This window comes from Alexandromys fortis, unplaced genomic scaffold (assembly GCF_014885135.2).
Source record: "Alexandromys fortis isolate MF-2015 unplaced genomic scaffold, M_Fortis_MF-2015_v1.1 scaffold_44, whole genome shotgun sequence".
Classification (NCBI taxonomy): domain Eukaryota; kingdom Metazoa; phylum Chordata; class Mammalia; order Rodentia; family Cricetidae; genus Alexandromys; species Alexandromys fortis.
Genome location: NW_026067921.1, coordinates 10,227,553 through 10,299,045, shown reverse-complemented (window position 1 = coordinate 10,299,045; position 71,493 = coordinate 10,227,553). Strand labels below are relative to the sequence as shown.

At 48.8% G+C, this 71,493-nt stretch overlaps 1 protein-coding gene and 2 long non-coding RNA genes across 3 annotated transcripts; all 3 read left to right on the top strand.

Annotated features, from left to right (window-relative positions):
* Window positions 1-5,107: 5,107 nt before the first annotated feature.
* LOC126501126 (uncharacterized) lies at window positions 5,108-11,036 on the top strand. The gene is made up of 4 exons (XR_007591544.1): window positions 5,108-5,274; window positions 5,820-6,721; window positions 8,117-8,324; window positions 8,976-11,036. It is a non-coding gene; the product is annotated as an uncharacterized lncRNA (long non-coding RNA).
* Window positions 11,037-38,926: 27,890 nt separating this feature from the next.
* On the top strand, window positions 38,927-51,865 carry Lep (leptin). Its single transcript, XM_050141585.1, has 3 exons — window positions 38,927-38,941; window positions 47,560-47,728; window positions 48,847-51,865. Exons 2-3 carry the CDS (start codon window positions 47,585-47,587, stop codon window positions 49,204-49,206), a joined length of 504 nt encoding a protein of 167 aa, XP_049997542.1. The 5' UTR covers window positions 38,927-38,941; window positions 47,560-47,584; the 3' UTR covers window positions 49,207-51,865.
* Window positions 51,866-57,177: 5,312 nt separating this feature from the next.
* On the top strand, window positions 57,178-63,488 carry LOC126501230 (uncharacterized). The gene is made up of 3 exons (XR_007591588.1): window positions 57,178-57,240; window positions 57,536-57,626; window positions 63,073-63,488. It is a non-coding gene; the product is annotated as an uncharacterized lncRNA (long non-coding RNA).
* The last annotated feature ends 8,005 nt before the right edge of the window (window positions 63,489-71,493 follow it).

Below are 71,493 nucleotides of genomic sequence, written 5' to 3'. Positions count from 1 at the left end.
GCTATTTTCTATCACCAGCCTGGCCCTTTCCACTCTCCTGTTCAAAACCCTTCAGAGGTGGCCCATGGCCCACTGGAAAAGCTGCGAACCCATCTGCTGGCCGGAACACCAAGCTCTCATGGAAGTCTCTCTCTCTCTCTCTCTCTCTCTCTCTCTCTCTCTCTCTCTCTCTCTGTTTCTGTCTCTCTGTCTCTGTCTCTGTCTCTCTCTCTCTCTCTGTTTCTGTCTCTCTGTCTCTCTGTCTCTCTCTGTCTCTCTGTCTCTCTCTCTCTCTCTCTCTGTCTCTCTCTCTCTCCCCCTCCCTCTCTCTCCTTCTCGGTGTCTCATGTCTTTATGCCTTCCATTCTCTCTCCATATCCCTCTCTCCAACCACCTCTCACTTTCCCACACTGAGCAAACATGACCTCCCTGGAGAAGCTGCCCAGGCCCCGCCCCTCATCCTAGCCATCTTAGATAGTCTCAGCTTCCTGGACTCCCCCAGCACTGGGCATTTTCTCCACCATTTACCTACAGACACCTGCCTTGCCCCACCTTGACTTGTATAGGCATAGAAAGCAGCACGGGAGGTGGGGGGTAGCCCAGCTCCAGGAGGGGTTGGTCAGACATCCACAGGATGTTTTGTGAGAGGTGATCCCAGCACCCAGAGAGAAACGACCACAATGGCCTTCTCATCTGGAAGCCGCTGGCAGGCAAGGTCTCAGAGGGCTCGTTTCTCCATCTGGTGTATTCAGTACAGGGCACAGCAAGATGCAGGCACTTAGGTAATGTCTACCGAGTGAGCAGCTGGGTGGTGAATGAATTTCACTGCTACTGGGGTTCTGGGGAGGGGATTAAGGCATCCAAGGGATGTGTGTACAAGCAGGTGGGTTGGTGCATCAACAAGAAAGGGTTTGGACCAGGAAAAGGAGGGGGGGTGGTGATAGGAGTTTGTGTGAACAGAAGGGATAGGGCATGGGGCTGCCTTAGAGGCAGGACAGTGCTCTGGTGGGATTGCTTCTGTCTGAGCAAGACCAAGCACAAGAGTCGGGAAGCTACGGTTGGGTGCTGGAGCCACAGTTCCCTATGTGCTGCCCCACGAGGCTATAAATACTAGATGGGCTCACTTATCCTTATCTCTTCTGATCTTCCAGAAAGAGATCTAGGGAGAGAACTTTCCAGAACTTAGACCAGTGGCCTGGCCAGTGTGGGAGAAGCTGGAGCAGAACAGGACACCGAGCACCTCTTTCCACATGCCGGTTCATGGTTTTATGTTTGTCAGGTCTCAGGAAGGTGACCGCTTATTCCTGGAGGGTCCAGAGCCACTGCCAGGGTAGGTGGGCTGATGGGTGAGGGTTGGGGGCTGATGTCAGGAACTGGGAATCTGAGCGGCCTTTGAAGGCAGGACTCGGGGACTTCTCTGATATGTGGCTGAACAGACTGAAGTCACAGTTGTCATCGAAGAGCAGCTAGCACCGTCCTGCTCCCCTAATCTAGCACAAAGTAGAGCTGTGTCTCCGGTTCTTGGACAGAGGTGCTAGCCCTGGGAGCACACTTTTCTTCTTTGCATAAGAGCTCTGCCTCAGCTAATGGTGTCCTGGCCCCACCATCTGAGCCCCTGTCCTCCTACACATCCTGTGCTCCAAATATGTGGAGCAATTAATATCACATAGGTCCTTCATCCAAGGCCAACCCCCCCCCCCCATGGAAGATATTTTATACTCAAACCACATTACAGGCCTTTGAGGATGAGGTGAGGCCCACTCACATTAGGCAACTGTCTTACTTGGCCTACTAATATAAATGTTAATCTCATCCTTAAAAATGCCCTTGGAGACACATTCGATACAGTAACTAAATAGTTGGACACTCCTCGTCTCAGTCAAGTTAACACATAAAATCAGTCATCACGGCTCCTTCAGGAAAGAGCGAATAGACCTAGGGAGGGGCGGGGGCTAGACCTGAACTATGCAGGATAAGATAGATCATCCGGTAAATGGGCTCATACCCAAGGACCCGAGGCCGGGACGCAGTTGACACCGTCACAGAAAGCAAGGAAACCAGTGTGTCTGGAGAAAAGTGGACCAGGGGATGGGGTGAGGTGAGAGAGGCTGGGGTGTGTGTGTGTGTGTGTGTGTGGATGGGATCGGGCTCATGGGTTGTTTCTGAGATAGGAAGACACTGAGGAGGATTTACACAGAGATTCCATGGCTCTTTGGTTGGCTAGGTTTCCTGTTGTTTTGTTCGGCTTTTTTTTACGAAGGGTCTTATATATCCCAAACCAACCTTGAACTTGCTGTGTAGTTGAAGATCACCCAGAGGTTTGATCTTCTATGCTAGGATCATAGGGGTACCCCATCACGCTCAGTTTTGGTGGTGCAGAGGACCAAACCCCAGGGCCTTATGCATGCTAAGCAAGTCCTCTACCAACTGACCTACCTCTCTAAAAGGGACGCTGTGGCCACTCTGTGCAGACGGACTGTGGACAGCAAGTGTGGAAACGGATCCTGTGAGGCAGTGACAGGTCATGTCTTGACAAGACCTTCTTGAGAAGCAGCTAGCCCAGGGGTTCTTAAACTTTCCTAACACTGTGGTCCTTTAATACAGTTCCTCCTGTTGTGCTGACCCCACCCATACAATTATTTTACTGCTACTTCATAAATGTAATGTTGCTACCATTATGAATCAAACTGTGAATATCCGATATGCAGGATATCTGATGTGCAATGATATGAAACCCTCCAAAGAGGGGTTATGGCCCACAGATTGAGAACTGCTGGGCTAGAGACTCCTGAAGACCCAGCGGTGTGCTGACAATGAGTTAGGCAATCTGGAGGACCCAGAGGGGTTTTTCCCTTGGGCTGGATTTCCATCTCCTCAAGTAGGAACAAGGGCATCCCCACAGGGAGAGCCTGCAGCTCTGTACAGGCTTGTAGCGAGCCCTGGCTGAATGACCGTGTGTGATAAGAACCTAGAGAAGCCTTGGAAAGGGACGGGGAAGACACAGTCAATGCCAAAGAGAGTGTCCTCAGGGCCTAGGTCAGTGCGAGGAAGGCAGGGGGTACCACACTTTTTTCCCATGACAGCCCTTAACAGCCTGCCTGGTGACTTGAATTCCATGCCCGCGTGACTCAGCGGAAAGCCACCAGAGGCATGAGCCTCCCATTCCCTTCCTTGCTGCCTCCCTCCTGTGTATTCTGGCACAAGCTGCAGCCACGAAGGCAGGAGGGAGCTGGGAAAGAGGATCCAGGGATTTCCCAGGGACCATGCTATGGGGGTGAGGGAGGGCACGCAGAGGGGGTAGACCAGGTGAAGTCAGGAGCAGCTGAAACCAGGGGTCTTCCTCAACCTATGCAAGATAGCAAGCCCACAGTGAGATGCCTGTTGTCCTGGAGCCCCCTCCAGCTTCCCGAAGAGGAGGCCTACCTGCTGAGCAGGTAGGAGAGGACTCCCCTCCTCCTCTTCCTGAGAGTGATCATAGCCCCACCTGACTCCCAACAGGAAGGCAGCACAGGTATCTCTCTTAGAAAGGTACCCTCAGAGCCCCCCCCTCCAGCCTTATGTGCCCCAGGCCCTTCTATGCAGTTTGCCCTGGAGCCAGGTTGTCTCATCCTGCATTCTGTTCCCTACACCGGATAGGGACTGAGCAGGACCAGCCAGTATCTTCAGCGGCCTCTGCTAATGGGCTGTGTTGGCGTTGGCAGGTAGACGGCTCTTCCTTAACCGCCTTCAGAAAATGCAAGATAAGGGCCAACTGGAGCTGAGGTGGCTGAGATGCAGAAACATCCAGTCGACAACCCCTCAATCAAGAGCTGGAATCTCTCTGCTGTCTGTGACTGGGACCTCAGGGGCCCCCAGGTAGAGTGGACACCCAGGCTATTGGGGATTGGGGCTCCTAGGAAACCTTCCTCCCTTCGTCTGTGGAGCAAGGGAGAATTTAGGGGGTCACTATATAGGGGGTCACTATAATTGTTTAAGACCACGAATGTTGGGGGGAGGCCCGAATGGGGCCTGGCCTGGATCATCTACCTTTCTTCACCATACTGTGACATTCACTGAAGCTGACCAGGATCCAGGCCTTAAGCCCAGAGGCGTCCAGCGACAGCATCTTCCGAGGGCTCTTGGTAAGTCGACAGGGGGAACTGGGCGGGCTGATGCTGTGTAATCCAGGACATAAATGATCCCTGGGATGACTGAATCACAGTCACAACAGGGGACCATAAAATCCTCACAGAGAGAAGAGGAGACAGATTCCAGGTGCCCTGTACACCAGGACACGTGACCACTCCGCTCTCTCCCAGCCTACCAAGTAAGAAGGAGATTGACACAGAGTGGGTAGAAGTGGATGCCGCTGGGATTTCTGTCACCTGCTCTTTCCCCTCCCTCCTCCGCTCTCCTCTCCAGGTCCTGACTCTGCTTCCTTGAACCCATCTGCAGATGCAAGCCCTGTTTGGGAGGGGCTGCACCTCCCTGCAACCCTACCTTCTAAAGCTGTCTCCTTTGGATCTTTTTGCGGTCTGGGCTTGCTGTTCTCTCAACAGTAGTCAGGAAGCCCTTACCCCAAAAAGTATCTACGGGCGGCATGGTCTACTGGGGGACCCCCAATGTCTCCAGGAGAGTCACACCAAACCCAAGGACACCAGGTGAATTCACAGCCTCCTTGTCATACCTTTGTGTCCCTGGGTGACCACAGGTCTAGTCCCAAGGCAGTGCTTCTCAGTCTTCCTAATGCTGTGACCTTTTAATTTAGTTCCTTGTGTTGTGGTGACCCCCAACCATAAAATTATTTTCATTACTGCTTCATAACTGTAATTCTGCTACTATTATGAATTATAGTGTAAGTATCTGAGATGTAAGATATCTGATATGCAACCCCTAAGGGGCTGTGACCCACAGGCTGAGAAACACTGCTTCCTGTACCCTAGTCACCTCGTACCTTTAATTGTTGCCAGGTAGACACCGTTTAGTGGGAGCAACTTCAGTCTAGGCTAGAGAAGGCTGCTTGGGTGGATGTTGCTGGCCACCATGGGCACTCCTGGCAGAACTGTCACTCAATATGTCAGCCTCGTCTTTCCCTCACCCCTACCTCGCCACTCCCCACCCCCTCCCCGAACATTAAGTAGACATTCAAGACAGGCCTGGCTGTTGGACTTCTGGGCAGAGAGACCTGTCACTGGGAACGAACGCCACAGTTGATCAGCTGTGTGACGAGATGATGAGCAGAAGCCCAGGATGAGGTGCCTGGCGTCTGTCTGTCCGTCTGTCCTTAGCCCGAGTAGCTGCAACCTCCTTCCTCCTGTAAGTCACTACAAAATCCTTCAGATAAAATCCTTGACTGCCCAAGGTAACAGAGGATACCATTACTTACCACTGATTCAGAGCCCTCTAGAGGGAGGAGGGGGTTTGCATACGCTGGAGAAAAGGGGCTGACTTGAGGGAAATCTATCATTCTTAGAGGAGGACTCTTGGGTGTATTGAGGGGGGTCCATAGGCAAGGGCTGAGTTCAGATCCAGCGGGACTGTCTAAAGGTGAGTGCCGTGTTGGGATAAAGAGCAGAGGACCATCGTAACATAGAAAGATTTAAAATCACCGGTCCTCAGTCTCCAGAGGGGTAAGAAGAGGGGATGACAATTGCAGGTGGCTCCGGCCAGTTCGATGGAGTTGGGGATGCCGCTGCGTCTGTGGTGAGGACACAGGAGGTCAACGGTGACCACCCGGGTATCCCCATCCTCCCCATCCCACCGAGGTTGAGAGACCCCCAAGTATTTCTGTGCTTCCTGGCCTGGAGGAGGCTAGGCTCCCTGCCTTTCCTTATCTGGATCTTTCTACTCTCTATGCCTAGGCGCGGGGTAGAGGTTCATCTTGTATACAACAAAGCCACAGATCTTGAGAAAGGTCCCAGAAGGTTCTGTTCCTGTGCAGAAGTCACAGGAGGCAAGACTAAGGCGACGTGTGAGCTGAAGCGTGGACCTCGCTGAGTTCAAGGGTGCCAAGGGATCCTGAGAGGGGCTGGGAGTGCGCTGTGGCACTTCAGGAAAGAGAGCTGAGTTGACACTGGGAGACAGTGCGGAGACAGACATCAGCGAAGAAGACACGACATCGACGGGCCACCTTTCAGGACTGACTCGCTTTGTGATCACAGGCCCTGGTGCTCCCTGACTTCCCAATTCGGACCCCAGACAAAGCAGGTTTGCTAGGCCACCAGCCCCAGCGCGGGGGTGGGAACGACGTACGTGGCTCAAGGGCGGCATCGTGCGGTCATCGCGGGGTAGTTCACTCTACAGCCTCCATTATGAGTCTAGAGGACAGCAGTCCGTGTTCTCGTGCTCCCCCTCCACGCAACCCCCCTCCCCAGGGAGATTAGGAAAACAAAGCAAAAGTCCCATCCCAAGGGGCCCAGGATCTGGAACGGGTTGGGAGCGTGAGGCGCCCTTCAGTGAGGTTCTTTACAGCTTTCTTCTCACCTGGGATAGATCACCTCTCAAAATGGGTTCTGAGTCGACAACTATTTGCCACTTGCTCTTCAACTGAGTATCTCAAGTCACAGTTCTGCTCCTTCCGGGAGCTGTTCCCATTAAAAGGCATCTTTCAGAAAAGATTTCAGCTTCCAGTACGCGAGAGGAACCTGGCCTTCTGAGTCCCTCAGATCCGGAGTCAGAGCCCAGTCTTCCAGGACTAGCTGTGTGCTTCTTGGGAAAGCCGCTAACCCTCTCGGCGCTTCAGTTTCCTCATCCACAAAACAAGGTAACGACATTTCCCCTATAGGGCCGTGGGTCCCGACTCTGGGCCTAATGCACGGGAGGGATCTGCTTGACGACCTGTGTGTGGAGGTTTGCAGCTCAGGACACCGTGACCACCCTCTGGGGAGCAGGGGTAGAAGAGACCTGAAGAAGGCAGGGGGCGCTGTTCCGCTGCAGCTTCTGGAGTCAAAGGGAGCTGGGAGCGACAGCTGTCTAGCTGGAGGGGAGGGGGACTCTCCCCACCTGTGGATCAGCACGCCTGCCGCACAGAAGGGGCCAAGCGAAATCAAGAAGGAAAGGGAAAATGGAGAGGTTCAATGTGCTCCTTGGGCACCTGGGCAGGGTGCCCCCTCTCCCAGGAAGCTGAAGGCTGGGGTCTGATCCTTATGGGCATATGAGCCCTGCAGGCTATGCAGATAAAGAGGCCTTGCTCCAATCACCTTCCTCCTCTAGACCTCACCGTCTGGATAATCAGAGGTGTGTGTAGGGCATCTAAGCTACCACCTGCTCCCTCCCAAGATCACCGCCCCCCCCCCACACACACACAACAGGCAAGCAGAACTAGGGACCCCATGCTAACACGCGAATTGGAGCTGTTAAGGCACCGATGGGCTTGTGGGTATCGAAGGCACCTGAGATCTGGAATCCGGGAGAAAGAGGCTGGAGAAATTAGTAGCAGTGAAGAGACCTAAGGGGGCCTCCTGGAAGTGCAGTTGGAGCAGAGACATCAAAGGTGGCTGGAGTTATCACTTCCCACGAGGGTAGCAACACGTGACCCTGCACACCAACGCGGCTCCATTCAGCTGCCCCACTGTGAACCTGCCCTTCCCCTCTTCCGTCTGCAAAGCTCAGCAGGACCTGGGGAAGAGACAGTGGAAACCCATGGGACAGCGTCTGCTCTGGACTCCTGCCTCCCTCCCTGTCCTGTCCTCTCTCTTCCTTCTCCCTCCTCCTCCTCTCTTCTCATTCCTTCCCTCTTTCCTTCCCAGAGTCTAAGCCTTGGACAGCTAGGAATCATCTCAGATCGGATTCTGTCCTGATTCCAAGAGTTCCTGGGGTCGGTGCACAGCCATCTTGAAGACTGTGTGTGCTCTTTAGAGGTGTGGTCGGGGCATTCAGGATGGCAACAGAGCTGATAGGCTAGCGGTCCAGGACATGGCTCCCTTGCAGAAAGATCAAGAAGTCCCTCTTTTAGCTCCTTTATGTCAACACTGTGGGATCATTGACAGACTCCAGGGCTCAGTCTTTGGGAACAGAGATTCTCAAAGTAGGGACCTTCAGCTCAGCATCATACTGGACACTGGCAGGTGCTTCAGTCTGGTGCCTAGTTTTTTGCTTGCTTGTTTGTTTGTTTGTTTGTTTGTTTTGTAATTTCTTCAGAGAGCGTGTTCTTCAACAGTTTCCAGCACCTGGTGCCTTCATTCAGAACTGAAGGTGGAACCCAGAAACATCACAAGAAGCCTCCACTCACGCGGTCCAGGCTTCAGCTTCCGCAGAATCGTGAGAAAGGAGCCCATGGAAACGGGAGCTGTTGAATGCCTATGGAGCTCAATTATAGCAAAGCACTGAGAGAGAACGAGGAAGAAGAAAGCTAAAGAAAGAACTAGGTAGGACTTCCCTCTGGGCAGAAGAGCAACTGGGGGGCTTGGAACTCAGGCACTGGGGCCTCCTGTAGCTGTTGACATGGTTGGAGCAGCCAGCTTCCTCATGTTTCTCATGTATTCTCATGTTTACCCTGCATTTGAATGAAGGAAATGGGGTCAATTTCTATGAGTCATGAGATCAGAAGGATATAGGATAATTGGCTGGGGTGGGTGGAAACCCCCTTGGGCATCCATTTCTACAGCAGAGAAAAACACATATGAGCACTCATTGGAAACCCAAGGAAGGCAGCCCTAAGAAGGTTCTCTCTTGTTGAAATATTTCAACCTTATGGCAAAATACAAAGAGAAATAGAGCAATGGCTTTGTACCTACCCCCAAGAAATGACAGATGCTATTACATTTTGCTGCATTTAAATCATATTCTAAAAAGAAAAGCACCGCTGAAGTCCTTGCGCCCCCTTCTCTCTCCAAATCCAGCCGCCGTCCTGCAATCAGCGGGTATTTTTCTGACACACACGCTCTCCCATTATTACTCATAAATTACACCTAGCAACACTTTGAGTGCTTTTTATTTCCCGTGAGTGATGTCACCGTGACCCTATCTCTTGAGAACTTGATGTGTTTTTTTTTTTAAATCCAGTATTGTGTTTCCAGGCACACTCATTTTAACTTCTGAATAACTGGACAGTACAAGAAAACCACAGTTCGTGCCCTAACCTCCCGATGACATTTCCGTTTGCCGCGGTCTGGACACAGCTTGTTCCTTCTGAAACTCGTGTCGAAATTTGATTGCCATTGTGCCGGTCATTCGGCAGGGGCCACCGTGCTCGTGAATGGCTTAATCCATTCATGGATTAATACATTAGTCCAAGAATGACTTCCTTATAAAAGTGAGTTCTCACTTGGAGGAGTAATTCCAGCTCTCAGCGCAGGAAAGAGGACCCTAAGTTTGAAGCCAGGCTTAACAACTGTCTTAGTCACTGTTCTATTGCTGTGAAGAGACTCCATGGCCAAAGCAGCTCCTATAAGAGCAAACATTTAACTGAGGGTTGCTTGCAGTTTCGGAGGTTTAGTTCGCTATCATCATAGCTGGGAGCACGCACGAAGAAGGCACGGTGCTGGAGAAGTGGAGGGCTAAGTCCTGATCCACAGGCAGAAAAACAGATTGCGAATGAGCCTGGAATAGACTTCAAAACCCCAGACTTTGCCACCCCTTCCTCCATACACTTCCTCCTTCCTCCAAGGTCACACCTCTTAATCCTTCTAATCCTATCAAAGAGTTCCAGTCCCTGGTGACTAAGGATTCAAATATATGAGTCTAGGGGGGGCCACTCTTATTCAAACCGCCATAGCAATTTAACATGAGCTACCTCAAAATAAGCAAAATCAAGGGCTAGAGATGTAGGTCAATGATCCTGGCTTTAATCCCCAGTAACACGAAACCAAAGACGGAAACAAAAATAAACATATAGGTAAGAATGAAAGGGGGGCCAGAGGTAGTGAGATGTCTTGGCAGGTTAGAATGCTGGTTGCCAAGCCTGGCAGCCTGATTGCGTCCTTGGACCTTACATCTTGGAAGAGAACCAGTTTCCTCAGTTGTCCTCTGACCATCACATGCATGCAGTGGCATGCATGGCTGCACTCCATGTGTGCACGCACACAGACGTGTTAAATAAACACTAAACCAAAACCAAGACAAGCAGGGCAGTGAGCTCTCTCCTTAGCTTGCTCTTTCTTACCCGGAGGTGTGCTCTGTCAGGCTTTAATGCAGGAGGAAGCCCCTGCTCTGGACCGTCCAGAGGATAATCTACAAGGGCCATGTTTTAAATATACAGAAAGTTAGGAAGGGTTTGTCTAGTTTCCATTCTCACAGAAGTGGTGCTAGTTGCAATCTGGGCATAAACATTACTTTTCCTGCCTTTCACAAAGACCTTTCTTTGTCTCCATCCTTCATCCATGGTCATATGACTATGTTCTTCCTAGAGAAAGGTAAACACATGTCATCACTCTGTCGGTTTTCTAAGCAACACAGTCCTTAGTATTAGCCTGACAGCCTCCTTCCTTTTCCCTCATCACACCCAGTGGGACCTCAGGCTCCTGGACTCTGTTGATGCCTCATCCTGTTCCTTTTCACTGCCTCAAATGCAACCGTCACTCAAAAGGCTGTGGAACTAATAAAAACCGTGCTGTTTCTCAGGGGAAAAAATAAAAGAAAGGTAGGAAGAAAAAGATAGCAAGTACCATAGAGATGGAGACGGCAGCTGAACATCGTCACGTCAGCTGTTCTCATCATCTAGCGAATGTGGCTGGAGTAGCCTGGCTGATGAGCAGACAAAGACAGCATTACCAGCTCGGGGCTTCCAACATCCAGCAAAAACTGACTGGGGAAGTTGAGGCCGTCAGCTGTAGCTCCTGACTGAGCTTCCTTTCTATGGATGGGTCTCTCGACCCTTGCAAACCCTTCACCTCCCAGCTGTTCCCAAGGACATGGTGCTTTCTACGTTCCTGGCTGCTGGTTATTTCCGGCTCTCTTTGTCACAGGACCAGGGGGCCAGGCTGGCTCCAATTAAGGAGTTTGAGGAGACCAGGGAAGGCCTCTTTGCCTCCAGAGTCTACTCTCAGGAAACTCAACAAAATGTGACAATTTACCAATATCATGTGTACTTCAGACCCTTACCAGGGGACAAGCAGGTGTCAGAAGCATGTTTGCATATACCCCAGCCTCCCAGAATTGTAAGCTAAATAAAGCTGTATTTTTTATAAATTAGGTTTTTTTGTTGTTGTTGTTGTTCTTTTAAGTAACAGAAAATGAACTCATTTTTTTTTCTAATTTGTCACTATCGCAAAAAATTCTTCGGGGAACATCTTCACCCATGCGTCCCTGGTGCTGCTGGGTTGCAGGGAAGCGGCTGCCTCAATCACAGAGATGCTGGTTAATTTGCTCAGTAGCCTGTGCACACCACTAACAGAATGTCACACTGTGATGGCTAAGTGCGATTACCAGCTTGATTGGCATTTAGAATCATCAAGAAGACACAACTCTGACTGTGTGTGCAAGAATCACAGGGTCACTGAGACTTTTTAACAAGGTCCCCTGAATGTTGCTGACACCAGCCAAAGTGTGTCTAAGCAGGATTCCCTGCAAGGAGACCCCGAACGACCAAAGAAATCTGGCTGAGTGGGGAAGAACCATCCTGAATGTGGGTTATACCACCCCCTAGGTGTGGTTCCTGGGCTGAGTACAGAAATGGGGAGACCATATGAGCACCAGAATTCAATGCTGTTTTCTCGCTGTGGACAGAATATGATCTGTACCCGCTGCCATGTTTTCATATTGCTGTGACTGACTGACAGTGTGACTTTTAGGCATCGGTTTGTGGGAGGAATTGGAAGAGCTTTGAGCAACAAGCTAGAAAAAGCTCTAGAATGCACAGCAGAGCTTAAAGAGCCATTCTGGGGGGAGAGAGGAAGACCAGGAACATTGCTGGAAATGTAGTGTCCTAGTTGGGGTCTCTACTGTTGTGATGGAACACCATGACCAAAGAAATTGGGGAGGAACGGTTCATTTGGCTTACACTTCCTCATCACTGTTCATCATTGAGGGAAGCCAGGACAGGAACTCAAACGGGGCAGGAACCTGGAGGCAGGAGCTGAAGCAGAGGCCATGGAGGGGTGCTGCCTACTGACTTGATCCCCGGAGTTTGCTAGACCTGCTTTCTAGCAGAACCCAGGACCACCAGCCCAGATATGACACCACACACAATCACTAATTAAGAAAATGCTTTACAGGCTTGCCTACAGCCTGGTCTTTAGGCAGGCATTTTCTCAATTGGGGTTCCCTCCTCTCAGATAACTCCAGCTTCTGTCAAGTTGACATAAATAAAACTAGCCAGCACACATAGGTAATAAAATTCTGACCGATGAGGTTTTAGAGGATGGTAAGGACTATCAGGAATGGAACTAGAGGCCATTTGATGTTACATTCTGGCAAAATAATGAGGCTATATTCTTATTGCCCTGAGAACTTGAGCAAGGCTGAATTCAAAGGCAATGGACTAATGTGTTTGGCAGAGAAAAAGTCGAGACAACATAGCATTCAGGCTGTGTCATGGTGACCGCCCACTTCTCCTCCACAGATTTATAGGAGGAGAGCAGAAAGATGGCTAAGAGACATGTGAAAGCGCACAGGCTGGAGAGGAAGAGAAGGACAGCTAAAGCTGCAGCTAAGGGCGCAGAGAAAGCACATGCAATTACCAAAGAAATTAATGCAACTCAAAAGAGGCTTTTCACTTTGTACTGGAATGATGGTACTCGAAGCTGCTTCCTCTCAGGTCCCAGTTCAAGAAAAGTGACAAATACAGACACATCCTAAAACATTCTTTATTTGGGGAGTTCTTCCCTGAACCAAACAAACTATAAGGATAATAGAATTCCTAACTTTTGTTCTTGACTCTACTTTCCCTTAAAGTCTTAACTTCTTCAGCTGTAAATTCTTTGACCTTTTTTAAAGTTTCTGAAGAATCTGAGCTTAGTGACCTCAAAGGAACAACGGATTGTGTGTATGTGCATGTGTATGTGTGTGTGCATGTGTGTGTATGCACGTGTGTATATATGCATGTGTGTGCATGTGCGTGTATGTGTGTGTATATGCATGCATGTACATTTATGTATGTATGCGTGTGTGCATGTATGTGTATGTGTGTTTATATGCATGTGTGTATGCACGTGTGTGTGTGTGTGTGTGTGTGTGTGTGTGGCTTTGTAGTAAAGACAGTAGAGAAAAGGCCTAGTAAGGGGCAGACTTCCACAATATTTTTTTTTTTCGAGACAGGGTTTCTCCGTAGCTTTTGGTTCCTGTCCTGGAACTAGCTATTGTAGACCAGGTTGGCCTCAAACTCACAGAGATCCACCTGCCTCTGCCTCCCAAGTGCTGGGATTAAAGGCGTGTGCCACCACCGCCCTGCTCACAATATCTTTTAAACAATCGCCTTCTCCAGGACGGCACTGCAGGTCCTTCCCTTCCTTCCATTTGTTGTGCGTGGGAGGAAGGAGATCCTAAGATGTCACCCTGTAATCCATATTCCCACGAATGCCCCAAGTGTTTCTCTAAGCTACATTAACCCAGACAAGAAGGAAAGGGGTACACTCTCTGGGGGTGGGGCCACTCCATGTGCTTATCTAGGGTAAAGGGCTGGCTTTTGGCCCCAAGCCCAAGAGTCCTCTGCCCATGCCAAAGACTGCTCCTGCGCTGGGCCTGTGAGGATGGACAACTGCCAAAGGTTTGGACAGGGCACCGACAGCGTTCAGCCTAGCTCTTGGCTACTGATAATGCCTCCACCTCAGGGCAAACAGAGCCAGTCTGGAGCTCCTTTTCCCCACGTCCCTTGAAACATTGACTATCAGGGCTTCTTAACAGGACTTGAGAAGGGGGAGGGTGGTTAAAGAGAACACAGCCAAATTGCCTGTCTCAGACGGAAGATGGCTCAAGAGGCAGAGAGTTCAAGCGAATGAAGAAGGGAAATATGGAAGACCCTCATCCAAGAGGGTCTTGTGAATGAGCTTTCCCCCACTAACATCTGAAGAGTTGTGTTTGGAGGGCTCGTTTGACCTTCATCAAAAAAGTGACGTCACCACAGACCCCTTTCGTTCCTGAACCGTCTCCTGCCCGGGTAACGTGACTTACTTCAGCCTGGAGGGCAGAAGTCCTACCCATGTGCCCAGGGCATCACTTCAAGGACCTCACCTCAGAGTTCTGCCCACCAGCCAATGAGGACTCACGGAGGTGAGGTCACTACATCCTCATTCCCAGCCTGACAAGGGAGAATGGGACCGAGGGGGTGGGGTAGTGAATACCAAAGCCACCACCAAGGTTGGTGAAGTGGCGAAGGGCAAATGAGTCAGCAGCGAGTTTAAGCAATGAACAATTGCACCACGGGGTGTTTCTCAAATTCTTGTCTACTTTTAGAAAGTACGCAATGCCATTCAGTGGGCATCTTGATTCTGAAATAGCGACGAACATGTTAAAAATGCTGTGGCTGAAGACGTGCCCGCGGTGACCTCGTTCCTAAAACAATAGCCCACAGTTGTGTTGCGAGTCCTTTAGCGAATCTTGCAACCTGGCTGCTCCTTCGGGTCCTTGCTGGTGACATGAAAGGAATGTGTGCAAACTATGGAGGTTCCTTCCAGCCTCAGATTCTGAGACCTGATGCGAGGCTCACATTCCTGACACTTGGGCTGTGTGTGTCTCTACGAGGGGCCAAGACCACCAACCGATCCGCTGTGTAAATTGTGGACAATTCATTTGTGGACAAAATGTTCTAGAACCCCAATCAATTCTTTGGCTCAAGATGGATTAAACAATGAGTTAACTGGCATTGGTTTTCATTTCACAACCGGCGGCCCTGGCATCATCTTGACCAGCGGTTCTCCCACGGCGGTGTCCTGACACGCTGCGTGCCTGGAGCGGTTTTGAGGTGTGTCATAGGCAAGTGGCTACCTAATAACAAACTGCCGAGTCTTTCAAATGATTGACGATCGTTCTTGTTTAAATCCGTTAGAACAGATTCTATGTAATCCTATAATAATGCCCCGGCCAGTTGCTTGCAATCTGGCATGCCTCTGTGTGTGGAAGAAATTTTGTAGCTAGCAGACAAGGGCTGCTTGGAGCCCCAGTCCCACTGGATGCCATGGGGGAGGGTGTCATGAGCCATACACATGAATATTCCATCATTCCATCACCTGCAACAGTGGTAGGGTGGCTATCAGAAGTCCTCGCCATACGGCGAGACATTAAACCATTGAAGATCTAGGCTCTAGAATAACCCGGTCTAAGAATAGTCTGCTTCCAGCAGCCTCTGATTTAGCAAGGGAGCTGGTGAAGACTGGGCAGTTCAGAAGAACACAGAACAAAAGGGCCTGTTCGTTATGTCTTATCACCTGTTCATTAATGAGGAAGGGAATGGGGTGTGACACAGTATATATTGAGTATCTGGGTATCCAGCCTTGCATCAACTAATCATGGCTAGTTTAATACTGTTCCTCAGAAATGTTGGGTTCTCAGTCTGTGAGACTGTACTTCCTCCTATGGTGCAGAAAAGCGCTGTAATGTTCAGGTCACTGAGTTACCGTAGAAGTGATCTATTTCAATCCAAGGCCAGAGCAGTGCCTTGCTAGCTTTAGACTGCTCCGACCATCCTCTCCCTCTGGCACAGAGACCGCTATACTGGAGGCAGCCTGGCATGTCATAAGCCTGAGTTCTAGGGTAACGTGGAGCAGAGCCCCAAGTCTGGCTGGGCAGCGTGTCAATCACATAGTGCCTGGAAGATGAAGTCACACTTGGTGGCTATGGCCATTAAGATTTAGGGGTCACTTGTAACTACAGCAAGACTAATTTTGTGCTGAGTGGTACAATGTTTTATATAACATAGTGACACGGTAGAAAAAAGGGAGCTTTCGAATTTAGAAAGGCTGGGGTAGAATCTTAACTCTTACTGACTGTGAGCAAATTTATTAACACCTTAGACTGTGGGCAAACCAGGTTTCTTGGCCCGTCAGATGGCAGTTCTGACTGCTTGCTCAAAACATAAATCTGAATAGTATATATAAAACATCTGACGCAGGATTGGCACATAGATGTCCAGTTCTGATGATTTCAAGTTCGTGTAATCCTCAAAATAGCCCTAGGAATAGGGGGGGGCGGGGAGAGGAGACTAGGGGTGTAATAAAGGGTAATTCATTATTAACATTTCAAAAGGCACCAGATATTATGGAGAGCACTGACCAGGGACCCCAGGACACCAGTAAGCATGAAAAGTCACCCATGTCCCCTGTCCCAAGCTCACAGAAACTCTAAAAGGTAGGACGGGCTCTGAGATTGTAATTTACTGATTTAGCTTTTCTGCAGCCAGAGGAAAGGCTGGCTCTACCCGAGGGATGATCATAACACCTTCCACATATAAAACACAAACATGGCGGTGGCAGCGCGGGACTTACTGCAGCTTGTTATCCTGCCAAGAGCAGCCGCCGCCGCAGCCTCTCCCTGAGGTCCAATGGGCTAAACTCTTCTCCTAAATCAGCTTATTAGTATTATCAGGACTGCTTCGGTGGGCTCAGCCAGGATCCAGGAATGTTCTGGAGAGTAGACTATAAAGGAAGAGAGAGCAACAGAATGTCCATGAGACAGGAAGACATTCAGGGGTCCCCTCCTCCCACCCCTAGCACATCTTTCCTTCCAACCAAGCCCCAGCCTGGGGCAAGCAGGGAAAGCGGGGGACCGTTTCCATTTGGTGCAGCCCTTCCCTCGCTGTGCTTGCTGCTCTGAAAATCAAGTTTCAAGGTGTCACCAGTGAACTGGGTTAGTCTCCAACCTAGTATTCTTTTTATTTTATTTTTTTTTTTTATTTTTGAGGCTACTTTCTGCTCACCATTTTTCTCCTAAATGCCACATCTTGGCCATAGACTTGAAATTATCAACATTTCATGCCCTGACCCTTTGGTCTCCTCAATTCTGCCTCTGGGAGGGAAGCTCCCTGGACATTACCACATGTGTCAAACAAGGCTTCATGACTTGTATAGTATAATGAAAGAGGATAGATAGACAAACAGGCAGGCAGACAGACAGATGATAGATAGATGATAGACAGATGATTGACAGACAGACAGACAGACGGATATAGATAGAAGAGAGATAGATAGACAGACAGATGATAGATATATAGATGATATACAGATAGACAGACAGACAGATGATAGATGATAGATGATAGATAGATAGTAGAAACACAATCAATCTAGACAGAGCACCACAAGCTTGGGCAGCATTTGCATCGGCCATCATTCGGACCCTGAATTGCCATGGATTAAAGTTTACGTAGACTAAACTCCTAAGAGAATTTCCATGACACTGAATAACTCTGACCTCCAGAAAATGGGTGTTTCTTCTACGTTTAGATAACCAAAGTATTCATGAGATGTACCTGGATTTGTGACCAATGCTCAGGGGTTATACATAAAAATGCAAATGAAATTGCGAGATTGAGTCAGGGCATAGTCAACCTCAGTTTGATCCATACCCAAGATTGTACCCTGGCCCTGCTCTGTAAACCAGGCTGGCCTCAAACTCAGAGACCCACCTGTCTCTGCCAAGGTGTGCGTCATTGTGCCCCTCGAAGATTCTTTTTTTTTTTTTAAATCACTTTTCTCATGGAAAGAAACTCTGATAAGAGAGGAGAATGTGGCCTCACTCACTGAGCCTTTTAAATTTAAAAGCTTTATAGCTGAAGTGAAAATTGCCTGTAAATGTTGGGCTGTGTGCAGCTGCAGGAGTCTGCGGCAGTAGTCGGGAAAAGGCCTTTATTTAATTCTCAGTGGAGCTGTCTCCTGTTGATGTGGCTCCCAGGGAGAGACAAATAGCCCAGGCCTTGCAGAGGGGAACTGATGCCTGGGTTAGGAGGACTGTGCCTGTTGCTGGGCGGCTGCTGGGGCTGGGACAAAGGTTGGCACTCGAGTCTCTCCAACATTTGAATACTGATGCCCCATCCCTGCTGTGTCTTCATGAGGACCTCTGAGGGGGTAATTAGGATGACATAAAGCCACGAGGATGCGGACTTTGATCAACAATTGCCTTTATAGAAAGAAGCAATGTGGGCATAAGAATGCCAGGTATGAGGGCACATAGAGAAAAGTCCTAATGAGGGTACAGGCAGAAGGCTGTGTCAGCAGCAGAAACCCAGCCCGTGGGCACCTCCATCCTGGGCCTCCCTGTGAGTGAGCAGTGCTTGAATTTCTCCTGTGGAACCTCAGCCCCTGGTGGTGTTGTGGACGCAAGCTGACAGTGCAGGCCACAATCCAGACTGCCCATTTTCTGTTCCTTTTCCGCTTATGGGTTGGTTTCACAGATAACCGGCACCTCCCCCAACTCTTCAGACCCTCCCAAGCCTGCCTGTTATTTTTCCGCACACCCAGTCATCTGGTTAGAAAGCCAGAAATTTGGGCCAGGCGGAATGAGTCAGGATTTGGCACATTCCCATAGGGGGTGATAGTCATAGCAAACATGAGTGGAACTCAGTTCTGGCAGCTTCTACCTGCCTCCGGCAAACACAAAGGGAAATCCTTGTCCATTCTGTGCCTCACTGTCCTCATCTGTAAAATGGTACATAAACATTACCCCCTCCCTATAAAATTATAGGCAAATGACATAAGAACAGGCAATGAAATAAATGATCAGCATCTGGGACCAAGTTAGCCTAGGAACAGCCTAGCTCAGAGGCAGGCTGCTTGCTTTGGCACAAGGTGGTAGGGACAGGGGAGGGGTGCCTGAGCGGATAGGGCTTCCCTTCTAGGTGGAAAAGGCACCAAGTTCTTCCCCTGGCTGAACCCTTGTCACCCCCTCTCCTAAAACATGGTGGTGGGAGCTGGAAGGAGGCTTTTCAGAGAGAAAACTGAGCATCTTAATAAATAAATTAATGGAGTCAGCTTTCCCAGGGATCAATGGTACCGAGCTTTATATGTAAAGCATTCTCTATGCCGCCCCTCAGTGCTGCTGTGGCCACAGACTGAGGCATCATTTAGACACCATTGGTAAAAGCAGCATTAGGCAGCTTCATTAACAAATTTGGTCTGACTTCGTTATACAGAAGCGCTCCATTCATGCCAACGGCTTCTCTGAGCCCTCCCCATATATCCAGGTATAAACATGTTGGCCTCATCTGAGAATGAGAACCATCAGAACCTGGCGCACCCCAGCAAGTGTGCCTTCCTGACTCTGGACCTTCCGGCCAGAGGGACGGGTAGAGGACTCCATTTTCCAACTCCTTTCCTTTCAACGAGCGAGAACATTGGTGTGCCAGGGAGGAATGGGGACCAGTGCTGGGCTTGTCTGCTGAGGAGAGGGCTCATATGGCGGTGTGGTCCACAGGGCTCTGCTAACAGGTGGTCTGAGCCCCGGGATGACAGACACATGATGCAGGGAATGTGTGTCCTCAGATAAGCTCTGGGATAATTGTGACATTTGCTATTTTGTTCCCCAGGGCCTCCACCTGCTTTAATGAAGGTGGATCCAGGTCTCTATTTTCACATACCCCAGGATCTTGCTAAGCACACAGGGAGACTCAGGCAGAAGTCCCTTTGTGTCTCTCTGTCGCCTTCTACTTAAAAGTACTACAGAAGTCATGTTCTCACATGGCCTGGTTTGTAACTACTAAAGAGCAGGCTTTTCAAAGTCAGATGACACAGAGTCAATTCACAATTTAACCTTATCAAGGCCCTGGTTGCCAAGGAAATTTTCTGTAGAGACTAGTGATAATAAATCCCTCTGTCTTCGTCACTGTTCTAGAGCTGTGTAGAGACACCATGACCAAGGCAACTCCTATAAAAGAAAGCATTTAACTGGGGGCTTGCTACAGCTTCTGAGATTAGTCCGTTGTCATCATGGCAGGGAGTGTTGCAACACACAGGCAGACACAGTGTTAGAGAAGTAGTCAAGAGTTCTACAACCTGATCTGTAAGCAGAGAGACAGACTGACAGACACTAGGCCTGCTGTGGGCCCACCCCAGTGACACACTTCCTCTATCGAGGCCAGGCCTCCTAATCCTTTTCCTGGTGAGTAAGCATTCAAATACATGAGCCTATGGGGGCCATTCTTGTTGAAATCGTCACACTCACAAAGATTGAGAATGAGAAAGGGATTCAAGAAAAGAATATCCTCCCAGAGGCCCAAGAAAAGCAGTCATGAGCTACAGACCGTCTGGAAACCTCACGCCTTACTGTAATTTGCTTGTTTTTCTCTACAGGCTACAAGGATGGGAGGCCAAACACCCGAAAGAAAGCAAAGTTTACTCCAGAGATGTTGGAAGGGTTTGAAAGATGGTCCTTAGACATCAGATATCAAGGCTGGAAAGAAGCGATAGACAGAGCCTTCTGGAAAATATGACCAGAAATGACATAAGACTTCAGAGTCAATGAACTCTACCTGGCTGAAGAAAACGCACCTTAAGTGACAGTAGTTGAAGATACTGACATATGTTCACACGTTTGTAGTTCCTTGAGTCTGCACACACTGTATTGAGTTGATTCTTTGTATTGAGATTCTTTGTTCTAGGCTGCTTTAATAAAAAGCCCCATTTACAATTACTTAAATAACTCCAGTGCTTTCATTATCACCGCCTTTGGAGAGACAAGCAGTTCTAACCTGATTGGTTCCTCAGTGCCTGTCTGTTCTAGACACAGGCAGGGAGCCGGAAAGGAAACAGGCAGTCTGTAGAGCGCTGGTGGTGGGAACAAGGCACGTCCTAGGTGCTTTAAAAACTAGCAAACACAGATCCCAATGTCCTGAAGACGAGCCAGTACCAGCGGGAGGGAATCAGACAACATTCCACGGGTACCGCTAGCTTTCGGCAGAACCAGCGGCAGTGATGGGTGCTTCAGCCTCTAGTTGCTGAGACAGGAGGGTTGAAAGCGACTTCTCCCCGAGTTCTCTCGCGTTCTCTGAAACAGCGAATGGTGGAGACAGTCAGTGTAAGCGCAGACTCTCTGAAGTTTCCAAGAGCCCAAGGGGGATCCTTGGAGTTCTGAGATATCCTGAAACAACTCATTTGGCTCAAAGAGAGAGAAATAGCAATGTTGGAGTCCCAACAACGATGGCAAATTATTGTATCAGAAATTCCTGTGTATCCCTCTTTTCCAACTACCTTCTATTAGTTGGGGGCTATGTGACCCGAAGGAGATGTGACAATTACTTCTCATCTGAAACTAGCACCCAAAATAATTCCCTTTCTCTCCCCTGCCTCTGGAGCCAACATCATACACTGGAATGTTGGGCAGAATCTAAAGGCAGCGCCTCTGAGCCCTAGCTGAGCACCCATGTGCTCTCAGCACACCTGTCCACACACCTGTCCTCACACCTGTCCACACACCTGTCCACACACCTGTCCACACACTGGTCCACACACCTGTCCACACACCTGTTCACACACACCGGTCCACACACCTGTCCACACACCTGTTCACACACACCGGTCCACACACCTGTTCACACACACCGGTCCACACACCTGTCCCTCTGCATTGCACTGTCATCTGAGACCATTGAAGTAGTATTCGGATTCAATGATTCCTTTCTTCCCTGGGTCCTGGGAAGAATCCAGAGACCCTTTACTGTAGTGGCTAATTTCATTTGGCCATGGTGTCCAGATAGTTGGTCAAACATTATCCTGAGTGCTTCTGGAGAGAGGATTAATGAGATGAACACTCCAATCAGTGGGCTCTAAGCAGGCAGCTTGTCCTTCACAATGTGGGTGTGCCTCATCCAGTCTGAATGGAACAAATGAACAGCAAAGCAACCCTGACCCTCTGTAAGCAAGAAACCATCCTGTAGAAGACCCTTGTCAGAATCCAGCAGTATTATCTGTCCTCTTGTGTTTCTGGCCCCCTGCAGATTTTGAACTTGTTAGCCACTACAATCACAGAGTCAATTTTATTCATAGATATCTTTATATACAAGTGACTGTGTACATGCACACCTTTTGATTTCTGTGGTACACTAACTACGGTATTTACCCATGGAAACGTGGAGAAAAGCCCTGGACCTAAGTATAAAGAGGGGATGGGGAACCAAGCCAAGGGCATTGCAATGCAATCAGATGCCAAGTCCATGTCCTGCTCCCCTCTCTCCATTTTCTGCAAAATCATTACTCACTAATACACACACAGACACACACACACACACACACACACACAGAAAGAGAGAGAATCACTACACAATAAAATTATATCTCTCTCTCTCTCTGCGTGTGTGTGTGTGTGTGTGTGTGTGTGTGTGTGTGTGTGTGTGTGTAAAACAGAAGTCAGCTTGTGGGAGTCAGTTCTCTCCTCTTACCCAGTGAGTTCTAGACTTGAACTCTGGCCAACAGGCTTACCAGTAAGCACCTGTCCATCTTAGCATCTGTCCATCTTTGCCAGGTCCCCTCTAGCTCCTTCTACCAACCAGAGATTGGGATGTTAGCTTCACTAAGGACAAAATTCATCTGAACCAGTATGAGCCAGATCACAGTCAGCTCAGTTTTGGCCCCTACCTACCTGCATGCACCTGACTGGAGAGAGGCCAGAGGGGCACGGTGGCAGGAGACCTAGGGGTTCAGAAACCAACCCCTAGATTTCTCCCCAAGTCCACTCTCAAGAGCCCTCGAGGAAACAGAGATATCAACACCTCTCTCTCTCTCTCTCTCTGGCTGAGCTGAGACCACAAGAAAACACTGAAGGCAAGTGTGTGCCTGGTGGCTAGAAACATGTGTGGGGCTGTTACCCAACCTCCACTCCTTTTGCAAGCCCACTTTCTGCCAAGAGCTGTACCAGGGGGTGGAAAGCTAGGAAGGATGCAGTCTGTTCCCAGGGACTTGTCAGTCTAGGGAGTGAGATACAGGGGGGAATAGAATCGCATGTGACAAGTTCTATAATAGAGATGTATCCAGGGTACACGGAGCCCCAATAGAGACTCCTTCCTTACCCTGAGGAAAGAGAGAAGGCTCCCCCAGGAGGTGACACCATGAAGGATTCATAGCTTAGCTAGATAAGAAAGAACAGAGGTTCTGAGCAAAGAGGCCTGCTGTGTAAATATGTGAGCCAAGGAAGTTACTTCCACTCCAATTTGTCACACTCTGAGCAAGGAGAGAAAGTGATAGATAAGGCACACTCCCCAGGCTATAGAGTGTGGGAAGGATGTGGGCGGAGTATGCCCTGTCAATCTATCACCCCAGCTTCAGGGTCCCTCCTCTTGCCCTGACACAGCCTAGAACCGCAGAACTGCTGGCCTGGCCTGGCCTGGCCTCGTCCCCAGCATGCCAGACACAATCTGATGGAAACTTCTCCCTTCTGCACAGCGCGAGAACCTCAGACACAGGTAGACGCCTGGACAGCTAAGTGTCACAGTTTCTTCTCTAGTGCTGTGAAGAGACACCATGACCAACTCATAAAGTAAATCATGTAATTAGGGGCTTGTTTACAGTGTTAGAGGGTGAGCCTTCATGGTGGAGAGCGTGGCATCAGGCAGACACGGTGCTGGAGTAGTGACTGAGCATGAAAGACAGAGAGAGAAGAGAGAGAGAGAGAGAGAGAGAGAGAGAGAGAGAGAGAGAGAGAAAGAGAGAGAGAGAGAGAGAGAGAGAGAGAGAGAGAGAGAGAGAGAAGAGAGAGAGAGAGAGCAAATGGCAGACACATGCCACAGGCTCACAAACACACACCAAAAATTCAAAGCCCTGCTTGGAATTTGCTAACACGAAGCTGATGCTGCCACAGGCCCTACATCCAGGACCAGTCATCCCACCCTGCACAGATCTCAGCACCGCCCTTTTGCCCCTTGCTGGTTGGCTCTGCCATGATAGAGATGCGAACGCTCAGAACGTGGAAAGATCAGACAACGATCAACCCGTGCTTCGCTACCCCACCCCACCCCCACTCTCCAATGCCTTTCTTTTTATTTCATTTTTCTTTTCTCTTTTGAGAACCCTTAACAGTAAAGGTTAATCTTTGAAGTCCCCAAAGATGTGAACTTTTCTCAGAATTGGCTGCAGCTTCTAGTGGGTTAGAGTCTAATTGGAGTGGAGCAGAAGCCGGGAGCTGTGCTGGGGAGGGGCGGGAAGAAGAGGCCACAGCAGAAAGCCACCACTCAGGCCATCATCCTCTACCAGACAGGGAGCAAAGAGGTGACACTGGAGGACATGTGAGGGGTAGGGAGCAGGGTGACATGACTGAGGACAGAGGCAGGAGAGCAGGGACACTCGGCACCGTGGTCCAAGAAACCGTCTGTGTCTGGGTGGTCCCTCCACCCATCCTAGCAAATCCCGAAACTGTCCAAGCTCCCCAAGGCACCTCAAAGCCTCCCTCGCCACCTCCCAAGGTCTCTACATCAGATTCAGCTAAATTCTGCTCCTTGGATTTTATGCTACAGCCAGGCCAGCCAACATCTGCCCCTGGGGCCAAACATTCCTATCCTTCCCTGGCAGGAACTCCATGAAGGCCAAAGCTGAATTCGTTCTGCAAGGGCAAATGCACATGAAAAACAAGAACCTTCAACAATGGAAGGAGCCAATGTGATGGTGCATGCTGGTAACCCCCACATACAGGATGCTGTGGCAGGAGGATGAAGACCTGGAGAGCTAACTCGGGCTACAAAGTGAGACACATAACCAAACCAAAGGCACTTTCTTTTTGTTCTTGCTATCTCTTTGTAATATGTACACCACTGTTTAAAAGTGCAATAAGGAGCTAGGGAGATGGTCCGGTGGGTAAACTGCTTTCTGCACAAATTTGAGGACCCGAGTTCGGGTCCCCAGCGCCAACAGGAAAGACCAGCTTGGCCATGCACACCTGGCACCCCAGTGCTGGATGGGAGGCAGAGATGTCCCCAGAGTCCACTAGTCAGCCAGTCCAGCCGAAAGGGGGAAGTGAGTCTATCTCAATAAGAAAGGAGGGAATGACGGTGGATGTCACCCAAAGTCAACTTCTGCCCCTACACACATGTGCACATGAGTGAACACACACACACACACACACAGAGAGAGAGAGAGAGAGAGAGAGAGAGAGAGAGAGAGAGAGAGAGCGCACACTTGGTAAGTCCCTTTCTAGCCGCCCCCCCCCAGGTGTCTTTCTCAGAGAGTTGGAAGTTATTCCCTCTAAATGTAATCAACAAGCAAAATAGCACCCCAACTCCTAGTTTTAGGGGGCTGAAGAACTCAGTTACGGAACAAAGAGATGTGTAGCTTATTATCAGGAGTTAGAGGTGTGGCTCAATGGTGGAGAAGATTCTTACCATATGTGACATTCTGAGTTTGAATCCCTTAGCATGGCAAGAAAAGTAGGAAATACAATAGGAAAGACAGACAGCTACTCATTCCTCCAGGACCAGAGAGCTCTGGGGTACACTGTGTGACAGCTGCTGGCTGGTGATACCCCTGGACTCCTATTGATGGTCTAAGAACATGAAGAGAGTGGGCTGGAGCTGCTGGGCTCCCCTACGCGTGGGACGCCCAGCTGTCTGTGTCTCTGGATTGGCAGCACTGTGCCTCATCCTACCGAATCCTTCTTAGTCAATAATAAACTGTTTTCTTTCTTTCTCTTCCTATGTGGGAGGTCTTGAGAGTTGCAAAGACTGTTTTTAATCCCAATCTCCCCAAAGGGTCCCATGCTACCCTACTGAGGGGATGAACGGGGCCCTCCCAGGCCCTTCAAAAAAAAAAAAAAAAGGAGAGGCACAGGAGGATGGAGCTAGCTGAGGTGAAGGTCAGCTGGGATAACGAGCTGGATGTGGCTGGGAAGAAGCAGTTTAAGCCATCGCTGTCCCAGCCCTGGCCCAGAGTCAGCCTTCCCTGCAGTTCCTGCCCTGCCTTCTGCCCGGTCTCCATTATGCCTTGATTGCTAAAACTCACTTGTTATTCCCTTCGGTACTTCTTGACCATCTGCATACAGATCCAGAGTGCCATCAACCCACCGCAAAGTTTTCAGATTCAGTTTCCTGTATTCTAACTTGTCTTTGTCCTCCTGGTGAAGCCATTCATGTGGAGCTATTGTGATTTTTTTAAATCATTTTTTTTATGGACAAAGATTAAAGTGTGCTTGAGTTTTTTTCTACAAAGAGATATTATTGTCGAGTAAATGTTTCAACAAATTTGCTGAAAGCATTGGATTGACTTAAGAGCAGGATGGGTTCTTTGGAGCATTTGGCTTCCGGGCAAGGTGGGCTATAAAGTGTTGATGGCTTGCTGCTTCATCCTTGCTCCCTACAACTCAGTGGGATCCCACAGAGGATGGGCCACAACACCCTAAACTCTGTCCTGATCAGTTGGGGTGGGTTAGCTATTTGGTTTGAGTCTCTAGACTTTAATTCTCAGCACTGCTTGCATTTGGATTCCCTAGGATACTTTAAAAGGATACAGACTAAGGAGCAAGCCTCCCCCCAGGGTCTCTGCCTTAAATGATGCCCCCCAATCCCAGGCAGCATCTGTTCTTAAAGCTCCCGGCAATCTTAAGGGAATTCCGAATGGGTCCCTCTGTCTCTGGGTCAGGGCTGCCTGTGAGTTCAGAGGTCTGGAGGTAAAGACTGTACAGTCAAGACCCATCCACTGTGCCACCTAGAGAAGTTTTAAAACTGTTGACACTTAGCACCAAGCCCAGACATTCTGATCTCATTGGGCTCGGCTGAGACCTGGGTCCCCGAAAGTTCGACAGCACAACCAGGGTAGGACTGGCTGGGACAGGAGCAAAACCCTGACTGCTCAGACTGGGGCTCTGCTGGACACCTTTGAGCGAATTCACTGGCACCTGTGGGAGCCCCTACTTTCTCACTTTGAAGCCGAGACTAGGAGCGACCACCCTGAGGAGCTGCCTGCAGCTGGCTTCCTCCACTAGTACAGCGTGGATTAACATCTTAATCACTCTTCCTTGTCAAAAAGGGCAAATTTACCATCAGTAATTAACTCTACTATCAATAAAAATTCATTTCTTATTAATGCAGAAGTGCCGCTTCTGGAACCGTGGAAGAAGATGCCAGGCTTGCCTGTCCGCGTGCTTCTTTGGCAGATGTCACTCCAGTGGAGTCTCTCCTTATCTCATAAACCCCTGTCTCGCGAGGCCAGCTCCTTTGAATCAAATTAGAGTTAATTAAATCCTCTCTAAAACTCACTAGGGGAACTCATAACATATATTGAAAGTCCTGTCAGGCGTGATGGCACACACCTATAATCCCAGCACTTTAGGAGGTGGAGTCGGGAGGATCCACAGTTCAAGGTCATCCTCTACAACAACACGAATTTGAGGTCAGTCTGACAACAGAAGGCCCGGAAACTGACTACGGGAGACCCTGAAACAAAGCAAAAGTCCTGAGTGCTAGAGACTGTTAGAAAAGAACAAGTCTGTTCTGTTACATATAATTACATTTGTATCAGAGTGCAAACAGGAAGACCTTTAACTGAAGAATTGAGCCTGGGACTTGATCCCAGATACCACGTGTTCCAGCCCTTCAGCCACGCTCCTTCCCTTTCCCAGCTTCCATATGCCCAATCTTCTTTTCGACTCTTATTTTGAAAGGTGGGATTGAAAACGTTGCTATTGCCTCTCTGAGTAGTGTACAAATTCCCAGCTCCTACCTGCCGCGGTCTAAGCAGCAGAAGGATGAGGGTTCATGGCACTGCAGGGTGTGCCTGAATCATTCAAGGAACCTCCTTTCCCAAGTGTGGCCCCATCACTCTTTCTGCACCTGCTCTTGGTGCTGCACCCTGTCGTCTGCCAGGGATGGAGCTAGCTAACTAGTAACATAGACGCAGATTCTGCCTGGCTGCCCTAAGAGGCACTGGTCGAGATATTCAGATAACTTCTCCGTATAACCAGACACAACACAAACCGCAGAAGATGCCCCGCTGGTGACCTGGCTAGAGGGGTCAGTATGACAGCTATGCAGGGAAGAAAAGCAGAATGTGGGTAACAGGGCAGGAAATATTCTCCAAGGCCAAGCAACCCAGAATGAGAGGCAGGTTCCTGGAGACCTTGGGTTACTTTCCAAGACATTCCTAGAGGTGACATCTTTGGTCGAGAGGAGTGCATCTCTTAAGCATTGGGTACACATTGCTCACAGTACTCCAGAAAGGATACTCAGTGTACACCAGGCCAAGCAGTAGGGTGCTGCAGTTTTGATCTGGAAACAAAAGCTAGGGTTAAAGTGTCATTTGTCCTATCGGTTCAACAAACATTTATGCTGCCCCACTTCTCCCCTTGGGCTGGGGTGGGCGTGCACAAATGAGAACCCGCAGCACAGCCTTCTGGAGTTCCGTCAACGGGAAGAGACAGCCCACAGTTTAGTGGGTGGGGCAACCCAGGGCTCCCAAGTAATAAGTGTTTGAGCTGCAGAGAGTCTGTCCTTTCTGTTTCCCCTCTGTGAGGCAACCCGTTCACCTCCATAGAGTTCACACAGTTCTTTCTGCTCAGTCTTTGGGGGCAGGGTCTGCCCCGGCTTTTTCAAGGGGCAGCTAAATGTCCAGCCTCCCATGGACCTCCTCCATATGGACCGACCACATGCTGCCGTTTTCTTTGCTCCAGCCACTCTTCCTAGTAATTGTCTTAGTTAGGGCTATTATTGCTGTGGCAAAACACCATGGCCAAAAAACACCTTGAGGAGAACAGGGTTTATTTGGTTTACATATCCTAATCCACGGAGGGAAGCCAGCGCAGGAACTCATACTGGGCAGGATCCTGGAGGCAAGAGCCAATGCAGAGGCCATGGAGGAGTGCTGCTTACTGACTTGCTCAGCCTGCTTTCCTAAAGAACCCAGGACCACCAACCTAAGGGTGGCCCCACCCGCAATGGCCCAGGACCTCCCATATCAATCACTAGTTAAGAAAATGCCTTATAGACTTGCCCACAGTCCTATCTTACGGAGGCTTTTTCTCCATTGAGGTTCCCTCATCTCCCAGTAGCTTATATCAAATTGACATAAATTAGCCAGCACAGCAAAATAGGGATTTCCAAGTTGCCAGGTGACCTGTCTAGCTCCCCACCCCCATCCCCCAGCTGCTCTCCACGAGTGACTTAGTTGGTCCTCTGCAGGCCCTGGGGTAGGAAAACTATTACAGGACGCCTCATCCAGGGAATTCTAACCATAAGCATACAAAGCCCCCAAACACGGCACGGCTGTCGGATGGCTTTTAGAAATGATCCTAAAGAAATAAGCACCAATATCTGGAGAGATTTATCTGCAAGGTTATGCATGAGAGCCTTGTTTGTGGGAAGAAAGAGCATCATTGAAAATGTTCTCAAGCTTCAACCGAAGGGATCGGTTAAATAATTTACAGCACATTGGCACAATGCAGGTGTCATAAATGACACCATGGAAAGATATTTAATGACAAAGTAAGAAATACGAGACAACTGCAAATAATGTGTACTAAACAACCCTACTCTGGTGGAAAAGATACACAGAGAGACACAAGATGAGGGAGACGTTATGCACCAAGAATATAAAATACTTGTGATTTCAAGGGAGGGGAATTATCAGAATTTTAAATTCTCTGGACAACAGACTAACAGGCACCTTGCTTTTTAAATCAATATCTCCCCCAGGCACATACAAAACAATGATACCCACAAGGCAGTGTCTTAGGTGCTGGGAAGCCACGCCCAGGAGCAGGCTTTTTGCAGGAGAGAGCAGCTCCTGGCTTCTAGGCCAGCCGCTCAGCCATGCCCCCCTCCCCAGGGGTCAAGCATAACCCCACTGCTTATATAACCAGGCTGCAGAAGAAGTGCACTTGGCAGCCTCAGCCCTGGGCAGACAGATCTTCTGACTTCTCAGCTCTGTAACAGACAGTAATGGGACGAACCAGAACCGACGGTTGCGTAAAAGTCGGAGAGATGGATTTCTCTGGCCACCGCGTTCCGCTCTGCTGAGCGGGCACATCCCTTGCTGGTCACTCAGCACACGTGCAACTGGCTGCTCCTTGCTTCCAACTCTCCTGCTCTGATGAATAATTAACACGTGCAGAGGGCTTCGGTTGTAATAGCCCAAACGATCCTCATAGCACCGAGGCACTCCCGCGATGTTCCCGTTACAGACCGGGAAGGAGACAGAGAGAAGCGGCTCATCCCGCGTAATGCCCCAGATGATGGAGGAGCCCAGAATCCACCCAGGCAGTGTGACTCCAGGGTCTGCCCTTAACACCATGGCTGACAATCTCTTTCTGGTCCTGTTTCCATGGTGATTTTTCCCCCCGCTAGGAGTTCCGAATTCCTTCAGGATATGAACTGCATCCTTCATGTTTATGGGACCAAATAGGACCCAGGATGGTGCTGGGCACACTGTACATCCTCAGGGACTTGCACCCTGGGGACGTGCAGCCTGCCTGCCTTCCCTACTACCTCAACAGCCAGCTCTAGTTGCTGGCAGCTTGTTTACTGGGACTGTGAAGCTGGGACACCCCAAATGTGTTGCCTCAATTTCCAGGGGGGCTCAAGGCTTCTTGTGTCTTCTCTGGAACATTCTCCCAAACGCTTGCTCGGTTCTGGGTTCTTGGCGCCGTCTCTGCCTATGCTCATGGCCCTTGTCCTTGCGATCCTGGTGCCTGTATAGGGCTCGGACAAGAAGGCTGCTGCAGCTGGCTTCTTGGTTTTTAACTCCTTCCCTGAAGCTTCAAGACTGGATACCAAGCTGAGAATACATCATTGCTCCAAGTCGGGGCTTATTGGAGGAGACACGCAAGCCAGACAGTCTGGGCATGATGGGGCTTTGGATGATTTTGCTGGTGGCCTGCTTCCCAGCTTCTTCTAACCTCAATCAACATGAGTTCTTTTTTTTTTTTCCTTCAGGTAGGTTAAATAATGAAAGTCAGGAAAGGTTAATTGTTCTTACTCTGTTCCTGGAGGACTTCTCCTGAGCTTGGGTGGGCTGACAGGATCCTGTGGCTTCCTCAGACTCCTGTCTGATCCTCACACCAGCAAATTCCCATCCCCATTCCCTCATTCCCCTCTCTCCACTGTAGACCAGTTTGATGTGGGAGTGGTTTATTTCTAATCTGTTGCTTTCATTGGTTAACTAATAAAGAAACTGCTTGGCCCTCTGATAGGGTAGAATTTAGATAGGTGGAGTAGACAGAACAGAATGCTGGGAGAAAGAAGCTGAGTCAAGTCAGTCGCCATGATTCTCCCACCCGACATAGCTGCAGGTTAAGATCTTCCCTGGTACGTCACCTCGTGGGCTACACAGATTATTAGAAATGGGTTAGATCAATATGTAAGAGCTAGCCAATAAGAGGCTGGAACTAATAGGCCAAGCAGTGTTTAAATGAATACAGTTTTCGTGTAATTATTTCGGGTATAAAGCTAGCCGTGCAGGCGGCTGGGTGCCAGGAACGTAGCCCGCAGCTCACACTTCAACACCAGTTTGTGCTAGTTTGTGCATTGTGGATCACAGAACACTCCATAGGCTCAATCCTGCTGGTCCTCGCAGTTCTGGCTTCAGGAGAAATTGCCCACACCTTCTCAATGACGCCTGGGTCCATAGCTCCCTCCTTGGTCTCTCACATGGGTTTCAGCCCCATTGACTGTTTAACATCTACGGCCTGATGTCCTGAGCAATTTACATTCACCCCAAGCATCTTCGCCCCCCCCTTTCTCTCCCCTTCACAGTCACCTCCCCACTTCTCTGTCTCTTGCAACAGCATCACTAAGTTCTAGACGGCGTTAATATGATGATGCCTTTGTCCTTCCAGGTTTGTCATTCAGCTAACAGGCCTGGGGGTCTTACCCTCAAAATGTTTTTTGTTTGTTTGTTTGTTTTTTGGATATGTCTGAATGGTTTCTTTTTCCTCCTTTTAAAAATAATCTTATTTTACATACCAATCCCATTTCCCTCTCCCTCTCATTCTCCCATCCCCCCCCCACTTCACCCCCTATCCACTCCTCAGAGACAATGAGGCCTCTCATGGGGAGTCAACAAAGTCTGTCACATCATCTGAGGCAGGACCAAGTCCCTCCTCCCTGTATCTTCGCTGAGCAAGGAATCCCTCCATAGGGAATGGGCTCCAAAGAGACAGTTCCTACACTAGGGATAAATACTGGTTCCACTGCTAGTGGCCCCACGAACTGCCCATGCCACACAACTGACACCCACACTCAGAGGGCCAGCTGTCAGTCCAGGGTCAGTGAACTCCCACTAGCTCAGGTCAGCTGCTTCTATGGGTATCCCCATCACAGTCTTGGGCCCTAGGGAAACTCCCAGGAGAGCACAAGGATGACCCCAGCTAAGCATCTAAGCAATAGTGGAGAGGGTACCTAAACTGCCCTTCCCTGTAATCAGATTGATGGCTACCTTAATTGTCATCGTAGAACCTTCTTCTAGTAACTGATGGAAGCAGATGCAGAGATCCATAGCTAAGCACTGGGCTGAACTCCTGGAGTCCAGTCAGAGAGGGAGGAGCAATATCATGAGCAAAGGGGCCAAGGGAATGTTACTTTTTTTCTAATGTAACGTTATTTTTATTTACTGTATCTATTTGTCCAACACTTTCAGATAAACTTTTTTTAATGCCTCAATATCAGAATCTGCATAATTTATAAACAATAAAAGATTGTTCAGCTCACCATTGTGAAAGTTTTTCAATTCCACATTCACACATTATTCAATTCACAATTCACCTGGCACACGTCCTGCCTGATGTCCCTCTTGCCACCTCACGATGGCAGTTCAGTTTCCACACGCGCTTCGATGGGGCCGGGCACTCATGGTCCATCTCTTTCCCCATCTCCTACGACCCCCTTAGTGCTCCTGGCACTGCGGAGGGAGGCGTGGCCCTGTATCTCACTTGCCTTCGCAGCTTCAGGGTCCAGCCCAGTGTACAGCACATCCTCAGTGAAACTTCCTGGATCCAAGCATGAATAAACAACAGTGGGTGAACAAATAATTCCTCATAATCTGTCACCTTGCTTTCAGGGTCTCCTCAACAACCTGGCCCACATTTCTCTGCCAGGTGACTCCTCTAGAATGATGGTCTGAACGTAGGAATCCACTTTCGTACTTTCAGATGCTTCCACTGGCTGCAGGGCCTTCAGAGTTCAGGCCTTTTCATCTCCCCTGGAAGCAGCCTTTGCTCCCACTCCCTGAGCCCCTTCCTTCCCGCTCTCTGACCCAGCCTTTCAGGGCCTTTCTTCCCTTGGCATCTTGCTCTCTGACTACTTGGCCTCCAATGCTAGTGCTTCCTGTTAACTCACGTTTTCCCAAGTACGGTGGGCCTTTTTCCTGTGGAGGGATGATTACGGTAAGAATCCCAATCTCTTCATGACTTCCTGCATGGCTACTGTTGGATACAGGAGGTAGCATTGGTGAGATACAGTAACTGGTCTAAAAAGGCACTTGAACACTTGATTGTTCAGCATTTTGTGTAAGAAAGGTCCACAGTGGAAGAGGAAGAGAGGGGAGCAGAAGGACACACGGACCAAAGGAAAGGGGAAAAAGCAAGCTCAATGCTTCCTGAACAACATGGAACACTTACAGGGGAACATCCCTCAGCGCCCAGGTGGGAGAGGAGTCAGCCTAAAATGCCCACGGCGACCTGCTGGAGAAAGGTACAACCACTTGTTCAAAGGACTCCTTTGCACCTATACCCTTCTGTTATTCCTTACACAGGTATACACCCTCCGTGACAAGGCCAGCCAGGACCAGGGCACGGCCCAGATATGCCTGTGTACTAAAGAGGGAGCCCCGAATTTCTCATTTTTCCAGCACCCAGTGACTAGACCAGGAGGCCATGTCTGGGCACTGAGGCATAGCTAAGCTGACTGGCTTGCTGAGAGATGAACCCCAACCCTTTCCTCCTTAGCTAGCCTTGAGCCCCACTCCAAATGAGGGGAAGTAAAATTAGCATGCTTGACAGCCCTAGGTTTTCACAAGCGAAGCCCCCCTGGAGCTCCTGTGGGAAGGGCAGACCCTCTTTAGGGCAAGATTTGGTTGATATCAGCTGTCCCCTTCCACTAAGAAGGCCTGCTGGAAGCGCAACGTCTAACTCAAGTCACCTGAGTAGAACACAATGAACTGGAAATTGGTCTTGGAAGGAACTAAAGAAATACAGTTTATCATCTGCTAATGAACAAAGGCATCAGGCAGAACTGGAGGAAGCCGAGAAAGAGGCGAGACCCGGAGCAATGAGTGACCTCTGAGTGTAGAATCCCACAGAGGCTAGCAGTTTGACATCCCGAGCCCAGACAGTCTGCCTTCTGTCTCACCTTGCCTACCAGGCCGAGGACTGGATGCTTGCAGAGTGGAGCGTCCTCCTCCTGCAGTTTCAGGACCATAAGCACAACGACAGAAGGAAACAACATCAAACGGAGGATTCACAATGAAGCTACTGCATGAAACCGCACCTGCCTTCCTCGGGGCTTCTGGTTAGGAGAGATAACTCAATATCCTTAATGCTCAAACCACTGTTACTTGCAGTCAATTGCATATGCAAATTGGTACAATCTCTAAGGAATGTAACTTGGCAATATATTTCTATTTTGAATGCACATAACTCCTGGCCTGATAATTCTACTTATCGAAATTTCTCCCACAGATATACTCACACAGGGATCAAAGAGGTATACTTAAATATATTAATTACAACGGTACGTATGTAACAATGTGGTTAGGTAGATTATGGTGTATCCATAAAATGGAATACACACTGACTTTAAAAAGAAAGACTCAGGTCTGTGTACAGGAGAGAGAAATTATATTCCAGATGTATTAAAGGAAGGAAGTGAGATGGGTAATGGCTGAAAACGGATGCTAGGGATGTGGAAATATTTCAATGCCATCTTTTGTAAATGTATTATGGAGATTTAAATTTTTCCAAACTATAAAATTTAAATACGAGATAAAGAGTAGTAGCATGAATTAGTGTGGGTTTTTAAAAACCCAACTAAAAACTAATTAGTATTCATTTTTAATTAGCATTAGTTTTTAAGAGAAAATATGTAGGGGAACACACACACACACATATATATATATGCACTAGTCTGCCTGTCAATAATCTCACTGATTCCCTAAACTGAATATACTCAGCATGTGTTCCTCTTCTCGGTCAACACATTTCTAAAGCACTGCTCATGCTTGCACTTTCTGACTTCCACATACACACATCTTGATTTTCTCTTTCCCACCTTTATTCCTTTATTTCCTTCAATAAATACGTGTAGGGAATGGGAGTGTAGTTCAGTGGTAGAACACATACATAGCACCAAGAAATCAATACCTATTAGGAATAAAACAACCAGGTTCAAACAAAGCAATACAAGACAATTCTGAGACATTTGGAGAACTATGATGTCCTAGGGTTTCTATTGCTGCAACGAAACATCATGACCAAAAAACAAGTTGGGGGAAGAAAGGGTTTGTTTGGTTTACACTTCCATATCACCAAAGGAAGTCAGCACAGGAACTCAAGCGGGGCAGGACCTGGAGGCAGGAGCTGATGCAGAGGCCACCGAGGGGAGCTGCTTGCTGGCTTGCTTCCCCTGGCCTGCTCAGCCCACCTTCTTAGAGAACCCAGGACCACCCGCCCAAGGATGGCGCCACCCAGAATGGGCTGGGCCCTCCCCCATTGATCACTAACTGAGGAAAGCATTGCAGTTGGATCTCATGGAGGCATTTCCTCAGCTGAGGTTCCTTTCTCTCTAATGTCTCTGGCTTGTGTCAAGTTGACACATGAAACCAGTCAGTACATATGATGTATACTTTCATGGTGTTAAAGAATTGCTATTTTTGATAGTGATCTTATATAAAAAACAAACAAACAAAACAACTTACTTTTGCTGGGCAGTGGCAGCGGACACCTTTAATCCCAGCACTCGGGAGGCAGAGGCAGGTTACTCTCTGTGAATTCAAGACCAGCCTGGTGTACAGAGCAAGTTCCAGGACAGGTGCCAAAGCTATACAGAGAAATCCTGCCTCAAAAGACAAACAAACAAACAAACAAAAAATTTATTTTTTAGAAAGCACCCAAGTATTTGGGAGTATAAAAATATCATGGTGTCTGCAAATAGCTTTAAAATAATTTTGAAAAACTGAAGCTAAAATATGGAAAATGGTATTACATTTAGGTAATAAGTATAATTCATTATATTATTTCTTATTTTTCACTATTTTAGAAACTTTCATCTAAAAATATGTGTTAAACCCAGAAGACATGGTTTTTTAAATAAAAATCATAGTGCCGGATTTGGGATAAATCCCTGGGTCATGGAGGCCCCAGAGTTCTCCAAAACAATTGCTCTTGTCTACCCACCAGAATTTGGTAGTAAGGACCTACGGTTGAAAACACAACATACTTTGGTTGCGGAGCACAGAGAAATCAAGCTGGACTTGGCCTGAAAACTTCCTACTTGCTGGCCAGTTTACATAGTGCTAAAACACCCCCCTTTCTGGTGCTGTGACCCTATGATCCAGTTCCTCATGTGTGGTGACCCCCCCCAACCAAAAACTTATTTTCATCGCTATTTCATAGCTGTAATGTTGCTGCTGCTATGAATTGTAAAGTTAATATCTTAGGCGACCCCTGTGAAAGGGACCTCTGACCCCCAGCCCACAGGTTGAGAACCACTGTTCTAGCAGAGGCTATGCAGGTTGCTAGGAGAGAAACGCTATCCATGGTATTTCCCTCTGATGAGCCCTTCTTGCTATAAATTATCTTGCCAGGCAAGATGTGACCACTGGTGTAAAAGTGGCACAAGGTTATGGGGTAACCAATCACTTCTGGATTGGATTTGAGGTCTACGCCACAGAATGGAGCTGATGCCTTATACTATCAATCTGGTCAAAATCCCACAGTTAGAGAGTGTACAGGCCTTAGCGGGGAACCTGCTACTGTTCTCTTGCTAAATTAGCATGCTGTCAAACTGCCTTCTAAATATTCATGTTTATACCCAAAGATCATTGCTGCCCTCAACCTTAGCCAGGGAAACCTCCCTCTGAAGTGGTCAACAGTTAATCAGAGACTCCTAACTATTTGAAATGCTGAGAATGAGCGCTGAGCCCCCACAGGGATAGCTGTATCTGCTTCCACTCCCCAGACTCGGGGAACGTTAGAGACAGGGGGTGGGAAGAATGAAAGAGCTGGAGTGAGGAAGAGCACTGTGAGAGAGCATCTTCTGGGCATGAGGTGCCCATTGCACCCCTAAGCTTATGGTCACCTGAACAAACCTATACAAGATCAAGCCAACAAGATCAGCCAACACTCCAACATTAGCACTTGGAGATAAAGGGGGACAAAGAATGACACGTTGGGAGTGTCTTAGAGCTCCAGGAGAGCTGGGGTGCATAAGACCAGTATGCATTATTTACATATATATAATTGTCAGAGAAAAAATAAGATATTCTAGCTTTGTGCTTGGTAGGTACTGAGATCTTTAACTTGTTTATCAAAGTAACCTATCACCTCACAGAACGAGTTGTCTTTGGGGAACGTGCCTCCACCAAGTAGTCTCAAATGCATGTGACGGTTGCTCCCAGGACTCATCTTGAATCTGGTTTTCATGGTTCCTTTTACATCATCACCAAAAATATATTTTCCCAAGGTTAATATATATATATATACACACACATATATATATGTAAACACACACACACACCTTCACAGCGCCTCGAATCTAGAAGAATGCTCATACAGAGGTATACTAACACGACAACTGTGTGGTCCATGGTGACCTGGGATTCACCTCAGCAAATTATTCTTGGGCACCTACATGTTACTGGCATTGTGAAGGTATCAGAACTTCAAGAGAAAACGGCAAAGGCTCCTGTCCTCTGTCCACAATCAAAGAAGCCTCCCCAACAAAGGAAAGCAGGGTCTATGCAGAACAGGAGGCTCTGCAGTCCAAAGGGATGGACCAGCAGCCAGGAATCCCCACAGAGAAACTGGCAGGGGGCCGGGAGAAGCAAGTGCAGGTGCATGCGTATGTATGTACGTACGTGCGTGCGTGCGTGCGTGTATTTTGGAATTTGCAGGTTAGCAAACAATTCCTGTTTTGAAGGTCAAGAGGGAAAGAACACTACCTCTGTAGGGGCTTACACAAGAGAAAACAAATTTTGAAGACCAAATTCAGACCTTTAATTGTAGACACTAAAATTTAAATTTCTTATAATTTCCACATCAGAACCATTGTTCTTGTTTGTTTTCCAGCCATTTAACTAGGTAAAAGTCATTCTTATTTCTTGGGTGATACCAAACTAGGTCAGGTCAGGCAGGATTTGGGCTAGTCTGTGTCCTCCTACCCAATGTGACTGTCTGGTTTTTCCTGAGGTGAGTGATTGTTTCCAAAGTTGTTCTCAATTGGGGTGACCTCCATGGGTCTGATCAATTGTTCGCACCTGGGTCCCTGGCCCTCTCTAATCCTTAACAGCTGGGGTTATAAAATGTAAGCCCCGGTACCTGTTTCCTCCTCCTGGGAATCCAAGGATATTCCTGCCCAAATGAAGAAAATAATTGATCTGGGGCAGGAACCTGTCACCTGTCCCCATAACTGGTACAGAGCGTTCCTAAATGCTGAAGTGCTTGGAACTGCATTCTGTGTCTCCCTAAAGGCAGACCATCCTAGAGATCGGGTGTCTTTCGGGTACTAAAGAAAGACAACCGTCCAAAGCGTGGTACCTAATTCCCCCTCTGAGCAGCCCGGTTAGGTATGTAGACTATCGGAAGAGGCAGCCGGCGGAGTCCTTGCTCACTAGCCACCCTGTCCCCAAGCGGACTTCTGTAGTCACTATCCCGGCTGCTCCCCGCGGAGCTGGAAGCGCCATCCCAAGGGACCGATCCTTAAGCCACCGCGGCGCAGAAGCCGCTGGCGCGACCTCGAGGACTGCTGGCTCCTACCAAGAGTCCTCAAACTTGCACTCGAGGGCGCGGCTGAAGTCGTCCCTTGAGGCGCCCACAGCCCAGGCTCGTGCATGAAGCACTAGGCCACCACTAGCACCGTCGCTGCCCGGCGGGGCGGGGCGGGAATTGGCGCTCGCAGGGACCGGGGCTGGTTCGGCAGTTGCGCAAGTGGCACTGGGGCAGCTATAAGAAGGGGCAGGCAGGCATGGAGCCCTGGAGAAATCCCCGCGCCAGCAGCTGCAAGGTAAGGCCCTGGGCATGATTTCTCCTTCTCTGTCAGTCCTTGGTGCACCACAACACCCCGCCTAATTCTGAAACTCAGAGAAACTGAGGCAGAAGGGAGGTAGTGTGGACGGCTTGGTGCTTTACTTTAAAGTAGGTAGCTTTACTAGACAGAGGGAAGGCGGCTGGGAGTCGAATTCCAGAGTGGACCGGCCTCTACCCACAGGGCACCAACCTGTTCTTGCAGAACCAGCCAGAACTCTAGGAGTGTATTTGGTCTACAGACTTGAGATGGTTAGGGAACCGAGATGATCAGGTCCCACGTCTGTCAGATGGACAGAGCAAGGCTGGGACATGCAAGGACGCAGCATTTCCGGGCTCCTGGAGGCTAGATACAGCCTGCTTTGCCGTAAAAGTTTATTTTCCAGTGAGTGTCTTGACTGGGAAATGGGCCTACCCACTACTAAAACTACTGTGGGTAGAAATACTGTCAGGAAGAACTCACTCCACCTACCCCCACCTCTGCAAAATGCACCCGAACTCACTTTATCTGCCCTCAAAGTCATGCAAATTATCTTCTTCGTGGACTGCCTCCACGAAGAAGCAGATCATGGGAAAGACCTATAGCCAGCACGTTTTTTACTGTTAGGCATTTCACCCAAGATGGTCAAATGCACATTGCCAGCCCGAAGCTCCAGCATGCCCCTCCTTCAGCTGTCCTTCTCTCTAGGGTTCCTGTGGACTGGATTGTGGGTGTGGCGCTCCTATACTCTTCTGTGCCTCACTGGGGAAAATGGTACCTTAAAAATGGGTCAGATACCAGGCTGTCTTGTGTGAATAGCTACGTGAGAGAGGATGGAGTAATTGAGTCATTGTGGTTAGAAGCATGGTATTCTGGAGAGGGAGATGGAGGGCAGGGACGTAGTGGCACCGTCCAGGGAGCACAGGCTCTCTGGGTACCCTTTGCAAAGTGGAAATGGACTTCCGGGAGTGACAGTAATATATATATATTAGAGTTCTTGATGGGCAGTGGTCAGCAGGGACTGGGGGAGCATTTCCAACCTTTCCCTAATCTGTATGATGTGTGCAACCAAATTTCAAAGGAGGACTATCTAACAGCTACCTCACTATCCTGGGAGTGAAAAGACCACAGTGATTGTGTATCTCAGTGAGACATGAAGAGAAGCACACACACGCACACACACACGCACACACAAACACACACACACAAAGAATTCTTTTCAGTTCTTTCTTTTCTCAAGCACCCAAGGATGCTGGGCTGAGGGGAACGTGTCCACGTTGGCTGGAGGAGCATCCTTCTCATATTTGGTACATCTTATAGCCAAAATAACAAACTCTTCTTGGTATCTGCGAGAAATACTTTCCTCCCTCTCTGTTCCAGGAAAAAATAATAATAAAAGAGCCAGGGCCAGAGCCAGGGAAGTTGCAATGAATTCTTGTCCATCAGCCCCAGGCAGATGCCTCTCGTGGCTGAGTGACCCATGTGCCATGCAGAAATGGCCGCCTAAGAACACTCTCTTTTCAGAGCCTTAGTCATTCTTCTAGAGGCACAGGGGGCCAGAGAGGGAGACGGAGCAGGGTCTTCGGTGACGTGGAATTCCTGTGGGGTAGGGGTATACATGAGCTTTCTAGCCCATGGACACAGCCTTGAAATGCTTCCCTGTCCATACAGTTGCCTCCTAGAAATGCAGAGAGAGAGGTTTAGTTTCCATGGAAAAACAGGATGTCTGGTGCTCAGATACACAAGGCTCCTTTGCACTTGTTCCCCACGCAACAACAGGCATGCCCTGCCCTCCGGCAAACTACATGCTCCCATCTCTCCTGTCATCTATGAGCGCTCTGAATCTATAATCATGTCCATTCACCTGAACCACAGACTCAGCCCTCACCTGTGTGCACTCAGGAGTACCAGAGTTCTGCAGGGGAGTCACAAAGCTGGCAGGGGGTGGGGGGAGCTCAGCATGGGTCCCCAGACAGTGCTGGGGGTGGGGGGGACAGGCTCCTGAATGGGTCAGGAGTCACTTGCAATGACAGGCCACAGGAAGCTGAAAGACATCGGAACTATGTAGGGGCTGGGGACACAGAAAGTAAACAGAGGCGATCCAAAGTGTTGGGAAAAGAGAAAGGTGGACACCAAAGCATTTTAAGACAGCTTCGTAGGCATGTCTGTGGGGGCAAAAGTGAAGTCTAAGACAGCAGCATGTACCTGTGATCTCAGCTAGAGGAAGGTAGAGGCAGGAAGACCGTTTAAGGTCAGTGTGGATAGCATGGTGAGTTCAAGGCCAGTCTGGGCTTTATGAGACTGACTCAGAACAAAGAAAGATAAATTTTTTTTCCAGATGGAAGCCTCCTTAATGATAGGTTAACCTGTTCAGCCAATGGAGATCAAGGATGGAGAATACTTTACTTATTCATTCAACAAAAATTGAATAAGCACCTGCTCTGTGTCAGGCCCTTGGGAGATGCTGAACCAAGTGCGGGTGTCGCTAATGGATTGTGGCACCCTCTTTCCGCGTGGCAGGAGCTCCAGTTCCCCTCCTGACAGTGCTCCAGGGAGCCACTGAAAATTGATCAGAGGTGACGCAGGAGTTGAAATCTATTTGCTTTCCCTGATGGGAATAGAGAGGATATGAGCCCCTCACCCACACTGCACCTACCAGCTGACAATGTCGGCATGATTTCCCAAGCAAGGCCTTTGGTTGCAGAGAAAAGAAAATTGTTCCTGCTAGCTTAGTGATTTTCAAATCGCTTACAGAGGCCAACATTTGAGGAATGGGCTGAAATCCCCAAGACTGTGTCACCTGCAGCAAAGGCGAATCTCTAAAAACATTTTTTAACAGTGTGCGTGTGCGCGTGCACACACATGCACGCACGAGAGTGTATGGAAGTCGGAAGACAACTTGCAGGAATCAACTGATTCCTTCTACCGCATGGGTCATTGTGGGAATTGATCTCAGGTCATTATTCTCGGTGGAAAGTGGTTTTACCCTCTGAGACATCTCACTGGCCTTTGTTTTTCTAGTTTGTGTGTGTGTCTCTGTGTGTGTGTGTGTGTGTGTGTGTGTGTGTGTGTGTGTGAGTGAGGGGGAGACACACATGTACCACAGAGAGCATGTGTAGTCTCCGGCATTTAGGTCCCAGGGATAGACTCAGATCATCAGTCTTGGTAATAACTGTCTTTATCCACTGAGCCATCTTGCCAGTCCAGCAGAAAAGCTTTTTAATAATCTGTACTTCAGTAAGGTAACTGTCGACCATAATTAACTGGACAATTCAAAATAGCTAATACAAAACCATTATTGAGAAGACAAAGAGATATCTCAGTGGGTAAAGTGTGTGTGTGTGTGTGCTAGTGAACACACACATTAAATATGTGTAAAAATTTTAAAGATTTAGTTTAAAGAAATAAATGTAGTAAAAACCCTAGTTTTGCTACGTTTAAGAGAGGAGGAGAGAGAGAGAGAGAGAGAGAGAGAGAGAGAGAGAGAGAGAGAGAGAGAGAGAGAGAGAGTGTGTGTGTGTGTTAGGTGCCCTCAGAGTCTAGAGGCGTCTGGTCTTCCTGGATCTATAATTACCGGAGGCCTGTGAACAGCTTGGCATGGGTGCTGGGAACTGAACTCTGGTCCTCTGGAGCAGCAAGCAGTATGCTTTTTTAACCACTGAGCCATCTCTTCCACCCCCAGGAAACATTTTTAAAGAAGTCATACTTCCTAGCTAACATTCCCTGTACTCAGTTGCGGTAGACATCTTTCCTCTCTGCCCACACTCCTCTGAGCATCTGAGAATTGCTCTTCTTCTCTCTCTGCCTTGAGATCAGCATAATGTCCTCCTATTCTATTCGTGTTGCTGTGATGACAGTATTTCATTTATTTTATGGTGAATACTATTTCACTGTGGATACGTACCACGTTTTATTTATTCATCCATACCTCAATGGGCACTTAGATTGATTCCATATCTTGGTTATAAATAGGGAAGCAAAATATCTCTTTCACGTACTGGCTTCCTTCCTCTGGGTGCATACCTACCCAGAGAAAAGAACGGGCTGGGTCATAAGGTAGCTCTATTTTTAGTTTCTAGGGCCATCTCCACACTGTTTTCCATAGGGGCTGTATTCATTGATGGTTTCACTAGCAATGTACGAGCGTTCCCTTTCTCCACACCCCACCCCCCGGCATCTGCTATCTTTTGTCTTTTTGACAAAAGTCATTCTGAGGTCCGAGATGATATCTCACTGTGGTTTTGATTTGCATTTCTAAGATATTTTCATACGCTCCTTAGCCAAATATTATCTGAATTTAATTCATAGCAGCATACCAAAGATTACCCAAAAAAAATCTATAAAAATCTCGTGACGCGAGAAGAGAGAAAGAAGGGAGTGTGTTCTGGGTCTCTTGCTAACCTCTAGTATTGGAAAAGCTAGGCTGAGCTCCCCGGTGGCAGCTTAGCCAAGGATGCCTCTGTCACCCAGTGCTCCCCTGAATGTCGTTTCCCCCATTGCTGCACAGTGGGCAGGCCTGACCTGCTCTGCTGCCTTCCAGGCTGGATCTGAAGAAGCAGCCAGTGGGTGTATCCATCCCCACCCATCTTGTCCTGAAGGGTCTGCCCTGTCCCCCGGGTGGAAGGAAGGAGAGGGTGCTCACATCTGAGGCGACCATATCTTGGGGGAATTAGGGTGGTCTTGTCTGCAGGGAAGGCATGGTAGACGGTGGGAGCACAGAACCGCCCTGCAGGGATGTCGTTGGAGAATCATCTAACTGGGGGCAGGAGTCCAGCCACCCCGGTGAGATCAGAAAGAGGAAACTGGTGGGCCAGTGATGTAGCCCGCACGTCTCTTGGACCAGTCTTGAGGCTGTTTTCTAAAGACATATGTCACTGCCTGGAGCTGCCTCTGGGCCTCCCCTTTCTGTTCTTTTACCTTTCCTGTGTGCCCCCACTGTGGAGTCGCAGTCAAGAAGGTAGAATGTGGCAGGGTCTAGATGGCAGGGGAAGGCGGAAGGCCCTCAGAAGAGCTATCAAGTGAGATGATAGAAGGTGGGGATAACCTATCAGTGCCCAGCCTGCCCTTCAGCACGGTCCCTCCTCTTTCCAGACTCTACTGCTACGGTCCCCAAGTGAGGGACACAGTGTCCCTCAGCATTTTAGCTATTCCTCTGCCAGCTCTTAGACTATAATCACTCTCAAGTATTTAAACCCACTTAGGAAACTTCTAAAAAGGAAAGGGTTTGTGGCCTCAGGTCCCTGGAACTACACTCACGGCCCCTATCCCCTAAGCTCCATCCACCCCCCAATTCTAACTGATCACACAGGTAATGTCCTAATGTCCTTAGAGTTGACCAAGGCCCTGAATTTATTTAAATGGTCAAGATTCCATTGTAATTAATGACATACATTCCTACACCAGAAGGACACTGTTTTGTTCTTTAATTTACTAACACTATTTATTTATTTAGGGTTTTTGTTTCTCTGAGACCATGTCTTGCACTGTAGCCCAGGCTAGCCTAAGATTTACAAGAAACTCTCCTGCCTCAGCCTCATAAATGCTAAAATCCCAGATATGCATGGGCCACCATTTAGTAGCCAAGAGCGGTCACGTGGCACTGCTGCTTCTCTTTGATTGGTCACATTGGGCTGTGTGACCGCACCTGATGGGAGAAGCTGGCAAGTATAGCGGTTCTTTTTCATGGCCGCACACCTCCCTTAGGACCCAGGAAAGAAAGAAAAATAAAGGCGCTGGGAACAACTAACATGGGCATGAATGTTGGTGTGTTCGTGTATGTGCGTGTGTTGCATAAGCGTGTTATGTGCTGCTGGGGTCATCGGTTCTCACCATGGCTTTGATCATGGATGGACCTGTGACCACTTCTCTCTGCAGCCCCCCCCCCCCCTAGAAACCTGGCCTCTCATCTTAGGCCTCCTTACTCAGCAGCGGCATCTCAGTTCCACGTTTTTAAAGCACTGCAATTTATTGCCGGAATCCACTGGGGCATATTATCCGTGCCGAGAGAGGGCTTGTAAACCCGTTTGTCCATTCCGATGGTTCGGGGTGGTCATTATGTGAAAATAGCTATGCTACGGCCATAGTTAATCTGGTAGTAAATTCTGTAAGGAAGGAGGATGTCGTCAACACATAAATCTTAGAAATGAATGCTGCACACTCTTGTGCTGCAGGGGAAAAGCCACAAGCACCAGGTACCCCGCTAGGATGCCTGTGGGCCAAGTGCCTGACTCAGAGTCAGCTGCAGGTGTGGTTGCCCAGAGCGCTTCAAGCTCTGCGCAGTAATTACAATAATTTTTAAGTAGCTGGCATTTACTCCCTCAACCCCGAGCCAGACACAAGCCAAGATAGGCAGGGATATTGAAAATTAATCTCATTTAGCCTTTGGAGCCAGCGCCAGTGTGTTAGCTCCATTTTACCAGTAGGATCAGATATTTTGGGACGTTGACTATCCTGCCCAGAGACACAAACATACAAACACAACAAAAACAGAGCCTGCCATCAAAGCCGGGGGCCTAAGTATCATACTTGGTTCCTTCATTGAGATTTCAGGGAACTAAGTGGGAGATATCAGCTGACAGACCCACTAATCTGTGGAGGATATGGTCGATGACTTCCAGGGGACACCTGAAATTTCTGAGAAGGCTAAGCCACTTACAGCCAATGATTCTTCCTATGCCTTGGAGCACAGACCCATAGAATGCAAATTCTTGAATGTTTATGCATCCTTTGGTCCCAGTTCTTGCTTTCGGGTCATTATTAAATTAAATAAAGGTTAACAGGAACACACTGTGATTCCATGACGGTTGATCTGATAACCAAGCAGCTATGTATCCAGTGTGGATGCCCTGGATGAGGGTGCCTCACATCCCAGGAGGCACAGGAGGAGACAGTACAAGACTTCATAAGACTACTCAGCATGGCACAATTAAAGGGCAATGAATTATTCATTTCTGAAATTTTCCATTTAATATTTTTGGGTCACAGATGACCAAGGATAGCTAAAACCTTGGCCAGCGAAGTTGCGGGTTGGGGCAGGAGGATGCTGTATTTCAATCTGTCCTTCACACATCCCAGCCTGCCATTTATCTTTTTGACTTTGGGAAAGTTGGCTCATCTTTCTGAGCCTCATTTGTTTTCTCTTCTGTACAGCTCAGATTAAAAAGAGCGTACCTTTAAGCAAGCACTATAAATAATATATAAGCAGCGTGCTCATTTTTGCTGTACTGCCAGCAGGTGAGTTATACTAATATTACCCGACGGTGGCAGTGCATCACCCGTCCCCACCAGGACCCAGATGAGGAAGGGCACAAACAGGGAAAGGCAGTTTTTTTCTACTGTCTCTACACTCGGCATCCTAATACTTACGGATATCGTTATTATTCCAGCTCACACACACACCCTTAGCTTGGATCACTGGCTACAGACTTGCAGACATTTAACTTTATTACCGTTTTGCCTCGTGCATCTCATCAAGCCTGTGTTTCTTAATCAAGAATCTGCATAGTGTTAATTTAAAAGCCCATGGTTTCATGACTGAGATTTCCAGCATCCTAAGTAGACGTGCTGTGTTCTCTCCTTCCTCCACACCGTTACACTTCTGGTCTCTTGGACACATGTGGACACTCTATTCTCCCAGCCCCTTCTCGGTCTTCAACACCAGCCAAGGCGACCTCCTCTGGGCTCCTGCGATGTCTCACACTTGTCTTCCTGCACTGAGACAGTCTATGGCTTGTCTGTCCCTCTGTTACACTGAGGCCCGGAGTGTGGGAAGCATCTTCCATCCTTGGTGCACTGTGTGGTGGAGAAATGCTGCTAAGAATCAGGTTCCCACCGGGAGAGGAAGGAATGTATAAGTCAGTAATGAAGGTCGGTCGTATGGGACAGCAACAGGCTGTGAGGGAAGAACCAGGCGGCACAGAGTCCTAATAACGGAGGAGTGAGAGAAGCACTTCCCAACTCCTCCAGCTCCTTCGCATGCCTTAGCTAAGATGCTTCACGAAAGCTCAGAGACAGACAGAGTCTAGGGAGAGAGGTGGGGTTTTGAGTGGGTAGGTGATACACCTTAAAGTTAGGCACTGAGCAAACTGCTACATTCAACCCAGATCTTAAGAGTTGGTTTCCCGGGGCTGGAGAGTTGGCTCAGTGGTTAAGAGCATTGCCTGCTCTTCCGAAGGTCCTGAGTTCAATTCCCGGCAACCACATGGTGGCTCACAACCATCTGTAATGAGGTCTGGTGCCCTCTTCTGGCCTGCAGACATACACACAGACAGAATATTGTATACATAATAAATAAATAAATATTTAAAAAAAATAAAGAGTTGGTTTCCCTTGAAACATGCAACGAAGCCCCCATCATCATCACATCTATCTGCCAAGTACTGCCCTATAATCTATAGGGCACATCGCTGTGGTTTTATTGATCTGTCAATAACCTTCCCAAGGGGATGCATTTCATTAACCTAGCTTCCATAATGAACTGTCTTGGACGTTGAGAAGATGGTAGCTGGCTAGGGAAGAAAGCAAATCTTACCCGTCCACTTCTGACAGCAGGCAGGCAACAGGGCGGGTGGATGGATTTACACGGGGCTCTTGAAAAGCATCATTTCTTCTGTTTGCAGGACCAGGAAGATCCCAGGAAGGAAAATGTGCTGGAGACCCCTGTGCCAGTTTCTGTGGCTTTGGTCCTATCTGTCCTATGTTCAAGCTGTGCCTATCCAGAAAGTCCAGGATGACACCAAAACCCTCATCAAGACCATTGTCACCAGGATCAATGACATTTCACACACGGTACGGAAACTCTAGAGGACAAAGGAAAAGTGGGGCTGGAGCCAGAGAGAGAAACCCATTGAACACTTTCTGGGCGCCAGGCACATCCTGGAAGCTGAGAACTTATAAGCCTAGGGTGTCCATTCATTCTGGTAATGGCTGTTGACCCCTCTGATGGCTGGAATCCAGAGTTGAGTGATTTTAATTCCAAATCCAGCACCTAGACAGCTAGCTCACCGTGGCTCGAATTCTCAGCCACTTCAAGGGATTTGACTCTGTCATATACTCCCATGAAGAAATTATAGATTCTGTGATATCATACAGGTTACTCAGTTCATTTTCACTCTGCCACAGGAAACCCCGCCCTCAGTGGCTAGCTGAGTGTGTAAGGTTCACATTGGGGAGACCCATGCTCCCCTGCTCTATAGATCACTACCTCCCCGCCCCCTCAGCCTTTGGTTTCTGTTTCATTCTCCTTCCTTCCTGAAACTCCTTCCTGGAATCCTAGTATGGAGGACCGCAGGAACCCCTAAAGGTTCCGGTGTTGCACTGACAGGTGACCAGACTCCCAGTGTCTCCACTTGTACACAGCAGGGTCATAGGGCTCTAACAATTTTAGCTACAGCTCTCCTGCCTGTTGCTCACCCTCCTTTCAAAGTCTCACAGAAGAGCACTCTTCGTCATCTTTCAAAAGTAGTCATCAGGGCCACACACAGGAGACCCAACTACCGAAATGTGGGCAGCAATGGGAGACGTCCACCGGGGTGGGAAGAGCCCTCCCTGGAAACCAGAGTCGCTGGAGTCGGGGAGGGGCGCGACTCTGCCCCCAAGGAGGGAGAACTACACAAGAATCTGACCAGGAGGGAGAGATCCAGAGTGGGGATAAGGAGTAGAGAGCTGGCAGGTCCCTCACAGATGTCCTTTGAGAAAGGAATTAGTTCGAAGTGACGGGAGGGGCGGCTGGGAATGAGCAGACATCTGGGAGACCAACTCAGTCAGCTGAACAGAGGAGATAAGGACCCTGACCAGGAAGGTGAGGAAGAAAGGAGGCAGTCCAGGCTCACAGACGGGATGGAGGGCTTTGGAGATGGATTCCCCTGCCATTTGCTGAGTATCTGCTCTTGCTTTGCTCCACACAGCAGTCGGTATCCGCCAAGCAGAGGGTCACTGGTTTGGACTTCATTCCTGGGCTCCACCCCATTCTGAGTTTGTCCAAGATGGACCAGACTCTCGCAGTCTACCAGCAGATCCTCACCAGTCTGCCTTCCCGAAACGTGGTGCAAATATCCAATGACCTCGAGAACCTCCGAGACCTCCTCCATCTGCTGGCCTCCTCCAAGAGCTGCTCCCTGCCTCGGACCAGTGACGTGCAGAAGCTAGAGAGCCTGGGCGGCATCCTGGAAGCCTCACTCTACTCCACAGAGGTGGTGGCTCTGAGCAGGCTGCAGGGCTCTCTGCAGGACATTCTGCGACAGTTGGACCTTAGCCCTGAATGCTGAGGTTTCAAGGACCATGCTGAGGGAAGAAACCTTGGCTTCCAGGTATCTCGGGGAGAAGACAGCCATGGGTACACACCCTCATCCATGTGTGCACATCCCACATCCGGGACTCTGTCCATCTCTCCCACTCCTCTAGGCCACCCTTCCAAAGGCATGACTCCACAACGCTTGACTAGAGATACACACACGATTCCGTGAGCACTAGGGGGCCAGTCTGCAGAGGTGACTCTCAGTCAGTTCTTCAGCAAGCATAGATAAGAACCGTCCTGCCCCCTCCCTGTACCTGCTTCACTGTGGCCCAGGGGACCAGAGGAAGGGGTGGGTCGAGCCTTTGGATTGTCTCAGAGTCTCTGGGGAGCACCATGAAGGCTGCCTCCACACACAGCTGGAAACTCCCAAGCAGCACACCTTGGAAGCACTTATTTATTTATTCTGCATTTTTCTTTGGATGGATTTGAAGCAAAGCGTTGGTTTTTCTTTCAGGTTTTGGGGGTCAGTCAGGGCTAGGGAGGCTCCTGGGGTGCTGTTTTCAACCCCATTGGTGGGTCTGCCTGAGGCAAACCTATTTTGAGAGACTGGAAGGTTGGGCTCTCCTGAACAAGAGCGAGCTGAGGTAGCTCTCAAGTCTGTCCTCTGGTGACTGGTTTTGTTTCTATTGTGACTGACTTTATGCAAACACTTTTGCAGTGGCATTGCCTGGAGCATAGGCTAGGTTATTATCAAAAGGAGATGAATTTTGTCAAGTGTAATATGTATCTATGTGCACCTAGGGGTAGAGGATGTGTTAGAGGGAGAGAGAAAGACTCAGAATGTGTTTTCTGAATAATGTATATGTGGTAGCCTTTTCTGACAGGGTGAGGCAATTGCCTCACCTTCTGAAACCACCTAGTATGGGTTTTGTGGAAAGAACGATTTAGAGCACACCAGGCACCCTTGGAGGGGGCTAAAGCCACAGGCCATTTTATTGGCATATCGCTGAGCTCAGGGAGTGAGGGTCCCACAGTCGAGACAGTGATCCCCAAGAAAAGGGTCCCTGGTGTGGCCCTCCAAGTTGTCCGGGGTTGATCCCACAATGGGTTTCTTAACGGGGCAGTAACCCTGGTAGGTGTCTGCCTGCTACTAAGCAGTTCTCATCTGATTGGCTCTTCCAAAGTAAAGCCATGTTTCCCACCCATTCTGCGGGGAGTTTTGGTCCAGTGGGAATGAGAAATCATTCAGCTGATGGTCCTGAGGCCTGGGCCAGCACTGCCGAGGAAGTGCCAGGGCCCCAGGCCAGGCTGCCAGAATTGCCCTTCGGGGCTGGAGGTCACGTTCCGGAGGATGAACAAAGGGGCTTGGGTTTTTCCACCACCCTGCACCCTTATGTCGCCAGCACTCTGTGTGTGGCGGATCAATGCAGGAAAAACTTGATCAAAAGCAATTCACTTTAAGACTGAGCGCTACTCTGTGCTCAGCCCTGACTGGTGCTATGGGCTTGAGAAGCTCACGAAATAAACACAAAAAAACAGGGGCTCACGTCCCTGCGGTAAGACCCTACTCACCGGTGTGCCAGGGTGGATACTGTACCAGGGCAACACCACACAGCTGTCTTCAATGGGTGGGAACAGCCTGAGCTGAGGGTGACAGTGCTCAGGGTGACCCCGCTTGTACTCTACAGCATCTGCATACTTTTCGGGGCATGGTAGCATCCGCTGCTATTGTCACACATCCGTTGACACAGGGTGACTGGGATCATAAAAAGAAGAAAATACAGGTTGAGGAGCTCTTATCCAAAATGCTTGGGACTAGGAAGTTTTGGACTTTTGAGTCTTTTCAGGCTTAGGTATCTCTGAGGACATATAATGAGATATCTTAGGGGTGGGACCCCAGTATAAACATGAAGTTCATTTATATTTCATAATATTATATATACACAGCTTGAAGGTGATTTTTATACAAAGTTTTTTTTAATAACATTAGGCGCATGAAACAAGATTTCACGGTGTGGAATTTCCTACCCGTGGCATCTTATCATTACTCAAAAACATTGGGTTCGGAAGCATTTTGGATCTTGGATTTTCTGTGAAGAGTTATTTAAACTATAATGTCAAACAGGTGACAGGACCAGACTAGAGACCAGTTCCTCAGCCCTGAAGGGTGTTCCTCCAGCCAGGGAATACACTCTGGAGGTGAACTGGACCCGGATTTGGGGTGCTGGCTAGAAGAGAGGAATCTGAGGCAGGTTTTGAAGGAGGTGAGGGATGTGGTTTCCTGCTAGAAGGACGTCGTTTTACTGGACGTCGGTACATGGAGGGTGGCAGTGTGAATGGGAGGGAGGTGAAGGGAAGACAAACAAGGAAGAACGGGAGGGAAAGGAAAAGGCTGGAAGGGCTTTATGGGCCACAAAAGTGGGTATCCAAAGAGTCCCAAGTGCCACAGTCTGGAGCAGGGGCGTGTGGCGGCTGGTGTCCCACTGCTCTGGGGTCCATGGTATGTCTGTCACCTTGGCCACCTCATCAAGCTAAAATGTTCTGAGCCTTTGCTCAGAAAACCCAGCACTACAGCTCATTCCCAGATTGTGAAACTTCCCATATGCAAAAATGCTTGTTTTTGGTTTTTTTTTTATATGACAACAACAAACTTGTTTTATTTTGTGTAAACTTAAATAAATTAACAATGCCTCCCTGCTTTGTTTTCTGTCTCCTGTGGTGGAGGGGCTTCAAGGGAGCTGTTTGTGTGTGACAGGGCAAGGCCTGGCTGGCGTCCAGCCATCACCCGGGTCAGCTCCACCCGGGCTTGGCCACAGCCAGCCGCCAGTTATTCAGGCAAAAGGATTACCCTAAAGCCCAGGGCTGGTCAAGGAGCACATTCTATACCAGAGGCTGTGCACTTCTGCAAACCAGCCTTGAGAAGCACCAGGTTATTTTTTTAAAAAATCAGAGTCAAAAGTATCAGCAACAAGAGCCCAAGCAAATAATCAAATGACAACCACCTGAACAGATCAGCCAAGCTCACAGAGCAGAAACAATGACCTGGGCCCATGGTGGCCGCAGAACAGTGTCCCCTCAGCCCACATAGGATCTGACCTGCTCAGTTCCTGTCCAGAGGGACTGTGGGGCTGGTTCTCAAAGACTACCATTTCCATGGCAACTCAAAAGACCGTTTCCCCACCACAAAGATCAGTGGTGTCTCTGGAGATGAAATGCTAAGGAGGACCCCACAAAAATCTGAAGTTAAGCCCTTTCCTCCTTTGCCGTCACAATCAGCAACACCCTGCTTATCAGTCACTTGCTGGGGAGCACGGGGTGTCAGCTTACCTACCAGCTGCTACAGCCGAGGACTGCGGGCTGGGAGGTGTGAACAACAGACATCTTCTCTCCAGAGTTCTGGGGACTGGATGTCAAGGATAAGATCCAACATGATCAGGTCTACGAGGGCTATCTTACAAACTGTAGCTGTCGTCTTTGTTGTTGTTGTTGTTAGAGACAGGGTTTCCTGTGTGTAGCCCTGGCTGTCCTAGAACTAGCTCTTGTAGACGAGGCTGACCCTGACCTCACAGAGATCCACCTGCCTCTGCCTCCCGAGTGCTGGGATTAAAGGCATGTGCCACCACTGCCTGGCTGCAGCTGCCATCTTAATGCAGTACCCTCACATGGTAGAAAAAGAGGAGGGGGCCTCGGAGGAAGTCCCTTTTAAACAACACTAGCTCCATTTACAGAGCTCTTGTGAACGAATCACTCTCTCAGACTTTCTAATGCCATCAGCTTGGGGGCTAGGATTCCAATATATGAATTTGGGGGGGGATGCTATTCAGTCCATGTACTTGTATGCAACTTAAGGGGGCAATGGGACCCCAATTTCCTGAATGAAGATAGACCACAGAGGGTGGCACAGATGTGGCTTTGGTCTCCTTAGGTTGCTTGAGAGTCCAGGGACATGGCTGCCAATTGGAATCTATTTATCTATTAGTGTCTACAACCCAAGGCAAACCCTTAAGGAAAGAGACCCATAAGGGTAAGAAATAAAGACCCAATCCATCTCCAACACTCTCCCTTCACTTCTGTCTTCCTCCAGCAGCCTCGCTCTCCCCCAGGGTGTAGCGAAGATGGCCTTCAGCATCTCCGGGCTCATGGGGTCCCTGGTGACCATCATGACAGAGACGGACATCTTTCTCATTTAGTGGTGCCGGTGAATACTGTAAGGAGGGCTCTTTAGCAAGGCCTGAGTCACATGATCACCCCATTACTAAGGACAGGGGAAGCCCCGTGTAAACAGCGTTGTCTGAGAATGAGTGAGCATAGGTCCCACCATATAATCCACAGAAAAAGAGAGGAATGGATAAGAGAAACAATTTGGTTTAAAAACAAAGAGACAAGAGCTCCCAAGGTCCAAATGAGGAGCAGAAGGAGGGAGAACACGAGCAAGGAAGTCAGGACCACGAGGGGTGCACCCACCCACTGAGACGGCGGGCTGATCTAATGGGAGCTCACCAAGGCCAGCTGGACTGGGACTGATGTAGCAGGTGACTACATCAAACCGGACTCTCTGAACGTGGTGGACAAGGAGGGCTGACTGAGAAGCCAAGGACAATGACACTGGGTTTTGATTATACTCCATGAACTGGCTTTGTGGGAGACTAGTCTGTTTGGATCCTCACCTTCCTAGACCTGGATGGAGGGGGGAGGACCTTGGACTTCCCACAGAGCAGGGAACCCTGACTGCTCTTTGGACTGGAGAGGGAGAGGGAAAGGGAGTAGGGGGAGGGGAAGGAAATTGGAGAAGGTGGAAATTTTTAATAAAAAATAAATAAATAAATAAATAAATAAATAAATAAATAAATAAAAATAAAGATCAGAATAGGATCAAAAAAAAAAAGAGATAAAATAGAAAACATACCTGCCGTAGCATTTCAAGCTCTTTCCGGTTCCATCATGTGTATGTAGTGACTTGGCCAGGGGAGTCCTGAATCCGAGCCTCTCACTCCGGTTAGGTCACCTGTCATTTTGCACCCCAGGACCCACGCCCGGTAGACTGGACTCAGCAACCAGGCCTAAGCCATCACCACACACAAACGCTCTTGGAAGAAAAGGTCATTGGGGATTCTAGTTCTCCATCCCGTGGATTCCTGGAGGTGACATCTCAGGCGGGGAAGGAGTCTGTATGGCAGGATGACAAAATTTGGTGGCACTGTCTGAGGGTGTAAAGCTTCTTGGGCCCCAGAGGCCTAGAAGGGTTCAGATATAACATGCCACCATGGGGTAGGTACAGGGACCTGGAGTTGATGCATCAGGTCCTTGGTGGCTGGGACAGGCTAAGGCTATCTTGTTTCTGAGCAGCCGTGAGCCTAAAAGGCTCAACCAAAGGGCTTGGGGAAAACTGTCTACACTAAAAGGGGTCCCCAGAGCAAAGGCCTGGAGGTGTTGTTCTGCTCTGTGTGGTGGCACTGCCCAGTCCCCAGGAGCAGAGATTACCCTTTGAATTGTCCTTTCTGACTCTTTTCTCCCCTTGGGCATTGTGGTTGAATGAGAAGGGCCCCACACAATGGTGGACGTTCAAACACTTCATCCCCAGCTGGTGTGCCATTTGGGGAGATTTACATGGTGCAGCCTTGTTAGAGAAAATATGTCAGTGGAGGCAGGATTTGAAAGCATAAAGCCTTATCGTGTCCGGCTGGGGCAGTTTCAGATGTAAGCCGCCCGCTCCCTGCTCCTGCTGCTATGCCCGTTGCTTGCTGCCATGCCTCCGTACTTCCATGGCAGACTCTTCTCCCTCCGGAGTTGTAAGTCAAAATAAGCTCTCTTCCTTAAATTTTTTTGGTTGCGGCGTTTTGATCATAGCAGCAGAAAAGTAAGTAATACAGGTATTTTGTTTATCTCCCCCAAGACAGAAGCTCACGTGTGCCGCATGCCATGTGCCAAACATGTGGCAGAGACTGCAGACATTGGCCACAGAGACCAACCAAAGCTAGGCCTTTTCCTTGCCACATCTCGTGAGAAAAGGCCAGAGCCATTGAGAAGCACCTTGCAGAAGATCCTATCCTGAAATTTTTCTGGTTATCTGTACAGAAGCAAGCGACCGTCTTCCAAAAGAAGTTTAGGACAATTCACTTCAAGTTTTTGGTTTGATGATATGGAGTCTCTCCATGTAGCCCTGGTTGTCCTAGAACTGGTATTGGCCTGGAGCTCACAGGGATTTACCAGCCTCTGCCTCCTGAGTGTTGAGATGAAAGGTGTGTACCACCATGCCCAGCTTGACTCCAGGCTTTTTAACATCCGCATCCAAGTCCACTGATGTCCATCTACACAAATCCAGCAGAGTTCCCAATACATTGTCATCCTCAGCCCCAGAGGGTCTCTTACCCAGGAACTCAACCTCTCAGACTACCAGACTAGGGAGGGCAGAACCAACTGAAAAGACAAAGAGAAGTATCTTCCCCAGGTGCAGCTTTGCCCCCATTCCCCAGCTCTCACCAGAGATCGCTCAACACGTAGGCCAGTTGTCATCTACACAGGGAGATGGGTCTTCAGGCGATGAGATGCCTGGGGAGCCACAAGGTCAGTGACTGAGCACAGGAAGCAGCAAATATATTATGCTGTCATTAGTGCTAACAAGTCAGCTGCAAAAAAGAGTGAAATTGCTGCCAGGCAGTGGTGGCTCACACCTTTAATTCCAGTGCTCGGAAGGCAGAGGCAGGCGGATCTCTGTGAGTTTGAGACCAGCCTGGTCTACAAGAGCTAGTTCCAGGACAGTCAGGGCTACACAGAGAAACTGTGTCTCAAAAGAACAACAGCAAATTATACATACACACCACGCGCGCGCGCACACACACACACAAGTGAAATTGCTGCAACAGATGCTCTCAGAGCCCTGGCACACCCGTGTCACCACAGTTGGGGCCAGTGGCTCCTCTGCTCAGTGCTCTCCACAGCACAGCAACACTGCCCTGGAGCCCTCTCAGCCCCCACACAGCCTGAAATCCAGAGTATGTCTCTGAGCGGTAACCACTCAGCTTTCTTCTCTCACTGGAACAGTCATGGGGTACTGGAGGCAGAGAACTGAGCTACCCACTGCAGTAACCAGATTAATAAGGTACTTTCTTACTGACCCCACTCTCCCTGATCCTCACTCTTGCCTCCTATGGACACTTGCCTAATCCACTTTCTATACCAGAATCTATTCTCTCTCTCTCCCCCTCTCTCTCTTACACACACACACACATACACACATATTCTCTCTCATGAACACACATACTCTCTGATACACACACTCTCTCACACAAACATACACACTCCCTCTCTTACACACAAACACTCTCTCACACACACACATTCTCATGCACACACATACTCTCTGACACACACACTCTCACACAAACATATACACTCTCTCTTACACACACTCTCATACTCTCTCTCACACACACTATCTCTCTCTCTTTCTCTCTCTCTCTCTCTCTCACACACACACACACACACACACACACACACGCACACACACACACCATCTCCAGCTCTGTTACCAGAGTAACCCAAAGTCAGAGAACTGCAAGGGAAGTGGGGAAACCAGGAAGCAGAGTATCCAGAGTGGTGCAAGGACCACACCCTGGCGCTAAAGGAAGGGCCCCTCACCTCCTGAGGGAAGGGGTGTAGAGAAAAAGATGGTCCTGGGGAAGGAGGGAGTCCACCATGGCAAAGAAGTACCCACATCACAGCAAAGATCAACGAGAAGACAGAGCAGCTGCAGGGGAATGTTTATAAGAAGGGCACATCGGTACAGACTCCTGCAGATAGTCACACCGTAGGATGTCACCACAGCTGATCGGGCACTGAGTGCGGCACAGCCCAAGCCTTCTGTCCTCACACGGTGGCCTAAAGAGCTGAGAAACCTAACAGCGCCTTCTGCAAGGAGTCTGAGAGCAAAGGTTCAGTTTCGGATTCGAATTCTACTCACTTTTCCTTTTCTCAGCGACCTCTGAGTTCCAGATATTAGTCCAAGCCAGCGGCAGAAGACGGTTTTGAGAGGAGGGCAATTTGAATCTGGATTCCATTTTAAATGGTGATTAGGTGTGAGGATAGCGTGGTGTCCAGTGATCTCCAAGTGCCGCCGTACACATTAGTATCCAAACTGATGCAGTTTAGATTGAATGGGCATGAGGTCAAAGGCTGTAGCGGTCGGAATGAGAATGGCCCCCATAGGCTAATACAGTCTAATGTTTGGGTCCCAGATGGTGGACTATTTCTGTTTAGGAAGAATTGGGAGGTGTGGCCTTGTTGGAGGAGGTGTATCACTGGGGGTGGACTTTGGAGTTTCAAAATCCCATGCCCTGCTCATTCTCCACCTTGTGAAGCAGATGTAAGAGCTCAGCTACTGCTCCAGCACCACGTCTACCTGCCTGCTGCCACGCCTCTGCCATGACGATCATGGACTCGACTTCTGAAACCGTGAGCAAGCCCCATGATTAAATGCCTTAGTTTATAAGTCGCCTTGGTCAGTGAGCTTTGTCACAGCAGTAGAACAGTCACTAAGACAAGGGCTTACTTTTGATATCTACTTCAGAAAAATACAGACTTGGGCTTAGATAAACAAGATCAACACAACGCTAGCCGCTGATGAAGCTCAGCTACAGATCCAAGACTGTACTGTGGGGTGGATTTCCAAGATAAAAATTTTCTGGAGAGGTTCCTGGCTGCCTGAGCATCCTGCATTTCTGAGGATAGAGCAGACGGGGGAGGGCAGAGACAATGGGAGTATGATGAGGATCTGAGCTGTGTTTAACTTCACATTTGATTTCCCTGCCTGGCAGATGTCCCAGGGCCTTGAGGGGGGACAGCAGGCTGTCAGAGGGGGTGTGAAACAGTGAACCAAAACAGAGATTTAGTAAACCAAACAAGGAGAGAGCAGTGGGAGCCAGCTGTGAGATGCAGCAGAAGGGATGCCTGCAGCTCCCAGGAAGAGTCTACCCAGCAGCCCCCAGGCTGCCCCTCCCCCTCTGCCCTGCCAGCCCACTGTGCCCTGGGTGACAATGGAAGCCAGCTCCCCCTGCCCAAGGGGGTCACGATGACCACTTGGCAGCCACCCTATCATATTAAAACTATATAGGAAGGGAACCCCTCAGATCATTTGTGGGGCGCAGAGTCCTGCCTCCTGTCCCACTTAGACCATTTGTACAACAAGACATTTTGCCTCCTTTTCAGGTCTTACCCATGGTGACATGGTTCAAACCTGGGGCAAGCTCCTCCCCACCCCCATCCTGAGTGCTTTATCCGTTCTCAGTGCCAGAGCAGGTCATTACTCACCCTACCCTCGAGGGAATTCCCTGAAACTTGGGAGCTGTGCAGATTATGGGCTAGGGCAGGCCAAAGACCTGATGAGATGTGCGAGCCATCCATCCTGGGCTTCCCCTTGGTACTGACAGTCGCTAAACCACAGATAGAAGCTCCCTTACAAAGACCAGTGTACCTTGTCAGGTACATGGCTCCGGGAAATATTGCAGATCAGAAAACCTCCCCTCTGCTCAGCACCTCACTACACACACCCACACCCACACACAACACATACACATACCCCAAACATGCGTATATGTATCACACATACAACACACACACATCACACCACACATATAGACACATATACAACTCCAAACACACATATATATATATACACACACACACAACACATACACATACCCCAAACATAAATATATGTATCACACATACACATACAACACACATCACACCACACAGACACATACAACTCCAAACATATATATACATATATATATATATACATATACCACATACACACTCCAAACACACACACACACACACACACACCATACCACATACAGACATAAACACTCAGGAATTCATGAGGCAACACCTGCCCTCGGGGTATATGTAGTATAAAATATATGGATTTCTCTAGGGAGAACAAGCCATAGGCATAGGCTGCATAGCCTATCCACATTGGCCTGTGATAATCAAGACCCCAGTTGCCTCCCTCTTACAGCATTAGACTGTGTTATAAAATACATGAAATGGATCTGCACACCAGCCCCCTCCCCCCATACTTCAGGAAGGCAGGGTTTGTGATCCTTGCCACCCTTGGCAGAACATGGCAGGGTGTCTTAGTGTCCATCCCAGCTATTGGATAATAGAACAGAGGCCTAGAGGCCTTATAAGGTTTGCTTCATAAATCATATCAGAGGCTCTGACCTGAGCCCTCTGTCCTATGTCCAGGCCAAGATGAATCCATGGATACCTGACCTGAACCCACCTCGTTCTCGCCCCAAACACACATCCGCATTCCCATTAGTTTTCCATTGGCAAGCCATTCTGCTTCCCAGTCAGAGCATCAGCTGTCAGGAAAAGCACGCGCTGGCCCCGTCACCATCCTAAGGTTAAGGTCTAGGCCACACACTCACAGTAGGTCAATACTTGTACTGTGGTCTCCAGGTTTATACCTAGGTCTATCACCTTCCTCACTGGCATGGCCTCAGACTCACCGCTGGCCCAAGGCTGCATCATTTGGGTAAAGAGCTCTTTAATAATTATTTTAAAAACTTTATTGACATCATGTGCTTATTGTTTGTTTGGGTGGTGTAAACATGACACTGTAAGCCTGTGGAGGTCAAAGGCCCAGTTGGTTCCCTCCATTGACCTAGGTTGTCAGGCATGCACTGGAAGGGCTTCACCTGCTGAACTACCTTGCTAGCCCTGAAAAACTCTTTAAACCTAGTCACTGATCCCCTCCTTCCCTGTCCATTTTCCCCTACATTCATATATTTTGTTAACTGATAGTTCCTCATACACGTGTAGGAAGTCAAGGTTGTCTTTTTTACCTGTTTTGCTTTCTTCCATAACCCCAGCCTCTAGGACAGGTCTTGGCACAAAACAAACATCCGCGGCTGAAATGAGTGTCCAGCTAACTCCGTGCACCCCCTTAGCATCCAGGCTATTAAGTTTAAAGGCAAAGCAAAAGGCACAGGAGGAGGCAGAGTTGTGGACAGTTTGTCCCCTTAGGCGATCCCAGGGCAGCCGTGGTTTCCAAACCTTTGTCATGTGGACAAGATTAGGGGAATTCTATCAACAGGAGAATTCAGCAAGAGGCACACTTTGCTTCATCTCACCCTTGCAGCAGCCCCGCCACGGAAAGCTGTTGGTGCGTGGCAGGGCAGAGAAGATACAGGGGGCATGGAAAGAGAAAGGAGCCCTGGTCCCAGGCTCTCGGTTACATGTCTCCCTGGCTGAGAGTCAAAAATATCAACACAACCGACAAATCACAGAAGATAGCCTGCAGGGACAAAGCCTTTCTCTGAGAGAGATGTCAAACAAGACTTTTATAAGAAGCCATACTTGCTTAAGGCCAGAATGTGTGCACGCGATGACCTCACTCCATCAGCCCTCCTGTCCCAACTTTAAACCTAACCAAGCACTTTACACCCCACAATGTGTAAAGATGAGAGAAACCAATTCATCCATATTTTAAGACAGCCAGATGTCTCAGGCTGGTCTCAAAGTTGCTACGATATAGACAAGAACAGTCTTGAACTTCTGATTCTCTTGCCTCTGCTTTTGGAGGACTGGGGTTTCAGGTATATGCTATCAGACCTGGTTTGTGCCGTGCCGGGGATAAAATTCTGGCCTTTGAATCCTGGGCTTCATATACATTAAACAAGCATATCACTAACTGACCTACATCTCTAGCCCCTCTTTTGTTTCAAACTTAATTTGTTTTAACTTTTCTTTATCTTTAAACTCAGTTTAAAATCTTGTCCTTTATTGTATCAAAATCCATACGGTCATATATAGAGATGTTGGTTAGCCATTCGGGATCACTCTTGAGAGAGCTGAACCTATGCCTTGCCTTAGGTGTACACTATCATCCTTTTCTTTTTAAATTCTGTTTACTTCTTTAGAGCCAGAGTCTTGCTATATAGCCTAGGCTGACCCTAGATTTATAATTTTCCTGCCTCAATTTCACACATGCTGGGATCACACAGGCAAGTGTGTCACAATCTCTGCGTCCACTCATCCTCTCTGGCTCCCTTTAAATCTAATTTTTTGCTCTCCTTTACTCTCATCTTTATTGAATAAACACAATTCTGTTTCAGACTGATCCGTCCTGAAATTCTTCTCTGCAATGTAGTCAAGGCCACAGCATGGAAGTCCCTAAGATGGGAGGGGGATGTCCTTGGGTTGCAGCCAGCACCAGGGACTGCACTTCTCCAGTGGGCTAACAGGCAGGTTTCTACAGTGATGGGTTTCAGACAAAGAACCCTTCTGAGGTACACTCCAATCCCCACCGTGTAGCCCCCTCCCATCCCGACTGTGTGCTTGGATACGTGACATGCTTTACCCCACAGGACAATGGCCAACAATAAACAACAGAAGCCAAAAAAAAGTGTTCATACCCGGAGGCTTGTCCTCGCTTGCTGCTGGGACGCTCCACCGCTACCCTGTGAACAAGCCCAGACTGGCCTCCGAGAGAATGAACAGCCATTCTGGATGTGTTCATCATGGTTTTTAATTTTCCGAGGCTTTGACACCTTGAACAACTGATTCTCTTAGAGAGCAAACAGTTCAAACAAAGACCAACCAACCCAGAGCACACGCTTCCAACCACTTCCTCTATTGTGCTCGTCCCCAACCGCCCAGGGCTTCAGGCTAGCCAATCCCCAGCAGCCCAGGGCTTCCCGCTAACCAATCCCCAGCAGCCCAGGGCTTCCCGCTAACCAATCCCCAGCAGCCCAGGGCTTCCCGCTAGCCAATCCCCAAGCAGCCCAGGGCTTCACGCTAGCCAATCCCCAGCAGCCCAGGGCTTCCCGCTAACCAATCCCCAGCAGCCCAGGGCTTCCCGCTAACCAATCTCCAGCAGCCCAGGGCTTCACGCTAGCCAATCCCCAGCAGCCCAGGGCTTCACGCTAGCCAATCCCCAGCAGCCCAGGGCTTCCTGCTAACCAATCCCCAGCAGCCCAGGGCTTCCCGCTAGCCAATCCCCAGCAGCCCAGGGCTTCCCGCTAGCCAATCCCCAGCAGCCCAGGACTTCGTGCATGCTAGCTAAATTCTGCACCACAAAACTACCACATCTCTAGCTCTTTTCTGACTTTTTATTTCGAGTCAGAATCCGATTAAATTACCAAGGTTAATCTTAAATTCACCCTGTACCCCCAGAAAGTCCTTGAATTTGGAATCTTCCTACCTTAGCTGCCTGGGTAGGTGGGATTTTAAGACTGAGCCAACAGGTCCCGCTTACCGGCAGGGCTCTTATGCTCGGGGCCTCCCTCCAGCCACAGTCTTGGGGTTAGTTACCAGATAACCAGCTAGGAAACTCTTGTGTACTCTGGCCCACTGAAAACGCTGAAATTATTCAAGCTAGCTAATCCTAAACCTGATTATTTTATATGATAATGAATATTGTCAACGTGGGAGATGAGTCCTGGGCGTTTTTTGTGAGGGGTTAGCCTGTAGGGAATAATCTAGATTACACTAGTGGAGATAAGGAGACCCACCTAACTGTGGGTGGCATCAGGCCATGGGCTGTGGTCTCGGACTGAACAGAAAGCGAGCACCATCACTCTCGGCTTCCTGACTGGAGACGCAATATCACTAGAAGCCATGAGCGCCTGCCGCCATGCCGGACTCTACCCTCAAACTGTGAGGCCAAAGAAACCATTCCTTGCTTAGGCAGCTTTTGCCAGATACTTTGTCAGGCCAAAGTAACTAAGACCCCTGGCTTGCCTCATCTGTCCCCTCCAGCTCTCACACCACGTCAGTGGGAGTCACTGCCTCTCTCTCAGCCCTGCTTCTTTCAACGTTAGTTGTGCTCTTAGAAGTTTCAAAAAAAAAAATCTCTAAGTATTTGCTGTTTGCTTTGACAACTTTGCAGGAGAGAGAGAAACTGCCCTTCCTAACTGCGCCAGCCAAATCAGTCGGACTGGCTCTCATTGGTCTGTTCGGACTTCCTGTCTACTGTCGGAAACCAATCACCCTGCCCAGAAGAGCATAACATTCTGATTGGTCAAACCAGGGCTAATCCCAACCGGAATGAGAAACAAACAGAAGATTCTTGTTCCAAAGCATGGCGGTAATAGTTCCTGCCTGCGCGTCTTCCTGAGCCTGTGCAGGGAGGTGACTCACTTTGACCCACTACTGCCACATGGATACCAAAACCAACTCTCCAGCTGGATGGTATTAAATAGGTGACGTTTGAAGCTGGGCGTGGTCACGCACACCGGCAGGCTCAGCATTTGAGAGATGGGAGACCGGAAGTTCAGGGACCTGAGCTACAGGAGACCAGATCTCAAAAACTAAAATAATGTTTGATCCCAGAGTTAGGAAAGAGAAGAATAATTGTTCTTGATTCTGACAACTCTTTCTAATGAGAATAAAGAACAGTTTAAAATTTTTGCTGTGCATGTGTGTGCCTGTGTGTATGAGTGTGTGCATGTGTGTATATGTGTGTGTGTACATGAGTGTGTGCACATGTGGAGATCAGAGAATGGTTTGAAAAAGTCACTCTTTTTCTTCCACCATGTGGGTCCTGGGGGTAGAACTCGGGTTGCCAGGCTTGGTGGCGCGAGCCTTTACCCACTGAGCCACCTTACTGTCCCTGAAGAGCACTCTTGTTATTGACGATACCTGAGTAGGCCTTATTATCAAATCCTCCACATTGTTCCCCTCTGGGGTTATTTATTGATCTCCCTATTTAGTCTGGGGTCGCTCTTCCACTGGGAAGACGGGCTCTTTTCTTTATCCATCATAATAGAGTTCGTCATGTTGCTACAGCCTTGCTAAGAAATAGCTATTCTTGTCCCTTTACAATAGACGGTGTGATTACAATGATTCCCTTACAGCGGTGCTGTACCTGTCATCGATCAAGGACTTTAATACACATCATTAGTTCTGATCCCCTACAATAACCTGGGTGGAGGAAAGCAACTTGTATTATATTCATTTTCTATAGCTATGAGCACAGATTCAGAGAGGCTAAGCAACTGACTAAAGGTCACAGAGCTGTGTCGCCTTGGGCAGCTGGAAAGTATTGGCAAGGAGTACGTTATTCAAGGCTTTATTTAACAAGATTAGATTTTACTGCCACAAAGCTGGTTAGGGCCAACTCCCCAGCTCCAGTTCGTACTGCAGTACATGGATTCTGATAGCTCAGAAAGAGAAAAACCCAAATACTGTGCCAACCAGAGCCACGAGAAGAGGGCAACACTTGAGCTTGGCCACAGCGGGTACACGAGCTGCAGTGCCAGAGCCCTGGACTGCAGCAGGCACCAGGATTAGCACCTCTGGTTCACCCTGCTGTGCAATTCTTTGACCATCTATCTTCTAAAGGTAGGACAGCCAGGAGCCATAACTAGGGCTAGGGTTTTGTCACCATCACAAAAGGGACAAGCTGGATAAGTCCTAGGGGGAGCGGGGAGCTCTGGTTTGGAGGGGGAAACACGGGCTGACACACAGGAGCTTCCCTTTTTGAGGACTGTCATCTACTTCCCTCTTGCCTCACCCCTGTACCCAACCTGGATCCCAAGTTACCTTCCCAGCATCGTCCCGGGCACATAGGACAGCCCTGCCCTCCCCGGCCCACGAGACGAGCCCAGTGGATGGTCAGATGTTTACTGCTCTGAGGCTTCTATTCCAGAAGGGCCCTCCAGGCAGTGGAGAGAAACACGAATGCCAAAAACTCATTCATCTGTTAAGAATTGTTTTCCCCCCTGAGGAGAAAAGCCCGAGCATACTTACTCCCAGCTGGAGTAACTGCAATTACTCCCGCATACCCTGAAGTGGGAAAGGACTGTCATGGCCAATCAGACGACATCAACCTGGGAGCCCAGTGCATCCCAGCACCAATCTTTTTGCAAAAACCCCCGTATGGGAAGCTGCAAATTCAATTTGTCTTGTCTAGAGGGAAAAATGAGGTTTAAATATGTTGAATCAAAAATGATATCTCATGTACCAGACATTAGTGATCTGGAACGAATGCCTTGGGAGAAAAATTACCCTGAAAATGTCAAGTATTCAGGTTACCAAAGAACTGGGAATTTCGGCAGTGACCCAAGCACAGAGAGTCCACACCGGACACTACATGTTCCTCAGTGGACTCTGGAGGCCTGGGTGCCTCAGACAGAGCCCTGGTTTCTGAGGTTTCCGGCCTCGGCAGTTTCCCTCGGGGATACTGCCTACCTGCCTCCTGGGGAAACTTGCCACCTTCCTGCTGGGTTGGGCTGCTAAGGCCAGCAGGAAGGAACTCAAGTGTGCCCAAAAGAGCCAGCCTTACCATGTGAGCTGGGGGCTTAACGCAAGAGCAGAGGGCCAGCTCTCATGGAAGCCAGCGAAAGTCAGCTTCCCGGAGGGGTGAGCACCTGAGACGGGACGTCCAGAGGTCTGAGTCCTAACCCTCACCTCTGCCAGTGCCAAGACTCGTCTCCCTAGACCTCCGTTGGTGAAAAACTGGGAATAGGATTTGAGTGATGTCCACTAAGCATTTCAATTTTATGACTTGCAAGCTTTTCTTCTTTCTGCTCTCTCTCTTTCAAGAGTCTATAGAGCACACTGAACAGGAATAGAGTCGTTTAAAGCAGCCTGCCTCGGTTTGAATCCTACTTCAAACTCTCTGATGCTGAGCAGTCCCGTGACCCCTCCCTTCTCACTTTCACAGCATGGAGATAATAATCTTCATCCTCCAACCTGTGAAAGAATAAGAACTCAGAATAGCATAGAGATGGTGCCTGGCTAGTCTTTGAGCGAACATCGCACCGGGCTCTATAGGAGACACACCATGGGTACGGAAATGAGCTGGTCTCAGACACTTGCGGGACCAGGGCAGGAGGATACCTTTAGCACAAGAATTCAAGGCCAGCCTAAGCAACACAGCAAAACCTCATCCACAGGCAAAAATGATAACAGAAGCGGGGAGGTTTCTCAGCTAGCAAAGATGCTTGTTGCCAAGCCTGACAAGCTGAACTCAATCCCTATAACCCAGGAGGTGGAAGGAAAGAGAAAACCAATGGCTTCAAGATGCCCTCTGACCTCCACGAGTGTGCTGTGGCACAGCCCCCAATCCCCACACAAACAAAACAACCAGAAATGGTCCATAGAGCATGTCCCTGTCCTGCAGAACACTGCTGTCTCTTAGTAAGATGTTGCCCAGAAAGTCCCTTCCTGACAGTCATGAGCTTGCATTCCCCAGGGTGTAGTGATCCTGGCACCCCGTCTCTGGCATGGAGTTGGGCATGGTGCCTCTGATGTTTTTTTATTTCCTGCTTTTCCCCTCTGGATACCACTTGAAGTCTAACTTCAAAGAGAATTAGGAAAAACCAAAATCTCTCCAAGAAGTTCCCTCCTCCAGAACCCTCCTCTCTCTAATTTCTTCCACCCCTGTTTATTCTGTTGCTTCACTCGGGCTCACAGCCTCGCCCCACTTGCCCTAATTAGGGAGCCCTGTGATCCCTCAGAGCCTCCCTGCTCTCCTAAGAATACATTCTGGCCTCACTCTTCCTAGAACCAGCCCCAGCCATGATCTCCTTGGCCAGTAAGGACTGGCTGCAGGAACATTCAATTGTGTTCCCCCAGGGGCTGGCTGGGGAAATCACTCAATTCCTGTAGTCAGCAGGGAAGGCAATGAGGAATTATCTGAGCACTGCAGTAGGCAGATGTGTCCCAACCCTGGAGGGAGAACAAGCAGGTGCTGCCTGAGGAGCCAGCTGTGGTGGGTAGAGAAGGCCTAGGTAGAGGAATGAGGGGCCCCTAGAGGAATCCTGAGGCCTTCCTTGCCACTGTGCCACTGTGCACATCCCAGAGCCTAGGAGAGAGGGGAGGATGGAGGGAAAGAAGAAGGGAGAGAGAGAGGGGAAGGGGAGGAAGGGGGGAGGGAAGAAGAGGGGGGGAAGGGAGAGAGGGAGGGAGGGGGAAGGGAAAGAAGGAAGGAGGGAGGGAGGGAGAGAGAGAGAGAGAGAGAGAAGAACCCTGTGACCAATCCTAGAAGATCTTAGGCCAGGGAGGCTAAATTATAGTCTATCAGGAGCTGGGACGGGTTCTTGATCGGCAAACATTCTCTAGTGCCAGGTAGTGTACTAGGGTTCTAAAATCCAATCAAATAAAGAAAGGCAAGGCCTGGTAGGTATAGCGGAAAAAGGTTAGCCCCCTGAGCTACAGAAAACACTACAGTAATCTTTGGGGTTTGGGTGCCTCTGGAACTTTTCCCCTACAACCCCCCCCCCCCCCCGCAGGTGCTTTAATCCTCCTGCAGGGTTTGTGGTTAATGAAGACTTACTTCTGATTGGTACTGGAGAGACGGTTCAGTAGTGAAGAGCATATTCTGCTCTCCCAGAAGATCTGAGTTGTGTTCCCAGCATCCATATCGGCCAGCTCACAACCACCTGTAAACTACAGGCCCAGGGATCTGAAGCCCTCTTCTGGACTCCACAGGTACCTGCATACTCTCGTGCACGTACCTGTGCAAAACAGCCATATACACACAAACATTTGAAGAAAGAATAACAAAAGTAAAAATAGTTACTTTTTCATGTTTTATCAGGAGATTCACGAAACCTTTAAATCTTCTCATAGCAAGATTTAAGGTAGCCAATAAAACACCCATTGTACTGTTACTGAGATGCTAAGAGCTGGGACAAGTCAGTGAGCTCTCCAGTGCTCCAAGGGTGGTGTTTCAGTGCCAGTGTGGCATGAAAGAGCTTGGGGGAGCCAGGGCAAGTGGAAATAGTGGGGCACAGCCACTGCTACCCTACGCACTCATTGGCTGTGCCCCCATTCTCCTCCAGTACCTAAGGAAGTGCTTGCTACAGAGTCTTCACAATCGTTAACATGTTGCAGTAAGACAATGTTCATGAGGCTAAACAGAAGCATCATGAACAGTGTAGGGGAGTCTTTGTAGCACCCACATTTCCTAATGATGTCTCCCATGGGGCCAAGACACTGCAAAGGCAGATTCAGGACAATCTAAAGTCAGCAAGTCAAAACCTAAGTGTCCTCAGCACCCAACAGGAGAGGTTATGGCACGAGGCAGCAAATCCTTGAAGCTGCTCTCATCTCGGTGTGTGCCCAGTGCCTGGTGGCTTCCCCGGAAACTGAGACCCATCTTTCTCTCCGGGAGCTGAGGAGCCTCACAGCCTCTGTGGCCTTCCACTTCCGGGCAGTGTTCAGTAAGGAAACCCAGCCCTTAAAATCAGCAAAACACCTGACAACAAACACTGGCAAAGTTATGGAGAAAGAGGAATACTCGCCCACAGTGGGCGGGAATGCAAACTGGTACAGCCACTCTAGAAGTCAGTCTGGGGAATCCTCAAAACAATTAAAATCAAGTTTACCATGTGACCCAGCTATACCATTACGGGTCATATGCCCAAAGGAAGATCCTACTCCACAGATACTTGTTCCACCTTAGCACAATAGCCAGGATGGAAACAACCTAATGCCCTTGAACATGAGGAGATAAAGGAAACATGATATATATGCACCATGGAATACTACCCAGCTGTAAAGAAAAATGAAATCATGGAATTTTTGGGTAAATAGACAGACCTAGAAAAGATTATATTGAGTGAGCCAGAAAGACAGGTACCACACAGTCTCTCTGCAGCTCCTGTCTCTAAGTCCTCGGAAATAGGTATAGCTCTCACCCCTCATCAAGAAAGCCTTTGTACAGCAAATAGGAAGCCACGGCTGGACGGAACGCAAATACCAACATATCAACAGATGATGGAGTCCCAACCCCAACGGATACCTCTACATCATAGCTCCTGTGTCTATGGCTCAGGGAGCATTTCTGAAAAGGATGTGTAAGAGACTATCAATTTGAGGAGGCTATGGGAGGAGTTCAAGGGACGACATCTGGGAAGGGCTGGAGAGAGGGAATAGGATGTAATTCTATTTCAATTAAAACATCTAAGGAAGGAAGGAAGGGAGGGAGGGAGGGAGGGAGGGAGGGAGGGAGGGAGGGAGGGAGAGAGAGAGAGAGAGAAAGAAAGAAAGAAAGAAAGAAAGAAAGAAAGAAAGAAAGAAAGAAAGAAAGAAAGAAAGAAAGAAAGAAAGAAAGAAGAGAGGGAGGGAGGGAGAGAGAGAGAGAGAGAGAGAGAGAGAGAGAGAGAGAGAGAGAGAGAGAAAGCCTGCTGCCAGGTTGAGCTGAGGGTTCTCTGCCATGTTGCCCTAAGCAAGCATGTTTAGTTCTCTAGGCTTCCGTTTTCTCCCCAGAAAAATCTGAATCCTGCACTTTATCGCCAAATTCTCAGTCCCGTATTGGGCCATCTGAAGCCACGTGGGTTCGGACAGGTGATCGGACAGTCAAGGGCTCAAAGCTGATCACTGAGAAAGACATTTGCAATCCCAGCATCAGCAATTTACGAGTTGCGATTTTCGCCTGTTTCAGCTGGGTTTCGTGGTAGAAACGAACCGCGAGATCGTTCAGAAAAATTCTCACGTAGGGTTTAGAGAGCAGTGGATAACCAGAACGGTCTGTTAAGCGAGTGGAAATCAGGGAGGAGAAAAGGGGCCGATCCTCAGGTTATCTTTGTCTGAGTTCCCAATCCATCCCAGCTGCCTGCCTAGTCTCTCCCAAGGGGAAGGACCAGGAATTGCCCCGCGACAGAGAAGTTGGTGAAGACACACTATCTAGAACCACACAAGCTGCCGTGCATCTGCGCCCACCACTCGCTACCCTCAGCTCCATTCTCAGGACTAAGGACCTCTTCTCTAAACTGGAATTGGAGAGATCCTGTTGTCACCAATGCGAGTCACCCTCCCGTCCGATTCCAACCTACTGCGCGGGCATGTTACCCAGAATGTCGGCGCTACCGCGCGATGTCTCTGAAGCAGTTCCATGGCTCAGTAAACGTATAATGTTTAATTTTTTTTTTCTGTTGGTGTTTTCCAGCCGTCTTTTCCTTCTTCTGAGACAGCGATGTGATCCCGGAATAGCAGATGGGGCAAAGAGAGTGAATTCACGCCCGAGGCGCGCCCAGTTTGCTGTATGGTTCAGTACCACTTTTCTGCCAAGCCCTACACTTTGAGCCCGCGGTCCGAAGGACAACAGGTACAATGCACCCACTGGGTGGCGCGCTTGTCGATCATTGTGGCCATGTCACTTTGCCAGTGGCGCCTTTTCACTTCTAAAATCCCAGTTCAGACAAAGGACAACTTTGTCTTTTTCAGGAGGACTGAAGTCTTGTTTTGTTTTTTTCTCATTTCATTCCATTAATTTATTTCATGCGCATCTCCTTTCTGCGAGTAGATCCTGCAATTCGAAGTTATTATCAGTAGCCAGACCAAACAATAATAAAAGTATAAAAATAAATAAAAGTATAACAAAGACGAGCTGAAGGGATGATGCTAAGAGCCCTGTAATACTTCCGAAGGACTCCGGTTCAATGGTCAAACAACCCAGCCTCGCTGGGTACCAGCTCACATGTTCACATATGCATGAATAATAAATTATTATTTTATTTTATTTTAATTTTCCAGACAGGGTTTCTCCGTAGCTTTTGGTTCCTATCCTGGAACTAGCTCTTGTAGACCAGGCTGGCCTCGAACTCACAGAGATCTGCCTGCCTCTGCCTCCGGAGTGCTGGGATTAAAGGCGTGTGCCACCACCGCCCGGCATAATAAATTATTTTTAAAAATATAGGAAATCCAGCAGTTCTTTAAAAATACGGCATTGAGATTCAAATAGGAAATTGGAAGGTTTCTGACCACAAAAATGCTACTAAAAATTAGGTCTAAACACCGACTGTTTGATTCCTAAGTTTGAATTCATTGCTATCCTTCCTGTCGGGCTTGGGAAACAAGCCTAGCTGCCTGGAGATTATATCAGTGTAAATATATTCCACGTAATATTAGGGATATAGTGAAATTCAAAAGAATCTATTGTTTATCTGACTGCTGGGTGCTGGTCACACACCTTTCATAAGGCTCTGGGAAGTAGGAGTGGGCAGGGTGGCCAGTGCTTTCCTTGGCGGGAAGTAAGCTCCATGAGAAACAGTGATGTAATTTGATGAGGCTTATGCTGGGGCAAGCAGGGCTACCATGACCTAAACAGGGGTCCCATCCCAGCATAGGGGGACAGAGATCTGGGTCAGAAAAAGGCTCTTTTAAAAATGACTAAGACCTGAGAACTGAGACACTGAGCAGACAGGGGGATGGGTGACACTGAGGGACGGAAGCCATGATGTTTTGAAACTCGCACAGAAAAACCAAGGCTCTGGGAAGCATGCTGAGTAAAAAAATCCAGACCGAAGAGCCACATGCAATGTGACCCCACATGTCAGAATCCAGACTCTATGGGAAGAGA

Excerpts from the sequence above, each read along its gene's own strand:
- Lep (XM_050141585.1), top strand. The coding sequence starts at position 47,585 with ATGTGCTGGAGACCCCTGTGCCAGTTTCTGTGGCTTTGGTCCTATCTG. Across the intron at positions 47,729-48,846 it reads TCAATGACATTTCACACACG|CAGTCGGTATCCGCCAAGCA; the intron begins GTACGGAAACTC and ends TGCTCCACACAG.